At 45.0% G+C, this 72,089-nt stretch overlaps 1 protein-coding gene and 1 long non-coding RNA gene across 2 annotated transcripts; one reads left to right on the forward strand and one right to left on the reverse strand.

Moving 5' to 3' along the window:
• Positions 1–6,704: 6,704 nt before the first annotated feature.
• LOC131381845 (uncharacterized) lies at positions 6,705–41,979 on the reverse strand. Its single transcript, XR_009210834.1, has 4 exons — positions 41,914–41,979; positions 12,318–12,453; positions 10,015–10,144; positions 6,705–8,056 (listed from the first exon to the last, which is right to left on the reverse strand). It is a non-coding gene; the product is annotated as an uncharacterized LOC131381845 (long non-coding RNA).
• IL10 (interleukin 10) lies at positions 40,426–45,587 on the forward strand. Its single transcript, XM_032137011.2, has 5 exons — positions 40,426–40,737; positions 41,577–41,636; positions 41,933–42,085; positions 43,097–43,162; positions 44,261–45,587. The coding sequence occupies exons 1-5, from the start codon at positions 40,573–40,575 to the stop codon at positions 44,351–44,353; spliced, it is 537 nt and encodes a 178-aa protein (XP_031992902.1). The 5' UTR covers positions 40,426–40,572; the 3' UTR covers positions 44,354–45,587.
• The last annotated feature ends 26,502 nt before the right edge of the window (positions 45,588–72,089 follow it).

The following is a 72,089-nucleotide window of genomic DNA, read 5'->3' on the forward strand; positions in this document are numbered from 1 at the left end:
TCATCAGTGGTTATGCCTATAGCTAGGGACTGGGGAAGTTGTCATCTTCCATTAACTTTTACTATTGGACATGAAAATCCTAAAAGGCACCCCAGAAAATCCCCCTGGGTTTCAGATATAGTCCTCTTTGGACACAAGGAGTGGCAGAAATCCAATTTCACTTTGGTAATCAGTCGCCCCAGTCATAGAGTAACCTTCTTCTTAGTCTGTTGATTTGGCATCATGAGGATCCCCAAATGGCCAAATGGTAGTCTCATCTTCCAAACCGATGGGACATTGATGTATTTCCTGGTAAAGACATTTGTTCCTTAGGAAACAAGACTCCAAACCAACAGAGTTCAAAGGCACAGGGATGAAAAGCAAAAATTCTGTGAGTAGGCTACGAGATGTGAGAGTGTGAAGAGCCAGTCCCCCTTCCACCCCTGATTCCCAGACCTGTGTAGTCTGGCTATGGGAAATATGGAACCATATAGTTGGTTCTATGATTCAAAGTATAATCTACATCCTGTGATGTAGAACCCCATCCTTTCAGACTGTAATCTCCCAACTGGTACCATAACTGAATCTTCAGTAGACCATCAAATCTTTCTATTAAGCCACCTGCTTCTGGGGATTAGGATATGTGGTTGTACCAGTTAATTCCATGAGCATAAACCCATTGCTGCAGTTCTTTTGAAATTACTTTCTTGATCAGTAGAAATGTTGGATGCAGTACACCATATTTTGTAGTCACAGCTGCCAGAAGATTTTTGGACAGGAAAGCAAATCTGTACTCAGAATTCATATCTCCTGCACTAAGGAAACATTTTTGCTTCCCTCCATGATGGAAGGGTTGCACTGTAATCAATCTGCCCCTGGGGGCTTGCTGGGCCTTTTAGGGAGTTGTACCATAACAGAGGCTTAGTTTAGTTGGCAAGCTAGGCATTTAGCAGTGTTGGTATTCAAAAAAGCCTTGACTAGGGTAAGTACATGTTGTTGAATCCATGCATAGTCCTCATCCCTGACATTATGGCCACTTTATGCTCAGGGCCATTGAGCAAGCACAAGAATAGCTGGAGAAAAATATTAACTGAAATCCACAGGATGCGTCATTTGTCCACCTTCAAGAAAAAGATTCTAAGTCTGGAACTGGCCTAGGGCTGCAAATAGAATGAAAGGCAGATCAAGTTTTTGGTTACCAAACTTTTTTTTTTTTTTGAGACGGAGTCTTGCTCTGGCACCCAGGCTGGAGTGCAGTGGTGAGATCTCGGCTCACTACAAGCTCCGCCTCCCCGGTTCTCGCCATTCTCCTGCCTCAGCCCCTAGTAGCTGGGACTACAAGTGCCTGCCACCACACCCGGCTAATTTTTTTGTATTTTTAATAGAGGTGGGAGTCACCAAACTTTTTAGATAGCTCAGATGACATTTTAGTAAGCTGGCCATCTTTTTCATTCCTAGATGCACCATGATCAATTCGCCTCACTAAAAATCTCTAGGTTTCAAAACAGTTTGATTATCACTATGCCCTTTCTGTTTTCTATGGTATTTGTCTTAGTCTATTTTGCATTGCTATACAGGAATACCTGAGGCTGGATACTTTATAAAGAAAAGAGGTTTATTTTGGCTCACAGTTCTGCAGACTGTGCAAGAAGCATTGCACTGGCATCTGCTTCTGGTGAGGGCTCCAGGAAGCATCCAATCATGGTGGAAAGCAAAGGGGACATGTTACATGGTGAGATAGGAAGCAAGAGAGATGCCATGCTCTTTTAAACAACTAGCTCTCATGTGAACAAATAGAGTGAGAACTCACTCATTACTCTGAGGAGGGCACCAAGCCATTCATGAAGGATCCGTCCCCCTGACCCAAACACTTCCCACTAGGCCCCACCTCCATCTCCAGCATTGGGGATCACATTTCAGCATAAGATTAGAAGGGGACAGACATCCAAACTATGTCAGTATTTGCAGTCCCCTTGTCTCTAATGGTTAAATTATAGCATTTGGCCTCTGCTATATGGGAATCTCATCATTTCTATTAAAATCAGAGATCCAACTCAATGGAGGTGTCTTTCACCATCATATCTGGCTTATAGAAGACAGCCACCACAGAGTTTTTCAGAGATGCAAGTGTTACCTTCGTCAATGTGTTTCTTAATGTCTTTATGAAGGGATTGTCCTCTAGGCATTCTGGGGGATGGATCTGAGGTGGGTAGATGTAGAGATTTCATGTGATAAAGTCACTCCATCATTCCTTCCTCCTTAAGTCTTGGATGCCTTCCTCTACATTGTGTCAGAGAAGTTCTAGCATTCCAGCCTTATTGAACATATGCCACCATGGAGTCCAAGGTTTAGTCAGCCAACCAAGAAATTTTAGAGCCACTTCCAGTTGCAAGAGCTAGCACACTAAACCCAGAATGTCTCATAAATACACCCAATAAATTCAATCCAATCCAATGTTATATTCTATCCTCCTTGGTCTAACACCCTTAGAATCTATTCTCACACATATTTGCCAAGATTCTGCCAGTATTTATTAGCAAAATCTTGCACTTCTTTTAGTGTATAAACTATTCTGAGTCAGACTTTGCCCATGCCCTCCAACGCCCAAAGAAACGTGAGATCCGACCCTAATGGTGAGGCGAGTGGCAATAAAGAGAGGTTGGGATGGGTCTTGAGAAGAAGGAGAATTCATTCCCTTGAAGGAAACTGCCCCAAGTGAAGTTGTTATAAGGTTTTTCACAAACGTGGATGGCATGATTGATTCCACACCTGGTGGTGATTGCTGAGCTGCAACATGCAATCTACTGATGAATCTGGGGAAGTTCCTGTCAGACTCATTATAAATGAAGGACAGTATCTTGCAAGTCATTTAATGGAAATTTGTCCTTATCATTATCCTGGGCCCAACCCCACCTCCCAGCTACTATATCTCTTGTTTGAAGCAGGTCTCATCTAATGCACTCAGGCTGCTATGGTACCATCTAGTGCCAATTGAACAACCCGCCTTATACTTTACATGCTACTTACAGTAGATCAAGAGGGCAGATTCACCTTTTCTGGTGATTTTCCTAAAACTAGATAGATGCCCAGAGATTGGTATGGTACTTTTTTAGTCTACAATGGTGCAGTATAAAATCATCTTTTAAAGTCCCTACCAGAGCTTTGAGCTGGGCAGAGAAATATTCTACCCAGTTGGCCAACAGCGTCTTCCCTTGAGGCTGAGCTAAAGTGAAGACCTGCAGGAAAAGCCAGTGGAGGTCAGGCCCACAGACAGCATCTTCTGAAGCTCATGCCCACCGACCCCACACCAAGTACAACTAACAGTACAGACTACAAAGCCTATCACTTATGGAGATCTCACATAGGGACGTGGAAATCATGCATTATTATCCTTTCCTTTCAGATGAGAGCAGTCTTAAGATAATGAACCAGCTTGGTTTTACACAGATAGCAAATAGGAGAGACAGGTATTCCAGCCCAGGTCTGCTGCCTAGGAATGCTGTATCTACCACTCTTCACTGCGTCTAGGTGAAACAGTGGGGGCAACGCCCATGGGGGCTGCTTTGAGGGACATCATGATCAACATACACAAAGACTGTTTGCCAAGAACAGAGAGCAGCTTTTCTCTCTCCCCCTAAACAAGACCTGCTTTGGAGTTCATGGGGAGTAGTACAAGTTTGTTTCCAGAACCTTCTGCCTTCCTTCTCTGTCATACAGAATCCTCATGCACCCTCTTCACTCATGATGCCCCACCCAGGCTGTCCTTTCCTGGCCAGCATCTCTAGCCCCTGAAGCCTCTTCACTACATCTGTCTCTCACCTTCTTTGTTGTACCACAAGGGGTCCTTATTGTCCACAGACCAAATGGGCTGGGAGCCTTTTCTTAGGACTCCTGCTAAGACTTGTGTCGACTGCAGGCACACATACATAGCAACAAGCCCCTCCAAGGTGGATGCTTTGTCCTCATGGCAACAGTTTCTACATTACCGTCTGTGAGTTTAACCTACCACGAGTTTTCTTGTACCTGGAAGTCTTAGGTGCTCCTCACCCTCCCACCTCACTCCATTTACTCTGTCTCAGTGCCAAATCTCTGCTCACCTAGTTTTTTCCTACCTCACCCCAGCATGCATGCACATGCACACACACACACACACACACAAAATTCCCTTCATACCTCTCCCTAATTTTCTGAATTCTATCCTTTCTTCAAGGCCAGTCACTCTACGTGCACAGTTAACTCTACTCTCAGAGCTTCACATCACATCAGTCAATATCTTTTGCTTGGTATGGTTTTTTTTTGCTGTTGTTTGTTTGTTTTTGTTTAGATGGAGTCTTACTCTGTTTCTCAGGCCGGAGTGCAGTGGTGCAATCTTGGCTCACCGCAACCTCCGCCCTCAGGGTTCAAGTGATTTTCGTGCCTCAGCCACCAGAGTAGCTGGGATTACAGGCCTGTGTCACCACACCTGGCTAATTTTTGTATTTTTAGTAGAGACAGGGTTTCACCATGTTGGCCAGGCTGGTTTCGAACTCCCGGCCTCAAGAGATCTGCCTGCCTCAGCCTCCCAATGTGCTGGGATTATAGGCATGAGCCACCACATCCGGCCTATATCAATTTTTATGGCACCAAATTAGGAACCAAAAGCACTATATAGTGAATGTGTTTATTTACCCTTTTAAATATGCTTTCTGCTCCATTTTTTAACATCATAGTTCATCTCTTTAATAGAAAAAAGTGTTTACCATCACCTTAGAAATTATAGTTAAATCAATTCCCATAACTTCTTTCTATATATTTGCTTCTATATATAGTTACCCCATTTCAATGTTTCTTCTTGCCTTCCTCCTACAAATATAAATTGCACACCATTTCTGTGTCATACACAGTGCTAAGACCTGGGAATTCTGTGGCAAATAAAATAAACATGGTCCCTGCTTTTGTGGGGTTCATACTCTAAGAGAAGACAAATGTAACACAAGTAAACACATAAATATATAGCTACAATTTGTGATTAGTGGGCTGAGATAAGGGTGCCAAAAAAAATAAAAGGAAACTTATTTTCAGATAAGTTTCTCTCTTATCTCTTATCTGAGACCAGAGAACATCTGAAGAGGTGATATAAGTAAGCTGAGATGTAATGAGAAAGAAGGAGCCAGGAAAAGAAAGGGTTGAGGAAAGAGAGTTCCAGGTCGAGGGAACAGCATGAGTGAAGGCCCTGAGAGAAGAAGGAGCTTAGCATGTGCACAGCAAGAACTGATCAGTGGCTATGTGACTATGGCATGGTGAGTAGAGGATAGTGCCGCTGGGCTGGGAATAACTGCAGAGGTGGAATCAGGCAAGGTCTTAAAGGTCATAGTAAGGAACTTGAATTGACACTACATGCCATAGGATATGGTTTGGCTGTATCTCCACCCAAATCTCATCTTGAATTGTAGTTCCCATAATCCCCACATGTCATGGGAGGGACCTGATGGGAGGTAATTGAATTATGGGAGCAGTTACCCCCATGCTGCTGTTCTCGTAATAGTGGGTGAGTTCCCATGAGATCTGCTGGTTTTATAAGGGGCTTTTCCCTCTTTGCTCAGCACTTCTTCCTGCCGCCATATGAAGAAGGACGTGTTTGCTTCCACTTCTGCCATGATTGTAAGTTTCCTAAGGCCCCCCCGGCCCTGCAGGACTGTGAGTCAATTAAACCTCTTTCCTTTATAAATTACCCAGTCTCGGGTATGTTTTTATAGCAGTGGGAGACCGAACTAATACCCGTAAGAAGCTGTAAAATTATTTTAAGCAAGAAAGTGACATGATCTGGCTTACTAGACCATTGGATGACATGTAGAGAATGGCTTAGAAGGGTTGAGAGTGGAAGAGATAGGCAAGTTAATAGGCTGTGGCAATGGTCCAGATAAAATATGATATTGACTTGGACTAACATGATACCAGATTGACAGTGGAAAGGGGACCAATTTGTAGTATATTTCAGAGGTAGAATGATAGGACTTGGTGATAATTTGTACCAACTCTAATTTATCCTTATTGTGATACATTTTTTATCAGTTTGCTCAGGGAGAGTCCTGGGAATTGTATTTTCCTAGTGCATACGTTATGAGTGACAATTTACCCAGGCATAGAATTCTCAGGTCACACAACTTCTTTCCTTCACAGATTAAAATACTTTGTTTCATTGTCTTCTCACATTTAGAGTTATGGAAAATAAATCTGAAGAATGCTTGACTTGTTTTCTCCTTGCCTACTTATTTATTGAGTTTTTGTTGTATCTTAGATGTAAAAGTTCTACCTGAATAGATTTGAGAGTAGTAGCTCTTTTCTATCTGCCCAATGTGATGTTATTTAGCCTACCTAGCATTCTTCCCCCTTTCTTCTGGAAGTAGCAACCCCATTTTCCTCTGGGAAATGATCTCTCCCTTATTTGCAGTCCATGTGACTCTGGGTAAAGCTGACCTATCCTCTCATCCCAGGAGTGGGTGTGTGCTGCCGGTGAAATTAAGGCAACAACCCTTCTCAATTGCATAGATTGATTCAAGGGTGAGTACATGACCCAAGCCAAGCCAATAAAAATCAATGAGGATTAACCCAAGGTTAATGGCACATGTATTAGAACTCTCTTTTCCACTGGGATTGGTAAACTGGGAGAATGTAAGTCTGGAGATACTGAATGTCACGCTATAGGAACAACCCTCCCAAGAATGATGGCAACCCAGAGAAAAGCAAGAGCAGCAGGGATGGATTCCTAGTGAACCCTTGGACTTCATTAAGTGAGCCAGCAAAATTCCTTTTTTGTTTAAGCCAGTTTGAACTGAGCCTGACACAACCCAGACTCCTGATGAATACAGTAAGCACATTCAGTTTTTAAAATAAGATTTTACTTAAAGCCATTATATTTTCTACATATGGCTTCTGCTCCAAAAGAGTCTGTTCATTATTTTTAGGAACTCCTGTTACGTGTAGGTTAGCTCTTTGATATCTGTATTTCATGTTTACTCTATTCTTTCATTTTCATTTCTTTATCTTTTGCTTTTGTGTTCTAGGAAATTTATCTTCAGTTTGCCTTTTACTCATTAATTCGGTTTTCTGCAGTGTCCATGTATAAGCTATGGCTTCCATTTTGGAGTTTAATTCAATAACTGTGTTTTCCAGCCTGATAAAATGTTTCTTCCATTTGGATTGTTTCCTTTTTATAATGGCTTGCTCTGGTCACACAGATGTAAATTGTTTTAGCATCTAGCATATGGCATTCTTTGATAAACAGAAAAAAGTGAATGAGGTTATTATTCATTTTTCAGGTCAATGATTTTCCTGATTCTATCACTTAACTCCCCTTAGCTTGCTTTGTCTTTATAGCCTCTACCACCTGGTATATATCTGTATCAAGACCTAGAGCAATGGCTGCACACGTTGGCACTAAAATCTATTTATTGGACATGTAAACGGATCAGTACAGATGTGTTTTCACTCTTAATTTGCTCAAGGTCCCATTGAGAAGGTAAAACTAGCACAAAAAGGTAAATAACCATCCCAGGCAGCTAACTGAGAGCTATCAGAAACACATACATGATTAATAGCTAAATCAATTGTGCCGATACAGGTGTATACTCTAAAATCAGAGCCAGGTATGCAGACAGGAGGAGATCATTTAGTGCTTGAATAATCGGAACAGTGCCCACAGAGGATCCAAGGATTGAAGGGAACTTCGAAGAAGGGTATGATTTAGAAAGGAAGGAGTCTGGTGGATTCTTCTAAAGAGCATTTCTCTGGGATTCAGATAATTTCACCCATGCAGTTAGCACCCATTAGATCCCTGAAAGATACAACTACTTTTCCTATAAGGTAAGAGAATTTCAGGCTCGAACAGAGAATTTTAGATTGAAAAATTCAAGCCCATTTTCTATTCCTCCACCCCCAAACAAAGGTGCGGAAAGCAGTTGAGGAAACAGGCTGAGGTGAGTTTCCTTGTAGCCTTGCTCTCTTGCATCTGTTTGATCCCTGGGTCATTCTCTCAGGCATCTCTGGTCAGAAACACTTTTAAACGCCAAATCTCATCCTCACTGGGTTTGCATTGTGCCTAGAAAGATGGTGACACCAATAAAAGTTTGTTGCTTAAAGACACAGCCTAAGACTCACACAATGCACACTTCATACACACTAATTGCTTCCATCTCTAGTAACTTTCAGCTTCTCATTACCTAAATTATTTCAGTGCACTCAACCTGGGGGTTATCTTCATATAGGGAATCAAAAGAGGTGCCAGAAACAGATAAAAATCAAGAAAACAACAATTTGAAAAGGTTATCGTTGGCATCAGGGAATGTCTGTGTTGGAAAGGATCTCCAGGTTCATTAGCCCCCACTCCCAGCACAGGAACCCTCTTTGTCATGACTTGGACAGATGTTATCCAATTCGCTTCATGACTTTTAAGACCTGGGTGCCACATTCTGCAGTTGTCATCTGCAAACATGATAGGCAGGTGAATGTGGCAAGCAACCCATATTTAAATATACTTGAAGCCCTCCTGGAATTTACACAGCCACATCTTCCCCTGTACTGCCCTACAAGAAGCGTAACAGAAGAAGCTCTTCTGAGCCTCCTGCTATGTTATAGAGAGCAAGAAAGGGAAGGGAAGAGACAGGGCGAAGAGGGAAAGGATGGCTTCATATTGTAGTGTTCAAGCTGGAATAATTTTCCCTCCCACCTTGCTGGAGTGCTTTCCAAGTGCTATTTCCTGGAGCAGCGCCAGATTAGTTGTTCCAGAATTCCCAGGGGGCTTTGCACAGAGTCCCAGACCCCGTCCCTGAGAGTTGAATTTGGTACATCTGGGATGAGACCTGGGCATCTCTATTTGTTAAAGCTTTGGATTATTTTGAAGTGCAGTCCGTTTGAAAGTCACTTTATTAGAGGGCTCTGGACTAGGTCACCCCGTTCCCGGTGGTTGAAAAACCTCATGCAAGCAGATCACTCTTATGTCCTCCGGCAGTTTTCTGTAAGCATGTTTTTGTGTTGCTGAAGGCAGCCCCATCAGCCCCTGGGGGAATAATCCTTTCCTGTTCTCTCCAGCCATACTCTACAGGATCACCTGAGGCCTCTTTATTGCAGCACAGCATCCAGCTTGTACTCTTTGTTGTGGGTTGGCCAAGATGCTGACAGGAACAAAAATGACTTGTTTTTGAGAGTAAAGATACAAGCTTTGACTCAGATGACGCACACATGTTCATGGAGGGAGACTCTCACATCCGACCTACCTTCTTCCGTCCACAGAGAGTCACGTTGCTACTCTAACCACATCACTAATTCCGAAAGATGGGGACTCCTACACAGGGCCTCCAGGTCAATGCCTCTGATTACGGCAGGGAACTGGAAGGCATCCAACCTCAACTTCCTGGTACCCCAAGTTCTCTCAGCAGTAACAGCGAAAGCCCATGGACGTAACTGCATTACAGAAGGCAAGGCCCTCAATGTGTAGACTCTCTGGGGTGCTATTTTAAAAGGCAGACTCTCAAGCCCCACAAAAAGATGTTTTGAAGATCGGAGTGAGGCCAGGAAATACACCTTTTGAGCAAGCAGGACTAGGGAGTTCTGAGTAAGGCTAGTATTTGAACTTTACCCATTTGGGACTGAACCTCAAAGGAAAAAAGGAATCTGGAAAAGGAAATGAAGTCCCCCCCGCCCTTCCAGGGCCATGGCTGCATATGTTCTTGAGATATTGGCCAGGCCCCTTGTTTCTTTGACATTCCCCTTGCTTTCCTGTCCCCTCGTCTTCCTTAACAGGCCTTCTTATCTGCCGGAAGACTGGTCTTTCTTTAAGGCTAGCAGTTAGCCTTGATTGGGGATCCAGTTCTATACATGTGGGCATAGAGAACAGAGCAAGAAGACAGGGCAAGTGAGCAGAACTATACAGGGAAGGGAGGGACAGTGTTGGAAGAGAAGCCCAGGCTTGGAACTTGCCCATGGCGAAAAAAAAAATTGAAAATTTGTACCCTCATTATGTCACCAGGAATTGAAATTAAGTTATGACTCACGACTTACCCATGAAGCTCTTTCCCAATTAGTCTGGGTTGTGTCATCAAAAGACCTGAATTTAAGTCATGACTCCATCACTTATTGGCTTCGTGATCTTGGGAAAATTATTGAACTCTCTGACATCTAGTTTCCTTATCTGTAAAATAGGGGTAATCGCTTGATAAAGGTGCTGTTCGTTTTGATGAGGTGATATATAAAAATGCTCAGCCCAGGTTTTGGCACATGGAAGGCAGAAAAATAAACCACCCTAGATATTATGAATAATATAATTCTGTCCTTTCCACAACTTTCCTCTCACAACCTACTGACTTACTCTAGGCACCAGACAACCTGAATTACTAAGTGTTCTCTAGGGCCCCAATAAGCCATGGGTTTTAAAGTCTAATGGAATGGTCTAATCCCATATCCATCACCAACTCATAAGCTGTGTGACCTTCCTTCCTGGGCCTCTGTTCCCTTCTCTGTGGATCAGTGCCAATACATCAAGTTTCTGCAAAGGCCTGGTGCATTCACTGATGCACACAAGCAGCCCAGGACCATGCTCGGAGCCCCCTGTGCTGCAGCCTCCCCTTCCCCTCCTTCCCTGCAGGCTCCCGTGTTTGTCCATGACTTTCTACAGCGGTGCCTTTGTTCAAACTGTTTCTTCCACCCAAATGTCCCTTCCCTTTTCCTGCTCATTAGAGTTCTTCCCAAAGCTGCCTTCATCCTACCTCAACCCCAACAGTCAAGATACCCAGATAATCACCCTTCATTGACAAATAGAGTATGTATTGAGATTCTGTGATGTGTCAGGCACTGTTGCTCATGACCAGGGATGTAGAGATGATTAAGGTCTAGTCCCCAAGAAATTCAGTCTACTTAACATAAGAACATAAGAACAATGTGAACATAAGAACAAATAACTGTCCTCCAAGGAAGTGGGGGTAATATAGAAGTGACTCAAAAGTGCTGGGACAGCACAGAAGAGGGAGCTCTTGGGTCTGACTCAGGTGGGATGGAGAAGCCTTTATAGAGACACAGACCTTTGACTGGAAGGGTAAGTGATGTTTGACAGGGGGAGAAGGGGGAGTAGTTTGTCTAAGACTGACCCAGAGCCATAGAGTTCTGAGATAGGCAGGTGGGCCAACAGTGCTAGAGGCTGACCAGGAATGGGGAGGGCACAGAGACAGAGCTGGAAAGAGAAGAGGACCAGGTGCCAATGGCCTTGAGTCTGGGCAGGGAAAGGTCCAGGAAGTTGCCTCCATTCCACCCCCGCCTAGGCACATGGGGACAGTGGAGAGCAGATCTGTCATTTCCAAGGAACATTCCAGAGCAGGAGCAGTCCATGGAAATCCCTCATCTCTAGTCCCCCTCATATCATTGGCTAGAAGGCCATGGGCTACAGGCTTGTAATTCAAAGGACACAGGGGTCTGGAGGCAGACTTCTGTTGCTTTTTGTTTTTTTTTAACTACAAATGGACAACTTTCTTTGATTTCTTAAATTCAATTGCAAAATTTAGAAAATCCCACTCCACTAAGGAGAGAGTGAAAGTTAGAAGATCCAGTGCTTTCTGAGGAAGGTTGCAATTTGGGAGTGACAAATTTCACCAGAATCTCAGCATCCAGCCATCTCCCTCCATGAGCCAGAGGTCAACGACCTCAGGCAGGAATAATGTCTTATCCTAAGGCCTTCTGAAATATGTTTCTGGCCAGAGGTGGTTGGTCTCCGGGCTGTGCCTGGTCCTCATGTCCAGCCAACATCATTGCCTTCCAGACCTCAGGGCAACTGGCAGTGGCTACTTACTCACTGCCTCCTGGACTTAGCACACAAGGCCAGGAGGGGCCGGGGCCAATCTCCCCATTCTTTTCCCCATATTTTTTTGTGTTCCAGATATACTAAATGTCTCACCTTCCTCCAGACACAGCAGCTCTTTCACAATGCCTAAAATCTTTTTCCAGATAAATGACTTTATCTGGAAGGGCTTGATCACCATCATTCCTATCTCCTTTCCCCATCCCGGTTCCCTAAACACACGCACACTCATATACTCAACTCCCACTCTCCCTGGCAAACTCCTATTCACCCTTCAATTTCAGTTATGTGTCACTGTTCTTAGCAAAACCTCCCTTGACCATACCCTCCTCCTCTAGGTAGTAAATCACTCTCTCTTTGGGGTCTTACAGCACTTCTTCCCCAACTCTTAACTAATAACACTGTCAAATTGCACAGCAACATATCTGACCATTCATTTGTGACCATCCCCCCTACCCCAACACCACTGCCCTGCCCCCAGGGAGACAATTCCTCCAGGGCAGTGCTGGAGACTTACACATTTCTATCCTCAGCACCCAGCTGAAAGCCTAGTTTAGAGGAAACGCTGTTGACTGATTGATGGTCTTCACCACTACACTGGAAGCTCAATGGCGTATGGACTTTGTCTTGTTCAGTGTTGCGTCCTCAGCAGTCTGGTATGTAGAAGGCATTCAATAAAAATTGGTTGAATTAATTACATTTAATCAAGCCAGGACAATTCAGTGAAATGAAACACTTGGTCAAGTTGCTTAAGTTCCTGAAAATTGATTTATCTGAAGATCATCGATGACTTTGGATAATTATTAAATATATCTTTTTTGTGCAAGCTGTGAAACATATGAAGATAAACAAACTTGCTTATAGATAAGTGGGAGAGGGGATGAGATGTTTATAAAAATAATAGTACACAAGATAGAAAGCAATACATGCCAAGAAGAGAAAGTGCTGTAGGTATTCTGGAGAGAGGTCACTTCCTCCATAGGATTGATCAGGGGGTCTTCACAGAGGACAAGCCATTTAACTTGGGACATCATTGATGATGTTTTCCACCCTGACCTTGGTCCACAGGCAGCCATGTGACCCTGGTCTCCTGGCTATAGCTGATTGGAAAGTAGACAACTGATCTAAGCTGAGCTGTTAGTCTCTGTCTCCCAGTAATTTGGTCTTGGGACTTTAGAGCACTAGTCAGTCTTGGCTGGTCCCTTGAATTAAAGACTGGTAGCCTCTAGAGCTGTGCAGTTGCAGTCCTCTGCAAACTGCTCAGAGATGCAGAGAAAGCTGCCAAGAAAAGCAGAAAGGAGTGACCACATGGCCTCAGAGAGCAAGAAGCTGAGTCCTGGCTTTCTGATGACTTCTGCTCCTGGTTCCAGTCCCTCTGTGTCGTGCAGAAGCTTCCATCCCATGGATATTCTGAGACACCCCAGGCTCCTTACAGTAAATTCCCCCTTTTTGCTGCAGCTAGCTGGACTGTACCATTGCAGCTAGCAACCTTGGTGAAGACTCTTGTTGTGTGAAGAAATGGGCCATGACCAGTATGGGAGCTGATGGGGAAGGGGTATACAGATATGGTTTGTTTGTCTGCCTTTCCACCCTACACTCCCTCACTCACCCTCAGCATGTCCAGTATGGTGACCCCTCCATCTCCCCTAAACCTGGCCAGCGGTCTGGCAATAAGGAACTTTATGACAGACAGAGGCAGTCCTGTCAGTTCATAGGTGTCTGGAAATCCAGTCTTCCAGACTCCTGAAATAAACTGGATATCTATGGTCCCAGAGAATGTCGCCATATCCAGGGTCCCAGTAGCAGAAGTTACTCACCCCACAGAACAGAGCCCCAAAGCACTGGCACACACACATGGATATGTGTGTGCACACGTGTGAGTGGTAAGGAACATGCAGATCTGTGTGGAAATGCTCCCTCAGTGCACATTCTTGGACTCCTGTCAGTGTGTGTAAGCACTGCTCTATGGAGAAAATCATAGAGAGTCATCATTACAAAAAGGTGCACTCAGCTCCTTCTGGTGGCTTTGAGGTCGGCAAAAGTGCACACACGGCAACCTCTTTACAAAAATTCAACCCAGCTACTCTGAACCGAATCACACCCTCAATCAAGGCCTGTACTGTGTGGGAGAGCTCCAGGAGGACAGTGGTGTTTCTCAGGGCGTTGTGGGACTCTGACATTTGGTAAATCGGGTCGGGGAAGAGGGTGGCCAGATTTTATGGGGCCCAGAGGCATATATAATGGGAGGGAGAACTGTCTTTTAAGAAAAAAAATGTGTATATAATTACTTTGGCTGTCGAAAGGACCAATGAAAGTAAGAGACCCTGAAGCTTTTATTAGCACCACAGGAAATTGACTTGGGGGTGGGAAGGTGGGAGCTTAAAATTAAACCCCACTTTCCTTTGCTCTGTCCTTGTCATTTCTATACAAATTGAAGCCCCCAAGGACTGCAGTTCCACAACTGCACCACTTCCCTTGCAGAGGGGATGCCTGGGCTGTAGTGTGGGCTTGCACACGCCCCCTGCAGGCTAGCGAGGTCAAGACCGGATGGAACAACGGGCCAGGTGAAGAATGTGAACTCTTCTGACCCGGCAATTCCCAAACTTGATCTTGATCCTTTTATTTCTACAACTCACAAATCATCCCCCTTCTCTGGATCCCCAAGTCACACAATCCTTTCCTTTGGTGGGGGTTGGCGGGTGGGGCGGGTGGAGGCAGGAGGGAGATGTACCATTATTCTGCAGTACCGCCTCTAGGTCTGGGAGGCAATGTAGCTAAGAATGGGAGCTTGGAACCAGGCTGCATGGGTGTGGAGCCCAGCTCTGCCACTTAGCTGGATGACCTTGGGCAAGTTATTTCAGCGTTCTCTCTGACTTTCAGTTTCCCCTCTGTAAAACTAAAATAAAGTTAGGCCCTATCTCATACAGTTATGTGAAAATAATTCAGGAAAAATGTCTAACACAGTAGGGCTCACGAGGTTGACTCTTATGGGTCATAACTCATCAGCCAGCAGCTGTTGGATTTTAATGCTCTGGCCTCCCAACCTCGTGAGGATCGTGACCTCTTGTTGGACAAGTCTCTTTCCTCAATCCTCTCTCTGAGGAACTCAAATAATTTCTAAGATATACTGCCTTGGAGCAGAAGACAAGGAACTTTGGGCAATTCTCCCCATTTTACAGCCAGGCAAAATAAGGCCCAGAGATGTTAGGGGCGAGGCCAAAGGCTCAGAGAAAAGTAAAGTCATGTCTACAAGTGGAGCTGAGGCCTCATGGCCCCTCGGTAGTACTCTCTGAACAGGAAAGGAGGTGGGGTTGTCCCGTGGAACACCACCACTCTGCCTGGTACTCTGTTAATGAAGAGGGGTAGTTGGGCACAGTGGCTCACCCTGTAGTCCCAGTGACTCAGGAGGCTCAGCGGGGAGAATTGTTTGAGCCCAGGAGTTCGAGGCTGCAGTGCACTATGATCACACCTATGAATGAAGAGCCATTGCACTCCAGCCTGGGCAATATAGTGAGACCCCATCTCAAAAAAAATTAAAAGAGGAAATAGGCAGCAAGAGGTCTGGGGAAAGTCATCTGTCCCCATGACCTACAGCAGGTGTGCCCTGCTTCCTCCTTCAACTCTACCTCAGCACAACCAAACACAGAAGGTGCTGGGCTCTCTGAGAAAGGACTGCCTGTCAGGAGGTCTGTGGCCTGTGAGTCACAGCTCTGCCACTAGCTAGCTCTGAAATCCACTTCTTCTGCCTGTAAAATCAGGGATTAGGCTGAATGACATCTAAGGTTTTTATCTTAAACCTCTTCAGAAATTGCTTCATCTCATAGTCACGTGGAGAAAGAGCCAGAAGCCAATATCCCTGAATGTGGCACTTCCTGCCAACCACGACACCTTCTCCGGACTCTCATCATGTCCCAGGGAGTCCTGATCCGTGTGGGGACATAGTCTGAAATGGCCAGCTGCTGTCCTCTTTTGGCCACGGAACCTCTAGGGTTTGTGAGTGATAAGAGTAAGTCTGGAGGAGGCAGCAGGAAACGTCCTTGAGGAAAAAAATCGGGAAAATGATTTTTCCATTTAAAGGGCAATGTTTCAAATAATTTTTAAGGCAAATGAACGTAGACACCTGCCCATTCCCAATATACAAATTCCCAAACATTTTCTTGTTTTCCAGGAAAAACAGTAAAGTTCTCAGGATAAGCTACAGTAGCAGAAATGGAGACATTTGCAAGAATACCTGAACTCTCAGAGGTGGGGGACGTGTAAATGAGTGACTGCAGGTCAGTGTGGAAACCCTCTGGTGCCTCTGACATCCCTGTGTCTGCTTAGGAGGATGTACGACATGACCTCCACCTCACCCCACCCTCCGCCATGAATTCCCTTCCTGCCTGAGAATTCTAGAATTCTACACCAGTTGAGCAAGAAAGTACAAAGAAGGACTGACTTGGCAAAATCCCATGGGGCCCTGGTGAAATGAACAGGTTTGGCAATGATTGTGTCACTATGACCCCGGACAAGTGACTTAACTTGACCATGCAAAAGCCAAGGATGTTCACATCCTGTCCAGCAGCAAAGTCTCTACACTGCAGGGAGCGAGCCCTGACCCTTAGAGGCTGACCCCAGCGAAGGAGTCAGGGAAGGTTCTTCTTCCTCCAAGTCTTACCCCAGCTTCAGCACAAGGAGGCTTTGTGATCTGGTTATCAGGCAATACTTCCCATTTACTGGGCTATGAACATCCCTGAGTCTGTAGCCCTGGGCTGGACAAAGGGTGAGAATCCAGACAAAGATCGCAAGACAGCCATTACTGTCGAGGCCTCCCAGAATGATGGAGGAAGTTGCCAGACTAAAGAAGGTGATATAGAACACATTAAAATACAGTCATGTATCACTTAACGGTGGGGATATGTTCTGAGAGATGCCTTATTAGGTGATTTTGTCATTGTGCAAACATCATAGAGTGTATTTACACAATAAGATAGGCCATACAGTATGGCCTATTGCTCCTAGGCTACAAACCTATACAGCATGATGCTGTACTGAATACTGCAGGCAATTGTAACATGATGGTAGGTTATTTGTGTATCTAAACATATCTAAACATAGAAAAGGTATAGTAAAATACAGCATCATAATCTTATGGGATCACCATCATATATGTGGTCCATTATTGACTGAAACAACATTAAGTGGTGTATGGCCGTAATCCTATAGGAACTCATGGGGGAAAAACAATGGTAAGTGAATATTAACATAGTACAAGCCACCGGCCTCATAAGAATGAAGGATTGTGATGGCTAATTTATGGTCAACCTGACTGAATCACAGGATGTCCAGATGTCTGATTAAGCATGATTTCTGGGTGTGCCTGTGAGAATGTTTCTGGAAGAGATTAGCATTTGAAGTTGTGGACCGAGTGAAGCAGATTGCCCTTCCCAGTGTAAGTGGGCACGGTCTGATCTACGAAGGGTTCCAGTAGAACAAAAAAGTGGGGGAAAGGAGAATTCCCCCTCTCTGCCTGACTGCTTGGACTGAAGCATCCATCTTCTCCTGCCTGAGAGCTTCTGGTTCTTAGGCCTTCAGACCTGAACTAGAATCTACACCATGGGACTCTCCGACTGGCCTTCGAACTATACCATCGGCTTTCCTGGGTCTCCAGCTGCAGACAGGTGATCATGGGGCTTCTCAGCCTCCATAATCACGTGAGCCATACATTACACCTTATAATAAATCATACACATACACACACACACACACATATATATATATTTCTATTGGTTCTGTTTCTCTGGAAAATCCTCATACAAAAATGAACTGAATTAATCAAAGAAGGCTTCTTCTTGGAGAAGGTGAGTTTTAAGGCTGTTAATAGAAGGAATAAAAAGAAGGGAGTCTTTGATTCAGACACAACTGATGGAACAAGAGTGGGCTATGGGGGATAACTTGAGGGTAGGCTCTGATCCAGGAGCAGGAAGGTAAACAGCTATCCATGTGTAGTACGTAGAGGCTGTAAGAAGCTCATAGCAAATTGCCCCCAAGTCTTGGGTTTGTCTGCCCATACATAGAATGAGGAAGAAAGTAGACTAGCTAGTCTCAACAGCTCCTTCCAACTCCAGCATTCTACAGTTCACAATGCTAAAAGTGTGGGAAGGAGTCAAATGGTGAGTTGGCTTGGGTTGAGTAGGAAACAGATGGTCAGTAGGAGGGGAGTAGGCCAGGCTCTTGAGGCATCCAATCTGAGAGTAATTTAAGCATATCTGCTTGGGCTGAGAAAACTCAAACCTCATCCCTGACCAAACACCATCCAGGACTAGTTCTTATAAAGCAGCCTCAGAGCCGAAGGCAACTTGTGTGTATGACAGACTACACCCAGCTGGATGCAAACAGACTGAAATGTTCAAGAAGGTGGGCTAGGTCTAGAAAAGTGCTGCAGCTTCAAGGTGACATGTCCGTCCCCTTTCACAACAGACTACTGCCCTCAGACTGTTGTCAGGCTGAACTGTACCAGCCTTGGTGGCCAGGTGTTACTCTACTTCCCAATTCTCCAGCTGGCCCTTGTGTCTGGATCTTGGCTGGCCCCTATGCCTAAGCTTTTTGTGTGGAGAATGAAAGGCCCTGAGAGACACCTGGGCCAGAGCATAACAGCCAAGGTTGCTTTAGCTGGCATGGGGAAATGGAGGAAAGGTTTGGGTGATCTGCTGGGCACAAAGCAGTTTTGGGACCCCACATCCTGCCCTGAAGGATGCATTCACTAACCCTTTTCCCTGAGATTCCAATATTTTCCATCCCACAGCACTTTTGCCAATTCACATGAGTGTCATGGGCAGAAATAGGTATGGAAAGTAGGGAGCATAGCAGGATTACAGCTTGACAAAGCACTGGGCTTGGTACAGGTCACGAAACGTGGTCCAGGGAAATCCCCAAACAGAAGTGCCCCAGATGGTTTCCCCATTACTTTGGGTAACTTTCCATTGCCACACACCCACCCCTACCCACCTCGCAGGTCTCTTCTAAAGAACCTATTGCTCACCTTGTGACTTGTCAGGCATGAGAATCAAAAGAAGCAATGAGCCCAGTTCCTGAACTTGAGAAGCTAAAATCTACGTGAGAAGATGAAACTTACACCCATGCTACAAGTAGGGAGGACCCAACAGGAGGACCCGGGGCCAACCGTAGTATAAGAGCTCAGAGAGGGGGTGTCGATGTGAGCTGGAACAGTGGGAAGAGGCTTCACAAAGGAGGGACACGGGGTCATGGGAATCAGTGAATGTGTGGGAGGCAGGGCAGGAGTCATGGAACGGGTGACAGACAATAAAGTGTAAGATGTGACGGATAGTAGACAGAAATAGAGTGAAATAAACCACCACGTATTGAGTGCCTACTGTATGCCGTGCCAGGAACTTTCCACCTGTTATTTCATTTTATCCTCCCAATAAGAGCGGCAGTATCTTTATTTCCAAGTTGCAGGTGGGGAAACTGAAAGGTTCGTATGAATTTAGAGTTGTTCTGGTGGCCAATGAGAAGTCTCTCCCAATGACCAAACTGGGGAATAACTTGATGGTGATGGTGATGGAATGAGATTGGCCTGGCCATGGTGTCCAAGGTACTAGAGAACATTGCCCATCCACCACCTGAAGAGCCATGACCCAGGAGCCCCTAGATGTCTTTGGAATATTAAGTGGTGGTCTCTAACTTAGGGATCTGCCCTCTTGACTCAGGTGCAGTAACGCTAGCCTTAGCCCAGGCTTCCACCCACACCTCCCTGTCCCCACTCTCCTTCCCCTGCTACTCAGCCCCTGTTTCTTGTCAACAGGCACATTCCTCCCTAGCCCTTCCACCAGATGATGCCATTAATCACTACCAACAGTTAAGGAAGCCACCGAGGTGTTATCATAACAAGCACTCGAACTATGACTATGACTAATCGAGTGGTGTTAGAGGTTCAGAAAGCATTAATAATTACTACAATTTTTTTTCTGCCTTGTGTTTTTTTCTGTTGTTTGAGGTTCCAGGCATGAAACGGGGGGTGAAAGGAAGGCCCAACCTTTCTGGAGTTGAGAGGATGTGCCATTTTGTTCAGCCTCCCAACCAGCCTTGCAGTGGGCAAGGGGATTGCCTGCTGCAGCCTCTTTGACTGTCCGAGCAGCACCTTGACAGAGGTCTGAGCGATGCAGGATGAGTCAGGCCGGCTGGGGGAATCGGAGGCATTCGACCAGAGCGCAACTGCCAGGCCGCACAGTCGGGGAATCCCTCAAGGGAACCAGGGACCCATGCTGACCAAATCCGGCCCGTAGGAAAGCCCTGTCTTGCTACATGACCCCTGATTCATGGCTTTCCCCTCCTGGGGCCCAGCTCACATGCTGCCCCTAAAGCAGCTATCACCAGCTGCCTTACATTATTTTTAAAACTGTTACCCCCAAAGTCCTCAGAGAACCAACTCCCTGAGATGAAGAGACTGAAATGTCAGAAGCTATAAAAGTCATCGGTAGAAGTCCCCATCGGGATTTAGCTCCAGGTATAAACCTCTGAGGACGGGGCTGACCAACCCTGAGGATTGTCAGTGGCTTGCGTGGGTGTCCCACAAGCGCATTCATGCACTCAGATGCAAATCCTTCTAACTCTAATGGATCCTGAAAGCCCTTCATTCCACTGTCATTAAAATGCAAACCATTCCCGGGGCAAGGGAACTAACATTTATTGTGGTATCTTTGTGCCAGGTACCACGAAGTACTTCATTTCAGCTAATTATATGCCAATTAGTTCCCCATAGCTCTGTTAAGGGACAGCAGAGTGTGGCCTCTGCAGCCACACTGCCCAGGATTCAAATCCTCGTTCTGACACTTATCAGCTGTGTGGGCTTGGACTGGGCACATCACCTCTCTGAACTCAGTTTCCTCACCTATAAGATGGGCTTAAGAGAGGTACATACATCTAGCCAGGCATAGTGGCTCACTTCTGTAATCCCAGCACTTTAGGAGGCCGAGGCGGGTGGATCACGAGGTCAGGAGATCGAGACCATCCTGGCCAACATGGTGAAACCCCGTCTCTACTAAAAATACAAAAATTAGCTGGGCGGGGTGGCATGCACCTCTAATCCAAGCTACTTGGGAGGCTGAGGCAGGAGAATCACTTGAACCCAGGAAGCGGAGTTTGCAGTGAGCCAAGATCACGCAATTCCACTCCAGCATGTGCGACAAAGCAAGACTCCATCTCAGAAAAAAAGGGGGGGTGGGGGGATTGTGAATGTGCTAAACCACAAAGGGTCAATCAGAGCATCATGTTTTTGTCATTACACAATTTTTTCTAGGGTGGCCCTGTCAGGGAGCATCCATCACTGCTCATAAATACAGCCTTTAATGGAGGGGTGGAGGGGTGTGAGGCCATGCCAGGTTGGGAAAGGGAAGAAAAAGATGGTTAAGGAATTTGGGTCTGCCCTTGGCTCAGGAACACTCAGTAATGTTCACTCAGGATGTGGGTGGGCAGTTGGTTTGCTTGTATACTATTTCCAGAGTAGACTTTTTATGCTGTTCCCCAGGCTTTCTCAGAATCTTGGAACCAAGAGAAGGCATCTCAGACTCAGCCTTCAGAAGCCACAAATATTACCAGGATGGGGCAATTCCAGAGAAGTGGGCATCTGCCCGTGAGTGGCACTGCCCATCTTAAATGTTGGGAAAGGCAGAAGAGATGATAAATCCAACCAGCCTGGGAAGACCCAGGGCCTCCCCACCCCCACTTAAATGCACACACATGCACACATGTACAGGGCCAGGAATGTTCCAATTTACTTAGACACCCTGTCTGGGATATTACCAGTGAAAACTACAAGTCTTTTTCTGGGAGGGTGAGAGGTGCAGTTACAACCTATTTTTAAAAGTGTTCAGTTGGCCAGTTACCTTTAAGAAAATGGGGCTTTTATAGGAGGAGGAGAAAGGAGCCTCTGGTGAGGGTGAAGTTCTTGGTGAAGGAAACCACAATGAGGCTTTGAAAGCCAAAACGCTAGTGAGAGGGCACTGGGGCTGGGCATGGGGCACAGGAAGCTTTGGGACTGAGCACAGTGTGCAGAGAGCCAAAGTCAAAACCTAGGGACCAGGCATGGTGGCTCACGCCTGTAATCTCAGCACTTTGGGAGGCCAAGGTGGGCAGATCACTTGAGGCCAGGAGTTCGAGACCAGCCTGGCCAACATGGTGAAACCCTGTCTCTACTAAAAATACAAAAATTAGCCAGCCATGGTGGCCGGCGCCTGTGATCCCAGCTGCTCGGGAGGCTGAGGCAGAAGAATCGCTTGAACCCAGGAGGTGGAGTTTGCAGTGAGCCAAGATCATGCCATTGTACTCCAGCCTGGGCAACAAGACCGAAACTCCATCTAAAAAACAAACAAACAAACAAACAAACAAACAAAAAACCTAAGGACCTCCTGGTCATACCCAGCAGCAGAGCTCCTGGGAATTTGCCCAGCTGCGTCCTGATAACGAACAAATGACTTTCCAATTAGTCCTCTCTGTCTAACTCTACAGTTGTCCCTTGAAACAATCTCTTTCTTACCAAGAAGGAAAAGGAAAAGGTCACTCTGGCATTCTGACTGGTATCTGTTTATTGGTGGATACGACATACACGGTCCATCTTCGTATCTTGATCAGCAAATGAGGTGGTAAAACTGACCAGACCTGGGAAGCCCCTCTGCCTAGAAATGCCTTACACACACAGGCACCACACAACAGAGAATAACTTAGCAAAAAGGAATGAAGAAAGATATCGAAGGTCATCTATCATGTCATCCTCAACTTTCTGGAATCTGTGCTAAGAGAAACCTCTATGGAATCGAGGCTCTTGCCTCCATCCTGCCTGCACTGCCTTACGTTGAGGCATGTGCTAAGCAGATTCTGGAGATGGTGAGAACCCTAACAACTTTCCAGCACCTCTAACTGCTTCTGCCTCAGCTAATCTGGTCCTGGGGCAGTGGGGGGCAATGGGGGAACGGGATGAGGTGTCAGAGGCCCGGACAAGTTCGTAAATCCCCAGACACCTGCCAGAGCCTTAAACTTGCGTCAGAGTCTGTCTCCACCAAAATGAAAGAAACCAAGAGTGCCACAACCAAATCACAGTAGCCGGAGTGGAAAATATAGCTCTGACACAGGCCGTTGGCTCTGGGGAAAATTCTGCCGATGAACCATACTGAGACTCAACGTTGTTTATCTTCTATAGTTGCCGAGCTTGGGTTTTTACATTTTACATTTTTTCCCTCTTTTTCTACCTGGGAGGTGCTGGGTGTTTTCCTTCCCCTGTAGCAGACGGGGAAGGAACGACCATAAGCAGACCACAATCAGGGACAGAAACAGAACATGCCATGGGGCTCTGGTTTTTTTTCTGGGATACTGAGAGGATGGCACAATGAGAGGACCATGCCCTGATGATATTTTTCAGCCTTTTAAAAATTATTGGAAGAACCACAATGAGATATTACCTTACCCCAGCCGGAATGGCCATTATTAAAAAGTCAAGAAACAATAGATGCCACTGTTGATGTGGTGAAAAGGGAACGCTTATACACTGCTGGTAGGAATGTATATTAGTACAACCTTTATAGAAAACAGTATGGAGATCTTTCAAAAAACTAAAAGTACATTTACTACTCAATCCTGCAATCCCACTACTGGGTATCTACTTAAAGGAAAAGAAGCCACTATATATATCAAAAAGGCAACTAACTGCACATATATGTTTACTGCAGCACAATTCACAATTGCAAAGATATGGAACTAACCTAAGTGCCCACCAACCAATTAGTGAGAAAAGAATGAGATCATATCCTTTGCAGGGACATGAAAGGAGCTGAAGGCCATTATCCTTGAAAAACTAACACAGGAACAGAAAACCAAATGCCACATGTTCTCACTTGTAAGTCGGAGCTCATTGATGAGGACACATAGAGGGGAACAACATACACGGGGCCTATTGGGGGGTGGGAGGAGGGAAAGGATCAGGAAAAATAACGAATGGGTACTAGGCTTAATACCCATTAGTTATTAGTAAGACAACAAACCCCCATGACACAGGTTACCTATGTAACAAACCTGTACATGTATCCCGAGATTAAAAGTCGAAAAAAACTACTGAAACATAAAAAAATAAAATATGGCATATATACACCATGGAGTACCACTCAGCCATAAGAAAGTATAAAATAATGTCTTTTGCAGCAACTTGGATGGAACTGGAGGCCATTATTCTAGGTGATATAACTCAGGAATCAAAAACCAAATACCCATGTTCTCACTTACAAGTGGGAGCTGAGCTATGGGTTCACAAAGGCATAAGGGGTGGTATAATGGTCATTGGATCCTCAGAGGGGCAGGGGATAAGGGATTTAAAATTACCTGTTGGGTACAATGTTTAGCAGTTTCCAAAAAGGGAACTTCAGTGAGAAGGTTCCATAGTGTCTAATGACCCTAATGGTCAGAGCATCTTCTTCAGTTCAACAAAGATCTCTCATACTGTACTATAAGCCCAGAGAAACCTTCATGGAATGCCAGGATTTCAGATCATCAAATCACTTTCCAGTCAGTCCTCTCTATCTAACTCCACAGCTGTTCCTTGAAATAATCTCTTTCTTTCCAAGGAGGAAAAGGAAAAGGTCACTCTGGCATTCTGATTGGTATCTGATTAGATGGAAACGACAGACACTGTCCATCTTTTACATCTTGATCAGCAGATGAAATGGAAAAACTGAGCAGACCCAGGAAAGCTCCTCTGCCTAGAAATGCCTTACACACACAGACACCACACAACAGAGAATAACTTAGCAAAAAGGAATGAAGAAAGACATCAAAGGTCATCTATTATGTCATCCTCAACTTTCTGGAATCTGTGTTAAGAGAAACCCCTATGGAATCAAGGCTCTTGCCTCCGTCCTGCCTGCACTGCCTTAGGTTGAGGCATGTGCTAAGCAGATTCTGGAGATGGTGAAAACCCTAATGCTTTTCCAGCACCTCCAACTGCTTCTGCCTCAGCTAATCTGGTCCTGGGGCAGTGCGGGGCAGTGAGGGAAGGAGATGAGGTGTCAGAGGCCTGGATGAGGTGCACTAAAATCCTAGACTTCACCACTGTACGGTTCATCCATGTAACCAAAAATCACTTGTACCTCTAAAGCTGTTGAGATAAAAAAAAAAATGTTAATTATTAGAGTCACATTATTTGTCTCTGAGTGGACATATGGAAAAGGAATGAACTGATTATCAGACTTGAGCCTTATTTTGTGCTACTATAAAATAGTTTTAATGATTGAATCAAATCTTTAGATTGTTGTAAAACTTAAAATGAAACAATATGAAGTGTCTTGTACATAGTAAGACATCAAAGAGCAATAGGGGAAACCAACTAAGACAGGTAGTAGTTTGCCATTGGCCTTGCCTGGGGTCTGGGGCTTGGGTCAGGACATGTCTTAGTCTATAGCATATGGTGGGCACACAGTATACAGTATCAGATAGCTGGCATCAGTTAGTCATAGAACAGCTGCAAAGAGTCACACACACACACACACACACATGTGAGCACACTCACACAACAGATAAGATTGCTCAAGCCACCTCCGGGATCGTGAAGATGAATAAGAGGTTTGCAGACCAGTGTGTTTCCCCAGCCATGTCACAAGGAAGGAAGGTCCACAGGGTCCCCAGGAACTCTGGGCAGAGGGGGATTTTAGAAGGAAGCTTGCTGAAAAACACGGATTCCCATGGCTATGAATGTGGCTGGTGGAAAGGAAAACGAGACCTGACGGGGCTGCACCACATGGTGCAGTGGAAAGGATAGTGCAGCCCAGGAAAAGATTGTGTGGCTTGGTGGTTTGTGGCATGGCTGGAGAGGAGAAACTCCTGGATTCTAGTCCTACTGCTGGTTCTGAGAAAAGCCACCAGAGCCTCCCTTCTTGAGTCAAAGACAAGACCACAGAGGGGCTTTTTCATGCATTTAGCTATTTTATGGCTTTAAAGTATTTCAACCTATTGACAAATCTCTTTGATCCTCTGTAAAGCAGGAGAAAGAACTGAGGAGTCTCTCCATTTCACAGAGACGGAAATCGAGACTCATTGAAGGTGGAAGACATCTCCACAGTCACACAGAGGAAAGACCGAAACCCAGGCCTCCTTTTCCCGGACCTAGGTCTTTACCATTTGAGAATCACAAACCTGTGCCTTAGTCAAAATGAGCACAATATTCACACCAAGCTAGACTGTGTCTCCTCTCTATCTCTGGCATATATAAAACATGGGTCCCATCCACAGGGATGAAATACACACAATACACCCACACATATGCATATGTGCACACATGCATCCATGCAGGCAAAGACATTTCACAACTCCAAGGCAGGGTACACAAAGTACTGCCAAGGATAGTCATAAGCACTGGAGGATTTTTTTAAAAATGAAATCTCAGTAGAGTCGGGTTGTTAAAGGAAGGCTCATGGAAGAGGCAGTGCTAAATTGAAAGAATTCTGTTGGTGAAAAGGAGGGGTGGTCATTGCAGGCCAGTGAAGCCATGAGTGGAAGTAAGGAGGTGGGAGAGTACAGGGCATATTCTGACAATAGTGAGAGCCCCCTTGTTTTAGTCAGAGATCTTGTGGAGAGAACCTGTGGGAAGGAAAGCTGTGAAGGCATTTGAGAGTGCAAATGTCAAGCTAGGTTAGGCTGTGTTCTGAAAGCCCTGGGCTGCCACTGGTGGTTTGTGAGAGTGGAGTTTTGCTGATAAAATGAGTGCTTTGAAAAGTGAACCTGGCTTGGTGGTTTGGAAAAACTAAGACTTTAAGAATGCGTTCTGTTCTCCGGTGGCTTGGGGGCTGGAGAACAGAATTTAATATGTTGATTGGTTGTTCTCAGAATGTTGATGGCAGTAACTACAGCTGAATAAACCTCCATGTGGCCTTTAGCTCAGCTAGGGTGGGAAGTACTGGGGAGAAGGGTGAGGTCAGTATGAAGAGCTCAGCATCCCTCGCACCATTTCCACAGGCCCGCACCTTGGTTACAGTGGCACTAGCAGCCTCAACCCCAATTTTCCCACCACTGCAGCCTATAGAGAAGCAAGTTCTGGCTCAATGTGGGCTGCTGCAACTCAGTCTCTCCTCCTCCCCTCCTATTTACTCTAAAGCCCTCTGATTTTACCTGAAATGAAACAGCAGCCCCAGCTATGGTCACAGTGACCAGAAGCTCCTGCATCCCACTCCACCAAGAACCTTGCCTTGTAGTCCCCAGCCAACCCTCACTCACACAGAAAGGACTGTGGGGACATTAACTCTCCCTCCACTTGCACCAGTCTTTGGATGTTCAAAGTCATTTCAGGAAGCCCAGAAGAGAAAGAGAAATTGTGGTGGTATCAACAGTCATAGCTGTCCTGATAGTACTGGCCATAGTAGCTGTAGTAGTCTCAGTACAGTTACAGTCATTGTAGAGTAAGCAATGGCTTGTCAGGTAAAAGTCATTGAGTGCTTGCTATGAAACATGCACTATGACAAGCATTTTTCCCATTTTTTTCTCATAGCCAGCAGGTAAGTATCATTATGTTTTCCATCTTACAGATATGATAGGGTATCCTTGGTGAAGATGTACATGGGATTCTGGATTCCAATGGCAGAGCTTTGGTGAGGCCAGCTTGCTCATGATACCCTCTAAGCATGTCCTATATCCCTCCCCTTTCACTTCCCTACCCCAAGTCCCCATCACCACCCCTCCCTAACACACAGTTTACATCTTGTGACCCCTTTGACCAGATATATGTTTATACACTTTGGTGCAGGTAGCTTTCCAATTTTGCACAGATGTCTGTAAGTCACTTTTTTGGAACCTGGAGCAACATCTTTGTAGAAACTCTACTTATAAATGTTGATTCATTCCCAGCCTACAAAGCAGGGGTTACACTATAAATAGCACCAAACTTAGTTCAGGTTCTTGGGAGCTGGGGGTCTATGAGACTTACAAAGGACAGCTTCTTTCCCTACTGGACATATGAACAGCCTCAGGCAACATCTGAAATAGCCGAGGTTGTCTTGGGTCAACTTCTGTCACACTCTACTCCCTCTCCCTGGCTGCCCTCTCTGGAGGTCCCTCTGCACTTTCCCCTCTGAGGGGCTGTAGGCCCTCCATTGAAATGCTAACCTTCTGCCCTGCTTAACCACGTGCTCCCAGATGACCCACTCTCCTCCCCACCTGCCCCAGCTCACAAATCAGCCCCACAGGAATTCAGCCTCCAGGATTAGAACCACCCACGGATTTCAGTGTCATTTTCATGGCTTCTTTCCCACCACTGTATCTGACCTCCTGGCTCTCTAGAAGTTGCTGGTGATTTTGTAAAGGATTTCTCACAAGCAGGGTTAAGGAAGTGCCAATGGTTGCCACTCAAGTCCATAGAAAACAGGCACTTCTAAATTGGGGGTGGTGTATGTATTCTTTTGCATTATCTATATGTTTGTGTTCCATGGGTCTTCAGTCTACCTGAAGTCTACCTGCATGGACCCTCCTTCAAGGATCCAAGAATCTGCTGATCCAGAGCCTGCATGACCTGAGTGTTCATCCACAGTGGTTTTCACCGGGGTCAGATATCCTGTTTCCAGCACTGGCCATTCCTCCCTGCCTGCTCACCTTTTCCCATGGGATACAATGGAGGCATTGGGGGACTTTAATACTTCAAAGCCCATAGCAGCTGGCAACTCCTGGGACTGAACCAGCACCCAGACTGGCCTCACTGTGCTCTGCCATGGGAATCCAGGATCCCATGGTCACCTCTCTCTAGGGAATTTATTATCTGAGTCCCATGTCAGGAGCCAACTACACCAAGAACACTTCCTCCTCGCCATAGGCCTGTGTGGCGCACGCATCAACGCAACAGACATTTTACTGCGTGGTGCAGATAGTTGCTTGAGAACGCAAAGTTCTTTCTGAAAGAGATGTGAAGCGCTTTCTAGGGCTTTCCAGTAATCTTCTTTTCTCCCTGAAACAGTCAATGTGAGAAATCCACTTCCGGAAGGTGACCACCTCCCTTCCACACCCCCGCCGCCCACGGAGCCATGCTCTTGAGGAAAAGGCAGCATCACGTCCTCCCCTACCAAGTGGAGGCTCTTCTGATTTCCACTGCTCTCAGCAGGCCTGACTCACAACGAAACTGCAACCTCAAAGTGCTGGGGGCCAGGATTGCGAGAAGGAAATACAGGTGAACACACGCAAAAGCTGCCGAAAGAAAAGGTTTTGTTTCTCTTACAGAATGGCACTTCCAGGGCTGGGCAGAAGCTATGAGCTAGAAGAGGCTGACAGTGCCTGGTCTTGTGCTGACCTGGTGGATTTGAAAAGGAAGGAAAATATGTATCAGAACCACTCATGTTTGCTCACTCCTGCCAAGGGGAACAGAAGGGGCAGGCTGGGAGGAGACATAGGGGAATCACAAAACTTAAGGGCATTAGCTTTGGAAATCTTCTTAGAAAAACAACTCTGGCAAGCCCTTGGCTTATTGATGCAGAAAGAAAGGCCAAGGGATGAAAAGGAACTTGTTTGGGATCTCATAGTAGAAGGTCCAGGGCTGGAAACAGGGCCTCCTAAATGCCTGAGCCAGTCAGTCTTTCTACTATGAGACTGACGTCTCTGTCTCCCTGTAACATCCTCAGAATATTGGAGTTGATATCTGGTCTGTTCCAAGTCTTCAGATCCATGAAGAGACATACTTAGCTTTTAGCAGCTGAGCATTCCCAAGGAAAAACATCAACCACTACACCTCAGATGGGCTGACTACTTGCTGTATGTCAAGTATTCATCCAAGGATTGTGTACAGTCACTCATTCCGCCCTTGCAACACTACAACAGCACCAATTATCATCTCCAGTTGTATATAGATACTGCTGCACAGGGAAGCTCAGAAACTTGCCCAAGGTCACACAGATGGGCAAGGGCAGAGCTGGGTTGCAAATCCAGTCTGACTCCAGGGCCCGCACACTTAACCACCACGCTCTGCTGCAAAGACAAGCCCAAAGACAGAGCACATCTTGGGGTTTCCAATAACAGAACACTTGGACCCAGGGTAGGGCTAGGGGTTGAGCAAAGTGGGGAAGGCAGTTCCAGCCTTTGCTGACAAAGGTATATAAGGTCTGCCACATAAGATAGGCTCAAGTGCACAACCCTCAACCACTTCGGTGAAACCAACTGACTACCTGATACCAATTTATATCCAACCCACTGCTTGAGGCACCTGAATTCAAGGTTCTTGCTGGGAACAGTCTCAGATCACCCAAAAGCCAAGGTACAAACAGATTCTCCTTAATTACTTGAAAGAATAATGCTGTTTAGACAGTATTCCTTGTATTTTAAGTGAGTATTTTAATCTTAAAAGGAATACTTTTAAAATCATCAAAAGAGTATCAGAACCTTGTCGGGCCTCCTTAAACTACTTTGAACTACATCTGAAGGTTGAGACAACTTAGGGCCTCTGGAGTTCTTAGTCCAGCACCAGGGGAAAAAGAAACTTTCCCCTCCTTCTATAGACGGTCTCCCACAATCAGGTGGGCAACCAGGGATTGAGCTTTAATCTGGCCACACAATGTCTGACCCAGTTCCTAAATGGGTGCCTTCCTTATAAAATGATTTCTAAGCTCACCAGAGCACTTAGAGCCCACCTACTGTGTGTGCCAGGCAAATCTGCATGGGATGAGAAGAGAATGGCAAGCCAATGATATTGATTTAATTGATAAATTCTGGCCAGTGGGGCTAGGAAATGTCTGTTTTTATTTTCAATGTTGTTCTAAAAACTAAGAAAGCACAAGAGTTACCAAAGACTAAGCAGGGTTTTTAATGCCCCTTAGAATTAAAGAGGAGGGAAAGAGGAGAATAAAAGGCAGAAGAAGAAAGCAAAGCCCAAAATAAGCCTCAGCAGAGCCTGTCCAACAGCTCTGTGGCCCTTGACCACATCCAGCCCCTAGAACCTAGTCTAGGCCTGGGCCCCTTGGAGAAGGGGTTTACAGTAATGACAGGTCACTGGCAAATCAACCCCAGAACTCCCATGGGTTTTGACTTGAAACCACAAACACCGCTTGTGAGGCACTGTAGCTTCCGTGACATGTGAGAGGCTCACAGGAGCTGCTAAACTGAAAGACCATCCTGGCTATTTGGAAACTCTGAATAAAGAAGACAGCAGTGGGCTTCTCCCTTATCTACCCAGACCAGGTGCCCTGTGGGTACATCCTCTGCACCTGCCTCTGAGGCCACACTTTGATCATTCTCCTCCTACTTGTCCTCACCCAGAGATTTCTGTGCAACACTTACAGCATTCATTCTCTAAGGGTGGTCTGAGAAACCCTGAGAGGTCTTCCCTTTTCCAAGGGAAAGTTCTTATGCTCCAACTAAAACAGCATATTACAACAGACTGCATGTAGGAGGAGCAGTTGTGAGGATCCTGCTTCTATCAAGCCAGAGAGTTAAAAAGGCTTGGAAAAAAATGCAAAACAATGCCAGTCTTCTCACTAAATGTATTTTGGTTTGGAAAATAGTTACATCTCATTTAAAAATGCCGTGTTAACATGTAAGGGTTTATTATTGTTTATGACTTTAAAATGATGTCATAGGAGGTATTTTTTAAAATTTCTCAGTTTTACTTTCTAATATGATGTTTACATATATATGTATATATAAATATATATATATGTATATATAACCCACATAAGTGAAAGCTCTTTGGGGGTCCTCAATAACTTTGAAGAATGTAAAGGGGTCCTGGATCCAGATAGTTCGCCAACACCTGACTTAGGGAACCAAAGGCAAGGCTGGACGCAGTTGCTCACACCCACTCCCTTTCCCTTCTTCCTTAGTCTATGAGCTAAGAGGGGCACATGTAAATGACAGTCATAGTGGAAGTAGCATGAATTCAGGATGGGAGGAAGCACCTGCTTCTTCACGTGTGATGCAGCTGTGCATCCAAAATGCACAAAACACACAGAGTATGGGGAGGATTGAGAGTCAGTGGCACATTTTACAGGTAAAGACCAGAATGGGCAAGATGATGGGAAGTGCTCAACTTTCTCCTCTCTCTCTTTTTTCTTTTTTTTTTTTTTTTGAGACAGAGTCTCACTCTGTTGCCCAGGCTGGAGCACAGTGGTGTGATCTCTGCTCACTGTAGCCTCAGCCTCCCGGGTTCAAGCGATTCTCCTGCCTCAGCCTCACCACGCCCAGCTAATTTTTGTGTTTTTAGTAGAGACAGGGGTTCACCATGTTGGCCAGGCTGGTCTTGAACTACTGACCTAGTGATCTGCCCGTCTCGGCCCCCCAAAGTGCTGGGATTACAGGCGTAAGCCACCGCACCTGGCTCCTCTCCTCTCTTTTGTAAGGTTTCTGGAAGGTATTGCTCCTGCAGGGGTACTGCAGTGGGAAGGCGGGCCAAACTATGCTTTTTAACACTGTGACACTCATGGATCAGAGACAAAACAGAAACGCCATTCTGTCTGAAAATACTCCAAGGCTCGAAATCTTCCCCTAAGACAAAAATATCTAAGCCACCCTCAGTATCATCCCCAATTCCTAAACTTAAGGTACCCAAGGAGTATAAAATAGATTCATAACTGTTTAATGGATGGAAACTTATTGTCACAGACTTTCAACTTCTTACCACCACAACTTCACACACGGCACACATCTTAAACTGCTGCCCCTAATTGTTGCTGCAGGCCCAGAGAACCCAGAGTGATTTGATACTTATGTGAGTTAAGGAATTAGGTACTGATTTTAAAAAGAATTGCATTCAGATTCTACCTTTGCCATTAACTGCCTCTAGGACCTGGGAAAGTCTTCTTCTCTAGGCCTCTGTTTGCCCATTTGTAAAATAAGACACATGAATTTGACAATGTCTCAGACCCCCTCTTCTTCTGACGTCCTATAGAATTTTAACATTCCAGCAGCCATGGAGGAGTTAACATCTGCTTAGAAGAGCACTAATTAGTAATCAGATCAATTATTTTAAAAACTGGAAAAGCTATAATGTGTATAGGCATATAGTTTGTAAGGATAGTGGTTTCTTCACATGAATCCATTCTCTACTTCTACTTTATAAGAGATGGAAGAGCAACAGACATATAGCCATGTAGCACTACAAAAAGTTTAGGAAGCACATGCTCAGCCGCCCAGTCAGCCAACAAATATTTAGTGAGAACCTTGAATGTGCCCAGAACCATGCTGAGTACTGAGCAAACAACACTCATCAAAAACAGATACAGGCCCTGCCCTCAGGGTGGTCACAGTCTAACAGGAGAGACAGAGGTCAATCAAATGATCACATAGCCACATGTCTAATTACAAACTGACATAAATACTATAGAGGGGTGGGAGCAAGCTGCTCTGACAAGATACACCCAGGGGGCCTGACCTAGACTGGGGAATGATGAACTCATTTGAGGAAGGAACATCTGAGCTGAGAGCTGAAGGACAAAGACAGGAGGAGAGCAGGAAGGAAGAACTAAATGTGCAAAGGCCCTGTGATAGGAGAGAGAGGGGATAAATCACTGGGCATAGTGGCTGGTGCATGTAAGCCCAGCCACTTGGAGGCTGAGGCAAGAGGATCACTTGAGCCTAGGAGTTCAAAAACAGCCTGGGCAACATAGCAAGACCCTGTCTCTTTAAAAAAAGAGAGAGAGAGAGAAAGAGCATGTGGATCATTTGAAAAAAAAGAAGAAGAAAGTCAATGAGGCTGGAGTGCAGAGGGAAGTAGAAAGTGGAGAGTGCCGCAAGTTGAAGCAGAAGAGATAGGCAGCATCAGATGATAAACGAAGTTATAGAAAACATTAAGAATATGAGTCCTTATTTGACCAAGAGAGGGAAAGTGGGAAGCCATGGAAGAGTTCAAGTAGGAACAGAGTCATGATCAGATTGGTGCTTGGAAATAATTACTCTTGCTACAACATGGAGAACGGTCTAGAGAATGGATATTAGAATAACAATTTGGCATTTATTTTGGAGTCCAGGAGAGATAAGTGATCAGACCCAACACCAGGCCATGGGGGCTACAAAGTCCAGCAGAGTCAAAGGAATGAGAAAAGACAACTTAAGGGTGCATAAAGTGGGTCCAGGGGGCCAACACTGGTATGGAGGCTGCAAAGGCCCTGAGCTCTGGGAGCCCACACCGTTTATTGGTGATCAAACAAAGAAGCAGGTGGTGAGGACGTGGGAGTAAACAGGTGAGGGCGTGAGGACGTGGGGGTAGAAAGGTAGTGGTGCATCAAGCATAGCTGTGACGGTTTAGCATTTTCTTTGACACATATAGAATATGCTTTGCTGCTCAAGATAATGGAGAGCATGTTTACGAGCCTGGGAGAGCAGCCAACAAGTCTGTGCACATTCCATCCAAGCCATGAGGGATTTTATGCCCTAGGCTTAGATTTGTGGTGCAGCAGAGCAGCCTTCTACCCTGTGGCACAGAGCTTGGTGTTCCAAAGGCCACGAGCGGTTTTAGACCCTGGGCCCCGGACATCTCCCAAGACTCTTTTATATTATGACAGACAAGCCAGTCCTGCCTCAGCTCTTCTACCAACAGATAGTAGCTTGAACCAGACAGTCATTGCTGGTGATGATGGAAATGGAGACAAATCAGTAGATTAGAGAAATGTTTATGAAGAAAAATCTGGAGGTTCTGGTGATAGATTGAACATAGATTGGTAAGGAAGAGGGAGGGACAAACAAATCATTTCTAGAATTAATTGATAGTTCCATTTACTGAGCGAGGGTGCACTGGATGAAGGTGAAACCAGAGAGAAATGATTTTACTCTCAGATATAGAATCAACTACACAAATTGGCAGGGGAAGACAGTACAAAATAAAAATATGGAACCCCCTGCTCAACAGTTATTGAGAATTTCAAGATGCTGATAGCAGAGCAAGGGGAGGACTTTTTTAGTCATGGGACCCTGTGTGACTGCAGAAGCCACTTATCTACAAACCCAGCCCGCTTGGATATGTAGGGTTGGAGGTGCCAGCCATCCAGTGGAGACTGGAGCAAACTAAAGCCCACCAGAGGGACAGTCCTGGAGCTAAAAGAATCCATTTATGCCCCACACTCAGGAGCCCACTAGTTTTCCTAGGTAGTCATGCAGACAGAGCAGAAACAGCTATGGTCCTCTGGGTGGCCAAGGCTCCAACACCTGGTGTCCTGGTCCCTGATAAGCCAAATTTCTCGTACGAGAAGTTACAGAGCACAGTGTCCATCCCCTAAGGAAAATCCAAATTGCCTGATTTGGTGCCACAGTTGCACAAAGGGGAATTCCACATCGGCTGCCCAAAGATCAGCCCTTCCGCTCATCTGTGGTTTGCAGTGTCTGCCGGCCATGATCCTCAGAAGGGCACTTAATCCGGTTTGCATAACCCTTGTTCCATTCCACCTAAGGGCCAGTCCCAGCCCGGGCTCCTCCTAAACTTCTGGCCCACCAGGCCTTTATTCTGAAGTACCCCAGAAACTATCAAAGCCAATGTCAGGAGAGCCCAGTGCTCACAGACTCCTGTCCCCTTGCACCCCAAACTGGCCACACTTTGGGTGTGTGATACACATGGGGTCTGTTGCAGCACAGCTTCCGAGGAAGCCTCTGTCCTAGGACCTGAGGAAGGTTATTCAAGGAAATACTAGAAATTTCAAGCTGGCAAAGCTATTTTACACACTAAATGTCCCAGATAAGAAGAAATGAAACTCCCGTTATCAGCCTTAAAAAATAACTACTAATGGCAAATAGGAGTCAATCCAGGAGGGGCTTCTTCATCAGGACAGTTGTCACCCATCCCCAAGATGGGCACAGTCTCACCTTCTCTGCCTGCATCATCAACCTCCATAGCCACCCTCACAGGGCTCCTAGCCTGCTCCCCACTCTTGGGTTTGAGCTGCAGTATTGCAGTAAGGCATGGGGTAACGACACCAAGAAGGCTGTCATTTTGCTTAGCATGAAAGTACCTGGGAGGCAGATTCTTTTTTTTTTTTTTTGAGACAGAGTCTCACTCTGTCTCCCAGGCTGGAGTGCAGTGGTGCGATCTCAGCTCACTGCAAGCTCCGCCTCCCAGGTTCAAGCCATTCTCCTGCCTCAGCCTCCCGAGTAGCTGGGACTGCAGGCAGCTGCCACCACGCCTGGCTAATTTTTTCTATTTTTAGTAGAGACGGGGTTTCACCATGTTAGCCAAGATGGTCTCCATCTCCTGACCTCATGATCCGCCCACCTCGGCCTCCCAAAGTGTTGGCATTACAGGCGTGAGCCACCGTGTCCGGCAAGGGAGGCAGATTCTTTTATTTATTTTTTTTTTGTAGTTGCAAGATTTAATAGAGTGAAAACAGAGCTCCCATACAAAGGGAAGGGACCAGAAGAGGGTAGCCATTGCCGGCTCAAATGCCCGGGTTTATGTCCCGATCATTGTCCCTCCAGCTGTGCTCTCAGGCGATAGATGATTGGCTATTTCTTTACCTCCTGTTTTTGCCTAATTAGCATTTTAGTGAGCTCTCTTTACTACCTGATGGGTCGGGTGTGAGCTAAGTTGCAAGCCCCGTGTTTAAAGGTGAATGTGGTCACCTTCCCAGCTAGGCTTAGGGATTCTTAGTCGGCCTAGGAAATCCAGCTAGTCCTGTCTCTCAGTCCCCGCTCTCAACAGGAAAACCCAAGTGCTGTTGGGGAGGTTGGCCGATGACTGCTCTAATGGGAGGCAGATTCTTTATAAGATCTTGTGAACTGTAGAGAGCACCCTCCAAAATCTATTTGCATAAGCACACACACACCACACACACACACACACACACGCACACACACACGCACACACACGCACCCCAGCAGTTCTTGCCTGCCCAGATTCCTCTGCAGCTAAAGTGGTGAAACTTACTGGGCGGAGCTTCCTAAAAAGATTATTAAGGTCTCCTTAGTTGGTGTGCCTTTAAACCTTTGGACTTTACCACCTCCTATCTCTCCTATCTCCTTGCAACAAAGGTTAGGAGAACAAGAATGCAGAAAAAACGGGTCCTGGATGACATCTGAGTGCCTGCTTTGGGCTTCTTGATGAGTGAGACAGAAAATAAAATAAAATCCCCTTTTTTAAAAGCCATGCTTACTCAGGTTTTCCTTCATTTGCAGCTAAATACAGAAATGAGAGAATATTTTGGAACAGGGATGGAAGAAGAGAAGATTCCCCTTCCCACAACCTTCTGATTTCCCAGTATGTCCCCCACTGGAAAAAATCATTTAAAATCATTGTAATAAGCATTGATTAGACGCCTACTGTGCATCTGGGCTTGAGGGCAAACTGGACTCAGGCCTTTTGGCCTCAAGAAGCTCGCAGTGTGAGAGTGGCATTTGTGTCCTCTTGAAATTCACAGGACTAAATTGTGCCCAGGCTGACATTCCATCCATCCTTAGGTGCCTGCCTTCTCACTTCCCTCTCTGCATGGGCTCTTGCCTTGTACCAAAATCCAAACCCAAATCTCCTCACATGTGAGTGTTGGCACTCATGTCTCAGACATGACCTATGTGCTTGGGACTTTTCCCTGTAGACCCCAGTGACTTTTCAGATGAACAGCTATCTTTAAAAACTTGAGAAATAGGAGTGCTGTTTGTTGTTCTTGTTGCTTTGTCAATATAAGGGCACAGGGTCTTTATTTAAATGTTCGTGTCTATCTCTTGACAGCAATACTATGAGACATATTGATGGAGAAGCTGTTATCTCCATATGCTAAATGAGGACTTGCATCAGGAAACTTGCCTATGGTTCTCTCCAACCACTTAAATTCTGAAATTTTGAAATGAGAGTGGACAATAATTTCAAATCAATGGGGAAAGAATCAACTCTTCAGCAAATGGCTTGAGATAATTAGCTACACATTTCAGAACAAATAAAGAAGTCAGATCCGGGCCGGGCACGGTGGTTCACACCTGTAATCCCAGCACTTTGGGAGGCCGAGACGGGCAGATCACGAGGTCAGGAGATCGAGACCATCCTGGTTAACACGGTGAAACCCCGTCTCTACTAAAAATAAAAATAAAAAAAAAAAATTAGCCGGGTGTGGTGGCGGGCACCTGTAGTCCCAGCTACTCGGGAGGCTCAGGCAGGAGAATGGCTTGAACTTGGAAGGCAGAGCTTGCAGTGAGCTGAGATCATGCCACTGCACTCCAGCCTGGGCAACAGAGTGAGACTCCATATCAAAAAAAAAAAAAAGAAAGAAAGAAATCAGATCCTAATCTCAACCCTATTTAATAGATTATAAATGAAAGAAAGGTACAAATGGCTTTTACACACCTCCCTTCTCCCTGACATTTTGTATGTGTGTATAACACACACATCTCAAATAATAAGAAAATTGAGGGGAGGCTGCCTGCCTCCCTGAGTCGCTCTCCCTCTCCTTCTGAGTGCTAACCTGTGCCCAGACCACCTCCTTAGCCTCGCACCCTCCAGGCTCACAGGGCACTCTTCTATGCCCATACCAAGTATAGCTGATGCCTTCCACAGGCCAGACTCGGTGCTAGGTACCAAGTATGCAAAGATTAATAAAACAATGTCCTGTTTCAGGGAGCTCACAGCTGATTGGGCAAGGCATGGTGTGTATGTGAATGACAACCATGTAGGGTTGTAGGTTTCCGAGTCAGGTAAGCACAGGGCATGATGGGAAACAAAGGAAAGAGGGGTTCACAGCCTCACCCAGAGTTCAGAACCCCTGGCGTGCCTGGTGTCCATGCTGAGTCCACTTCTGGAACACCCAGCTCTGAGAAGGGGTTAGCCCTGCAGGCTAACACAGACACAGCCCAGAAAACCCAGGAGCCGAGGGGGAAGGAGAAAGGTGCAAGCAGGGGAAACCCAGGTCCTGGTCCCCTTCTGTCTTCTTCCTGGCAGCAGAACTCAGACAGAACCCTTAAGCCAGTGTAAGTCTGGCAGGACCAGTAAGTTCTGAGTTAGCTCCATACTAGTTTCTAGCAGGCTCTTTCTCACTTCCTGATTCTTAGGTTTCTACATTGACACTCCCTGAAGAGTTGGGAAGAGACACCACAGTCCCTTGACCCTGATCCATAGGTCACACAGCAGGGACATCCACAGGGTGGGCCTGGGCCCTCTCATCCCTCCCTCCCACTCACTCCACGCTGGCTGGGCCCCAAGGTGTTTGTACCCCTTGCAGTGAGTGACCTTCTCCAGTGCAGCAAGCTCAGAACCTGCTGCCATTGGAGATGTCCCATTGCTGATGCAGAAAGGTGAAGAACTAGCAGAACACTGGGAATGCCCTCCATCTGGGTCCATGGCTACTTAAGATCGGTGCTCCCTGGCAGGCAGGAGGACAGGTGCTATTGCCCTGTTGGGACAGATGAAAAACAGACACAGGGAGGATGAGTGATTTGCCCTGAGTATAGAGTAACAGGGCCAAGGCAGAGCCCAGGCCTCCTGCACCTAGGCCAGCATTCCTCCCAGTTACCGTCTAAACTGGAATGGCAGGTGAAGCCCCTGTGGAAGGGGAAGGTGAAGGCTCAATCAAAGGATCCCCAGAGACTTTCCAAATATCTGAAAAAGTCCTGATGTCACTGCCCTGGTCCTTCCCCAGGTAGAGCAACACTCCTCGCCGCAACCCAACTGGCTCCCCTTACCTTGTACACACACACACACACACACACACACACACAAATCCAAGACAACACTACTAAGGCTTCTTTGGGAAGGGGAAGTAGGGATAGGTAAGAAGAAAGTAAGGGACCTCCTATCCAGCCTCCAAGGAATCCTGACTTCTTTTCCTTGTTATTTCAACTGCTTCCTCCCCATCTTTTAAACTTTAGACTCCAGCCACAGAAGCTTACAACTAAAAGAAACTCTAAGGCCAATTTAATCCAAGGTTTCATTATATGTGCTGGAGATGGTGTACAATAGGGTGAGGGAACCAAATTCTCAGCTGGCACTGGTGTACCCTTGTACAGGTGATATAACATCTCTGTGCCTCAGTTTGCACACTGTAAAATAGAGACGGTAGGGGTCATGGTGAGCACTACCTGACAAGCATATAAGAAGCTTTCAGCAAGTGCAGACTACTCTTACCCACTTCCCCCAAGCACAGTTGGGGTGGGGGACAGCTGAAGAGGTGGAAACATGCGCCTGAGAATCCAAATAAATTCGGGGTAAAGGAGCCTGGAACACATCCTGTGACCCTGCCTGTCCTGTAGGAAGCCAGTCTCTGGAAAGTAAAACGGAAGGGCTGCTTGGGAACTTTGAGGATATTTAGCCCAACTCCTCATTTTTACTTGGGCAAAATAAGGCCCAGAGACCTAAGATGACTGCCTAAGTTAGCAAGGAGAAGTCTTGGGTATTCATCCCAGGTTGGGGGGACCCAATTATTTCTCAATCCCATTGTATTCTGGAATGGACAATTTGTCCACGTCACTGTGACCTAGGAACACGCGAATGGGAACCCACAACTGTGGGCCTCTGCGCACAGAACAGCTGTTCTCCCCAGGAAATCAACTTTTTTAAATTGGGAAGCTAAAAAATTATTCTAAGAGAGGTAGCCCATCCTAAAAATAGCTTAATGCAAAAGTTCATGTTCAACCAATCATTTTTGCTTACTATGCAAAAATTGAAAACTAAGTTTATTAGAGAGGTTAGAAAAGGAGGAGCTCTAAGCAGAAAAAATCCTGTGCCGGGAAACCTTGATTGTGGCTTTTTTAATGAATGAAGAGGCCTCCCTGAGCTTACAATATAAAAGGGGGACAGAGAGGTGAAGGTCTACACATCAGGGGTTTGCTCTTGCAAAACCAAACCACAAGACAGACTTGCAGAAGAAGGCATGCACAGCTCAGCACTGCTCTGTTGCCTGGTCCTCCTGACTGGAGTGAGGGCCAGCCCAGGCCAGGCCACCCAGTCTGAGAACAGCTGCACCCACTTCCCAGGCAGCCTGCCTAACATGCTTCGAGAGCTCCGAGATGCCTTCAGCAGAGTGAAGACTTTCTTTGTGAGTATTATTCCTTCCTGTCCTTTCTCTCTTCCTGGGACTGCCTGAACTAGGCATTCTCCTGGAGCTATAAGAACCCTCCTCCTGTGCCTCCACCTCCATCCCCAACACCTATTCCTCCAAACTTAAATTCTTAACAGAATCCTAGATCAAGCCATGGGTTTGTTGAGTTAAGCTAAGCCAGATGATACAGTAAATGTGCAGGAAAAGCTGCCTTATAAAGTAAATGCTGAGAAACTTATAAGATCCTGCTGGAGCTCTAGACTTTATTGGCTAGGAGAAGTAAAGAAAGGTCTGATTCGAGGTGAAGATGCTCCCCATGCCTTGTAGCAGGGAAACTTAATTTGCCTCTGCTTAGAGCCTTTCCAGACCTGAAAGACCAGTGGTTTGGGGAAGCACTCTACATGAGGGAAACCTGCATTAGAAGGAGCTTCTTAATCCCTGGGATCTTTCCAAGCTAAACTGGATGTCTACAGTGGGGAGAAAGAAAAGCAGAGAACAGGACATGAGAGGGGCCTCAAGGCACTGAAGAGTTGACATAGGTGTCCCTTAAAGCCGAATGTAGCTCCGCAGAAAGAAGACCAGGACTGAGTCAAGCTTCTGCTTTCGCTTCAAAATCGGCCAGATTTTTTAAATAACTTGACTCTGAGGAGGAGGACCTGATTTAAGTGATGGTCCCATCACTGTTGAATCCTCTGTTTTTAAAACTCCCCTTTTGATTTTTTGGGCCAGAGCCAATTTGATTAAAAAAAAAATCTCTAAATTAAAGGGCATCAAAAAACCACATTTCAGTTATTTCCCCAAACCTCAAGTTCATTCTCCTTTTGTTCTTCCTGCAGCAAATGAAGGATCAGCTGGACAACATGTTGTTGAAGGAGTCCTTGCTGGAGGACTTTAAGGTGAGAGCAGAGGCAGGGTGCTGGGGGAGTGTGCAGCATGATTAAGGGAAGGGAGGCTCTGCTTCCTGATTGCAGGGAATTGGGTCTGTTTCCTTCGCTTCGAAAAGGAGAAGTGGGAAGATGTTAACTCAGCACATCCAGCAGCCAGAGGGTTTACAAAGGGCTCAGTCCTTTGGGGGAGGCTTCTGGTGAAGGAGGATCGCTGGAACCAAGCTGTCCTCTCAAGCTAGTTGCAGCAGCCCCTCCTCCCAGCCACCTCCACCAATCTCTCACTCACCTTCGGCTCCTGCCCTTAGGGTTACCTGGGTTGCCAAGCCTTGTCTGAGATGATCCAGTTTTACCTGGAGGAGGTGATGCCCCAAGCTGAGAACCAAGACCCAGACATCAAGGAGCATGTGAACTCCCTGGGGGAGAAGCTGAAGGCCCTCAGGCTGAGGCTACGGCGCTGTGTAAGTAGCAGATCAGTTCTTTCCCTTGCAGCTGCCTCCAAAATACCATCTCCTACAGACCAGCAGGGACACTCACATCCAGAGACATAGCAAAGACACAGACTGGCAGAGCTAGCTGTAAATGAGGAAAGACTCCTGGAGTCAGATCTCTTGCTCATTTCTCTTTGAGCAGGCGTTGGGGGTGGCTGCTAGGCATTTACATGTGAAATTTGCAAACAGCTTTCCTGTTATTTGTGAGTCATTTGTGGGTTATTAACTACTCCCCTCTCTCTTCATGAAAGGAGCCCAGAGCTTCAGTCAGGCTCCACTGCCTCTTTGTAACTAGACCCTGGGCTGGGCGCTAAGGTTCCCAAGCAGAGGAAACATCATTCACCTCTATTAATCTTAACGTTTTGAAAGCAAAGCTCTAAGAAGGGCCCAATTGACTGACAGGATTTTCCCTGGCATTTTAGAAGGGATAAGGGGGCTATTCATCCCCAGACTAGTGTCTATGAGTAATTCCTCCAGGTAATTTATTTCTCCAACTGAAATGATGCCGTCACTGCTAATGGTTCCCCTTGTTCTGTCACCAATATTGGAAAATCAGTTGGTGTCTATTTGTAGGACAGGGCTATGTGAAGGGTTTGGTCCCAGTGGCTTCCCTCCTCAGATGCTTAGAGGTGGTCCTCAGTGGCTGTGACTGATGGGGAGGGACAGGATAGAGAGGCAGAAAAGGACAGGCTGAAGAATGCCTCGCTCAGCACTGCAGGAGATACTGTAGAGTTCTGGGGGAGGAAGGAATCCCAAGGCCTGGGTTGTCATCCAAGCCTTGCAAACATCTTGGAGTGAGTCCTGGAGAAATACATTTAACTCCCAGGGCCATGGAAGCAGGGCTCAGCTCTCTCTGGGAGCTGTGAGGTGAGGCATTTGGATAAATCTGGCCTCCTCATGATGCCACCAGCTTGTCCCCCAAGTGTGATGGACATGGAGCTGGGAGCCAGGATCATCAACACTTTCTCTTTTCTTCCACAGCATCGATTTCTTCCCTGTGAAAACAAGAGCAAGGCCGTGGAGCAGGTGAAGAATGCCTTTAATAAGGTGAGCTTGGATGGTGGCAGAGAGGGTCTGCAGAGCACAGCCCATGCCCACTCCCCAACCCCAAAGCGTGGAAGGTGGTGGGGACTCAATAGGCCCCATCCTTCATTGGAGAGAGTGTGGGAACCTGACAGATGGTATGACCTGCTCAGCCAGTGAGGAGCTCCCGCCTTGATTGTATTTGTTTTCTGTTAAGTGTCTTTGGGGGTTTCTAAATGACTGCTTGCTGCCTTTGCAGGCTTGCGGGTTAGGCTGGCCGGCCAGCCTGTGAACACAATGAGCTGTGTGCTGGGGAGAGTGACAAAGGAAACAGAAAGTACAGAAAGTAGCTTGTTGGGAATCTAGGCTGAACCCACACGTGCAGGAAGCTGGCACATAAATGTGCACATACAAATACACCTGGGGGTTCAGCCCAGACTCCCCAGAACTCAGAATGAGCAGGAAGCTGGATTCTCACTTACCTGGAGTTGGTTCAAGCTCACTTTCCATCTGCCCTTCGCACCTGCCAAGGTGCCTGAGAATGTCAGCTCCCAAACGAAATGGGGTTTCACACTTCCAACTGTGCATGAACTTCTTCAGTCTGATTTCCCAGAAACCATGCCGCCTATGTCCTCCTCGTGGGCTGGGGACAGACACTGCACAGAGTGCCAACATCGGGGGTGTGAATTTCTCATAGTAGGTCAGGGCGGCAGGGCAGGGCCTGCTCAGTGTGTTGGTGGGAGAACACAGACATTTAAAAGACTCCCTCCTCTCCTCTCACCATCTTGCTTTCAAAGTGCTTCCTCTAATGTCTTTTCATCAAACTCTGCATAATCATCATGTGAATACGTGACCTTTAAAATTGTTGAAAAGGCATCATTTTGAAGACAGTGCTTTGCAAAATGAATGCTCCCCTTGCTAGGGGGAGGCCTGGAGGAGATGAAGGCCAATGCACAGCCTTTCCCAAGGCAGCTAGGCCCATCCTCTGGTTTACTTCCCAGCGTGAGGGAGAACAAGCAGCCTGTGCACTCAAGGTCATGCCCATCCATGAGCATGGAGGAGGGGAGCCTATTTAGTCCCCAGAAGGGATTTTAACTGAATGTTTCTTATCTCTCCGCACAGCTCCAAGAGAAAGGCATCTACAAAGCCATGAGTGAGTTTGATATCTTCATCAACTACATAGAAGCCTACATGACAATGAAGATACAAAACTGAGACATCAGGGTGGCGACTCGATAGACTCTAGGACATAAATTAGAGGTCTCCAAAATCAGATCTGGGGTTCTGGGATAGCTGACCCAGCCCCTTGGGAAACCTTATTGTACCTCTCTCATAGAATATTTATTACCTCTGATACCTCAACCCCCATTTCTATTTATTTACTGAGCTTCTCTGTGAACGATTTAGAAAGAAGCCCAATATTATAATTTTTTTTCAATATTTATTATTTTCACCTGTTTTTAAGCTGTTTCCACAGGGTGACACACTGTGGTATTGGAGTGTTTTAAGATAAATTATAAGTTATATAAGGGAGAAGAAAAAATGTTCTTTGGGGAGCCAACAGAAGCTTCCGTTCCAAGCCTGACCACGCTTTCTAGCTGTTGAGCTGTTTTCTCTGACCTCCCTCTAATTTATCTTGTCTCTGGGCTTGGGGCTTCCTAACTGCTACAAATACTCTTAGGAAGAGAAACCAAGGAGCCCCTTTGATGATTAATTCACCTTCCAGTGGCTCGGAGGGATTCCCCTAACCTCATTCCCCAACCGCTTCATTCTTGAAAGCTGTGGCCAGCTTGTTATTTATAACAACCTAAATTTGGTTCTAGGCCGGGCGCAGTGGCTCACGCCTGTAATCCCAGCACTTTGGGAGGCTGAGGCGGGTGGATCACTTGAGGTCAGGAGTTCCTAACCAGCCTGGTCAACATGGTGAAACCCCATCTCTACTAAAAATACAAAAATTAGCCGGGCGTGGTGGTGCGCACCTGTAATCCCAGCTACTTGGGAGGCTGAGGCAAGAGAATTGCTTGAACCCAGGAGGCGGAGGTTGCAGTGAGCTGATATCATGCCACTGTACTCCAGCCTGGGTGACAGAGCAAGACTCTGTTTCAAAAAATAAAAATAAAAATAAATTTGGTTCTAATAGAACTCAGTTTTAACTAGAATTTATTCAATTCCTCTGGGAATGTTACATTGTTTGTCTGTCTTCATAGCAGATTTTAATTTTGAATAAATAAATGTATCTTATTCACATCATGTTCTGGTGTCAGTTGACTCTTGTCTGACTAAAATTGTTCTCTCAAAGCTCCCAAGACAAAAGAGAGTGGGTGAATGAATTCTGCATTTCAGAGAAAGGAAGCCAGCTACTCCCTCCCAGGAGAGAGGGAAAGCTCCAAACCTGATCAGAGAAAAGCTATTCTCACTGCAAAAGCCAATAGCAAAGACACCAGGGTCTTCCCACAACTCAATCCTTTAAAGATTTGCTCCTACATCCTTAAAGATCATGCTGATTTTCAAGGCTAAGGAGGAGATTCTGTAGGTACCAAAATTAGAAAGGTAAACAGGGGAAGGTTTTTTGGGGGTTGTTTTTGTTTTTGTTTTTGCTTTTCGAGAAGGAGTCTCGCCCTGTCTCCAGGCTGGAGTGCAATGGCATGATCTCGGCTCACTGCAACCTCCGCCTCCCAGGTTCAAGCGATTCTCCTGCCTCAGCCTCCCAAGTAGCTGGGACTACAAGCACATGCCACCAAGCCCGGCTAATTTTTTGCATTTTTAGTAGAGACGGGGTTTCACCATGTTGGCCAGGCTGGTTAGGAACTCCCGACCTCAAGTGATCCGCCCGCCTCAGCCTCCCAAAGTGCTGGGATTACAGGCGTAAGCCACCACGCCCAGCCAGGGGAAGTTTTTAGGGTGAATACGAATTGCCTGGGTTATCCTGAGGATTAAGATAATGAGCTGACAGGGCTTCTGGCACTAGGAGATGGTCGCAGTGCATATAGTTGGTTGTTATTGGTCATCACAACCAAAAACTCTCACCAAATCCTCTTTGAGCTGAGATCAGAGGCAACAGGGCTGGACCCAACAGAGTTGAAAATAAGCAAATTAGCCCACTTGAGAGGATAGCCAAGGACATAAGCTGCTGCTCTTTCTGTCCCCTCTCTGAGCCACCAGACAAATGTGAGATTGGCTTCTGACTGCGGTCTGCTGGGAGGGGCACGGTGGCTGGGGAAGCCCTACTCAAAGCCCCGTGACTTAGAGGAGAGAGGAGGAAAAAAATGGGCTGAGTAAACACTAGTCCCCCTCACGCTCTGCCTGGGCAGCCCTGGTCTGGGGAAGGCTGGGAGCGGACAGGCTGTGGTCAGTTTTTCAGTAAGACCTGACTCACTTCGGTTAAAGTAACCATAGGAAGGAAGTGGGAAACATCAAAGCGAAAATTCTGAGATGAAAGGGTAGGAGTAAGAATGGAGGTTAGCAGAAGATAAGGAAAGGGGGCCTGAAGCTCTCTACTCTGAGGCTGTCCATACTGAACTGAAGAAGACATCCGGAGTCTGTGAAAGGGAAATCTTGGGGCCTCAAAATCACTAAGCTAAAGGGAAAAGTCAAACTGGGAACTACTCAGGGCAAACCTGCCTCCCATTCTATTCAAAGTCATCCCTCTGTTCACTGAGATAGATGCATATCTGATAGCCTCCTTTGGAAAAGAATCAGAAACTCGAAAGAATGCAACCATTTGTCTCTTACCTACCCGTGACCTGGAAGCCCATTCCCTGCTTTGAGTTGTCCCCATCTTTCTGGATGGAACCAATGTACTTCTTACATATATTGACTGATGTCTCGTGTCTCCCTAAAATGTATAAAACCAAACTGTGTCCCAACCACCTTGGGCACTGTCATCAGAACTTCCTGAGGCTGTGTCACAAGGCTGTGTCACGAGCATGTGTCCTCAACCTTGGCAAAATAAACTTTCTAAATTAACTGAGACCTGTCTCAAATTTTCAGGGTTCACAAGTCCCCTGGCCTGGAAGGCTTAGGCCATTAGCCTTCCAGGCAATGCATACTGACTTTAGTTTGAGACTGGCATTTCATTTGAGCGAAGTGGACATCTGAAACAAACAGAAACTCACCTGAAGAAAAGCTGTACAGCTGATAAGATGTTAATGATAGCTACAATTTATTAAGCAACTACAGTTTATTAAGCTAGTCACTTATTTTAAGCCATTTGGTATGTATTATGTAGCAATAACATGGCATTATTGCTGTTTTCTCTAAGAGGAAGCTGATACTCAGTCATTTTTTTCTGTTACATTTGCTTTATTGGGATTTAATAATCTGACGTTCTGTAGATCATATTTGACAGTCAGGGTTTCTAAACAACCGTATTGACCCAGCTCTTTAAATCATGAGTTGATCACAGGTTAACCTGGGAGAAAACATAGGCTCTGCACTTCCAATTTATAATCTGTTTGTGTGTATAATTGTTCCAGTATACCTGACATTTATGTTAATGGCAATATGAATATTGACTAAAGTTATTTGCTGGCTACTTTGCTAAGTACTTGATATATATTAGCTCATTAATTATCAGGTAAAACTATGAAGCACTATTAATATCTCCATTTTTTCATGTAGTGAAAATGAGACCCAGAGAAGCTATATAATTTACCTTTGGTCATCCAGCTATTAAAAGACAGTCCGTGGTCTTAATGATTATCCTACACTCCTAAAGTCATTTTCACAAGTAAATTACTGCATCATTCTTCTTTTCTAATATAATTCTGTTCGTATCATGAAAAATTAAGATACAGGTTTTATAGTATGTTGTGAATCCACTTTTGTTTGTCTCAAGATGTTTTTAAATTTCTCTTTTAATTTCTTCTTTGACCCACTGGCTGTTTGGGAACATGAAAAATGTCAATCTGGCCTGGCCACATGGGTAACATGGAGAATGGAGAACTGAGTATAGAATAAAATACTTTTCTTTGTATTAATTATCTATTGCTGTCTTCAAAATTTAGCTGCTTAAAACAACACTCATTTGTTATATCACAGCTTCTGTACGTCAGGAGTCTGGGAGTGACAACTAGGAATTCCATCTCAGGATTTCTAATGAGGCTTTGTCAGAAGGACAGCCAGGGCTGCAGTCACCTGGTGGCCTGACTGGGCTAGCGGATTCCTGAGTAACATGGCACACTCACAGGGCTGTTGGCAGGTGGCCTTGGTTCCTCTTCATAGGGCTTCTTGAGTGTCCTCACAACATGGCAGCTGTCCTCCCCAGAGCCAACGATGCAAGAGAGAATAAGGAGAAAGTTGCAATATATTTTATGACCTAATTCCAGAAATCTCACACCATCACTGCTGCTATATTCCGTTTGTTAGAAGTGAACCAGTAAGTCTAGCCCACATTCAAGGGAAAAGGAATTAGATTCTGCCTTTTGAAGGGAGGAGTGTCCAAGAATTTGTGCACCTATTTTAAAACAATTACAACCTTCTAAGAATCTAGAAGAAACAGTTTTGTGCTCTTGAGCTGGCAGGGAAAAGGGGAGGAGTTGGGTGGGCCTCAGTGTGCCTGGATAGGCCATCATCATGCACACTCCCACCCTCAGTCCTCTCTCATAGGCTCACTCTAATAGATTTATTTCTCTAAGGCTTAGTTTCTCATCTGGAATACTAGCAAAACGTCTTCCCGGGTGCTATGGCCTGAATGTTTGTGTCTCACCAAAATTCATATTTTAAAGCCCTTTCCCCCAATGTGATGGTACTTGAAGTGGGGAACTTTTTGAGGTGAGTAGGGTTAGATAAGGTCATAAGGGTGGGACCCTCAGGATGAGATCAGTGCCCTTATGAGAAAGATACTAGTGAGCTTGCTGTCTTCCCCCCACTACCCCTAAGTGTGCTCAAAGAAGAGGTCATGTGAGCACACAGTGAGATGACGGCCACCTCCAAGCCAAGAGAAGAGGACTCAGAATGAAACCTGCCTTGCCAGCACCTTGATTTTGGACTTCCCAGCCTCCAGAACAGTGAGAAAACAAGCTTCTGTTGTTTAAGCCACCCAGTCTGTGGTATTTTGCTATGGCAGCCTGAGCTGACTAATATACCAGGTTTGCTGTAACTGCCAAATGAAGTCTCAGGTATGAAGGTACATATGTGTTTTGAATAGGGAGCACAGAGATGAGGTTTTGATGGGATTTTTTTTCAACAAGCCTTTATTCTCTAAGAAAAGCAACCATTTCCTCCTTCCATGTCTACTCTGTGCCCTTACACCTGAGTTTGGAAAACAGTGGAGAATGAGAATCTTTGTTTGTCTGTGATCCTGGCTTTGGAGGTAAGGAAGGTGGAACCAGTGATAAGCCTCTGCAATCTGTGATGAGAATGTGGTTACCTATGCAGCCACTGATAGAAATTAGAGAAGAAGCAAATGGATTCTTCCACCCTGGGAATGAAGCACAAGGCAGAAGGAAGGGGAAGAGATCAGAGATGAAAAGAAAGAAGAGGCCAGGTGCCGTGGCTCACACCTGTAATCCCAGCACTTTGGGAGGCCAAGGCGGGTGGATGACCTGAGTTCAGGAGTTCAAGACCAGTCTGGCCAACATGATGAAACCCCATCTCTACTAAAAATACAAAAAAAATAGGCGCGAGCCTGTAGTCCCAGCTACTTAGGAGTCTGAGACAGGAGAATCGCTAGAACCTGTGAGGCGGAGGTTGCAGTGAGCCAAGGTTGTGCCATTGCACTCCAGCCCGGGCAACAAGAGCGAAACTTAAAAAAAAAGAAAAAAAAAAAGAAAAGAAAAAAGAAAAAGAAAGAAAGGAAAGAAAGAAAGAAGAGAGAGAAAAGAAAGGAAAGAAAAGGAAAGGAAAGAAAGGGAAAGAGAGGGGAAAAAAGGGGCAAAAACTTCCCATTCTGTGACATGTGTTCCCCTCAAAACACTTATATGAGTAGTTTTAACTGTGGAATGCGGGAACCAGCTTTAGTCCTGGGGCGATTTAGGGAAAACCAGACCTAACACTCCAGGGAAATGGGAACTGAATAGTAAGAACATAAACCCAGAATTTGAAATGATGGGAAGATCTTTCAACTTTCATAAGTGACAGAACTGGCTACAGAATGAACCAGTCAATTGCATATCTTGAGGGGCTAGTGGGTCCCAGGTGACACATGGGTTCCATTATTCAATATCCCTTCTAGGCACTAACTCACTTGGTGACTTCAAAGATCTTACTTAATTTGTCTGGGATTCAGTTTCCTCAAAAATAAATAAGAAAATAGGTCTGAATCAATGGTTTCCCTTGGGGAAAACCATTCACCCCTGCAGCCACTACAGTGGAGCCAATCGCCCCTGGGGCCACAAGAGTGACAGCACTTATAGCAGGGGATGGGTAGTCTGAGCAATTTCCAAAATTTGAAAAAGCCTCATGGAAATTGTGCATTTAGCAATACCTCCTCTCATAAGTCTGCACAAGCTCATTAAAAAGCACTTCTCCCTGTCTGGATGGAGTCATCCACTTTGTGTGGAAAGACAGGTTGCCCCATGCCAATCAGAGTTCTACTTGGCAGTTATCTATTACATCTTTTTCTTTTCTTTCTTTTTTTTTTTTTTGCCATGGAGTCTTGCTCTGTCACTCAGGCTGGAGTGTGCAGTGGCACAATCTCAGCTCACTGTAACCTCTGCCTACCAAGTTCGAGCGATTCTTATGCCTCAGCCTCCTGAGTAGCTGAGATTACAGGTGGCCGCCACCGTGCCCAGCTAATTTTTGTATTTTCAGTAGAGACGGGGTTTCACCATGTTGGCCAGGCTGGTCTTGAACTCCTGGCCTCCAGAGATCCACCTGCCTCAGCCTCCCAAAGTGCTAGGATTACAGGTATGAGCCACCACGCCCAGCCCACCTATTACATCTTTGATTAAGGCAATCAGAAAATGGAATTATTTCTTTAAAAAGTTTTTAAGCAGCCAAAACATTTTAAAATAGAGGGTCTCTGGAGAAATTTAATAGCAGCAGTCCTTCAATTAAAAGCTTCGAAACATCTAAACTAGATGACCTCTAAATTGTGTTCAAGCCTGTAGTCCCTCATTCCAGCCACTGACTCCTCCACCTCACCAGGCCTATTCCCACTGGACTCCTCCTCCAGGACTCATTCCTGTGTCTACAGCATCTGCACTCCTAATTTTCCAGGCAGTTCCCATTTATCTGTGTATTATCAACAGCTCCCTCCCCCAGCAGAATTGAGCTGCCATTGAGCCTTTAGCTTCCAGAGGCCTCCTTGGCATCCTGGCTGGAGAGGACAAGGGGAACATAAAAGACCTAAGGAAAGTGACACAGCATACCTCTGACTCTACAGCACAGGGTGATATGCACAGCCTCTGGAGTCTGAGCCCAGGCTGCCACTTACTTCTCAGCTACCTGACCTTGAAACATTCCCTAGCTTGGTATTCTCCTCTGTAACACGGAGAGAATAATTACTCTTTCAAGGTGTCGTTGTCAGAAAAAATAAAGGCATGAATACATAAAAATCTCCTGGCACAGAGTAAATACTTAATAAAAGCAGCTCTATCATAGACATTTGGGAAATGCTCCCATCCAACCAGATGGAACAATAGGTGCCAACACCATGGAAAATAGCTGGACATGCCTTGCACTTGTACCAATCATAGACCTGGGCTTTTCCTTACAATGCCTTCTGCCTCCCTACCCACCATTTCTGGGCGGAAAGAGTAAATGGTTTGTCCCTGCACTTGGAAGGGGAAAAAAGGAAGCAACCGTTTTTGAGTGCCTACTTTCAATTTCCTGAAGGTGACCTCAGAAATACTTGGCTTGGTGAAGTAAAAAAAATACACATTATGAATTACAGCCTCTAGAGTTCTATAAATCCAGTGAAAAGCTTAACATACATGCCTAACTGCCATTTAGAGTAATAACAGCTACACATACTATTAAGCATAGATTAGATTAACCATGTAGAAAGCTTATTTGATTACAGCACTGGACTTTGCTCAAATATGATTTCTCCATCATTGCTACTGATCTGCTAGCAATATGAAATATGAGAATTCAGCCAACTGTTCTATTCTCCCTTACTATTATTCAAGAAAAAAATATTTTCCAAGGTCATGAAGCCATTGCATAACAGAGCTCATTGTGAGTCCAGTACACAACCCAGAATCTTATCCCTATTTAAAGAAGTCTTCCTGCATTACTTAGGGAAGTGGGATGTTATTTCCACAAACTGACCCTATTATATACTCTTCACCAAGGCTGAATTAGTAACTTTGGTCAGTATGTGGCGTTAAGTAACTAATTGAATCTCCCTACATAATAATCTCCACATTCATGTCTGACGATCATGACACCCAAATCAAAAGAGAAGCAGATTGCTTCTCCATAATCTGCAAAGATGGAGTCATCCACTTTGTGTGGAAAGACAGTTTGCCTCATGCCAATCAGAGTTCTATTTGGCAGTCATCTATTACGTCTTTTTCTTTTTTTCTGGAAAGGAGTCTCCAAACCTCTGGCTTGGAGGCAAGCCAAGCCAGAGGTTTTACAAGATACACACTTATTCACTCAGAACCTATTATGCTCTAGGTACTATGCTGGGTGTCAAAGAAAAAGCAGTGAATAAGACAGACATAATCCTTGCCCTTGTGGATTTCTTTTAATTTTTTAAATAGAGATGGGGGTCTCACTATGTTGCCCAGGCTGGGTTTGAACTCCTAGGTGCAAGTGATCCTCCTGCCTCAGCCTCCCACCAATCCTGGTTCCAGCTACATGGATTTAATAGCTAGTTGAGGAAACAGATATTATAAAGTTAACTATATAATGTTATTATAATCATGATTATTTCTATTAATTAGAAGATTAAGAAAGCAACTCACCTAGACTCAGGGCTAAGGGATGCTTTAATGAGATGGTAACATTCAACTGGACATGAAGGATGAGCAGGAGCTGGCCCAGTGAAGACAGAGGTGGTAAGAAACAGAGCATTTTGCAGATTTAAAGACCACTAAGAACAGCAAAGAATGGGGGAGAAGGGGTTTATCTCTGGAGCAAAGGTAGATCTGTACCAATTCAAGACCCAGCTGGACCCTGCGCTCTCTTCACAGCTCTCTGACTTCTCCATCCCATCTCATGTTCTGAGGCCCTGAGGCAAGAAGAAACTTAAACTGTTTGAGAAACTAAAAGATGAGTCACAGAGAGTAAGGGACATTATATGTGATGGGGAGAGATTTAAGATGAGCTTGAAGAAGCGGGCATGGGTCTGATCATTCAGGGACGGTAGGCCATGGTCAAAAATTTAGACTCTAAGAGCAAAGGGAAGCCATTGAAGGCTATTAAACAAAGACCATAATATATACCTTCTGTATGAGACCATTTAGGAGCCATTTGCCTCCAGTCCAGACGGGAAGAATTGTGGTCTGGACTAAGGTGGTAATAAACAGGAATTGAGAGAAGCGCACGGTTTCAAATAGTCTGCAATTATTTAGGTCAGAATGGTGAGAGTGGGCGACGGCCAAGATGAACCCTCATCTCTGGTCTGAGCAGTTGGGTGGAGAAGCAGCAGGTTTGAAGGGGAAGGTGATCTGGTCTACACTGGCCCTGCTGAGTTGGAGGTGCCTCTGAGACTTTAAGTGAAAATATACACGTGGTCAGATGGACATCAAGATTGAGTCTGGAGATCACTATGTGGGGGTCATTGATACAAAGATGGTGAGTAAAATCATGGGAGTGAGTAAGATTACCAAGGGAAAACAGTGCAGAATGGAAGAGAAGAGAGCCCAGAACCAAGCTCCGAAGAACCCAGATATTCATAAGCCAGAGCAGGAGAAGCTGTCAAAGGAACTCATTAAAGAGTGGCCTGAGTGATAAAAAGAAACACCAGAAAAGAGTGGCATCCCTGAGGACAAGGAAAGAAACCATTTCGAGAAAGAGAATGGTCAGCTGGATCAAATGCTATCAAAAGGTCAAGTAAAATCAAGACAAAAGAGCCCCTACTGCATGGAACACATGAAGGCGCTGTTGACTTTATCAAGAAGAGCTGTAAGGATGTAGAGCTGTAGGGATGTAGAGCAGTAGGGATGGAAGATGGATGGTTGCACATGAAACAGGAGGTGAAAAAATGGGGTGGCTCATGCCTGCAATACCAGCGCAGTGGCTTACGCCTTCAATCCCAGCACTTTGGGAGGCCAAGGCAGGCAGATCATCTGAGGCCAGAAGTTCAAGACCAGCCTGGCCAACATGGTGAAACCCCATCTCTACTAGAAATACAAAATTTAGTCAGGCATGGTGGTGCACAGCTGTAATCCCAGCTACTCGGGAGGCTGAGGTGGGAGAATCGCTTGAACCAGGGAGGCAGAGGTTGCAGTGAGCCAAGATCATGCCATTGCACTCCAGCCTGGGTGACAGAGCAAGACTCCAACTCAATAATAGGATGACAAGCGTGGACAACTGTTTCAAGACTGGGCCAGGAGAGGAGAAGAAGAAGTTGAAGACAGAAGAGTGAGATGGGAGAACTGATGAAGTCAGGTTACTCAGAAAGCAGGACGGGGTGGGATGCAGGCAGAGGAAAGAACTACCTTTGAAATGAAGAGGGCACCTCCTCTGAATAATAACAGGAAGAAAGTAGAGACGGTGGGTACAGAAGCAGGTTGGTTTGAAGAATCGTTGGCAGGAAGCTGAGGTTAATTTCATCAGACGACTTATATTTACTCTTAAGAGAATGAATAAGGAGAGAATGCAGGGCGGTTTAAGGAGAGAAACAAAGGTTGAAATGATGTTTGCAGAGATACGGAAGACAAATGACTCTAGAGAAATGTCGTAGATTCCCAGGCAGTGTTGAGCCCAGTTGAGGTAGGTGATCATGAACTGAAATGGTCTGCCAGACTGTATCATTTTTCTCAGGATTCTTTTGGCAGCCTGGGGAGCAATACATAGAAGGCAGAATTGTTTTGCCCTGTGAGTATAACAAAAAGACGAGGAGGAGGAGTTGAGAGTACAAGCATACCTCATTTTATTACACTTCACTTTATTGTGCTTTGTAGATAATGCAGGGTTTTTTCATAAATTGAAGGTTCGTGGCAATCCACGATGAGCAAGTCTATTGACACTATTTTTCCAACAGCATGTGCTCACTTTGTGTCTCTGTGTCACATTTTGGTAATTCTCAGAATATTCCAAAGTTTTCATGATTATTCAGTCTGTTGTGGTGTCCTGTGATCAGTGATCTTTGATGCTAATACTGTAGTTGTTTTGGGGCACCACAAACTGTGTCCATATAAGACAGAGAACTTAACTGATCAATGTCTTGTGTATTCTATTTTCTTGCACAAAATATAAAATGCTTTAATTTCATCCCATAAATTGCTATCACTTATGTTGTAATTTTTATCTCTTAAAGCAATATCTAGAACCATACGCTACCTCTTACACTATTTCAAAGTTACCAATTTGTTCAAATCTCTCTACAGTTGAGATTATGGCTTGTTCTATAATGAGCAGAAAATAGGTTCTATTGAAATTAGTTTGAGGATTATTTGTGCATGAATTTTTGCCTTCAAAGTCAGGCAAATATTTTCCTTGCTCTGATTTTCTTATATTGTATTGAACTGTCACTTTTGTTCATATGTCACATGCAATTTCACTCAATTTAAATAGTCAATTTTCTCTAAAATTAAAACAAAATTTTAAAAAGTGAATCTATTTTTGTTTTTGTAAGCTTTTGATAACATTATTGATATAAGTGATACACAAAAACTTTATGGTAGCAAATATAAAATTAATCTTGTTTTTCACCAACAACTACAATTCACTCTTCATTTAAGGATCTTCTAATGTTTCACTTATACATCTTCTGTCTTGTCTAGACTAAGTCTAATTGCTTTAATAGCATTATTTTAGGGGAAAATGGAATTGTTCATTTCCCTCCATAGGGTTTAGGCAAGTAATTTCACATTTCATTTATGTTGTGTATGCTCTGACTGCTCCACGAACTGCCTGCTCTTCCATCTCTCTCCTTCTCCTAGGACCTCTCTATTATTTAAGATGTAACAATATTGAAATTAGGCCAATTAATAACCCTACAATGGTCTCTAAGTGTTCAAGGAGAAGGAAGACTCACACATCTCTCACTTCAAATTAAAACCTAGAGATGATTAAGCTTAGTGAGGAAGGCATGCTGAAAGCTGAGACAGGCCAAAAGCTAGGGCTTTTGTACCAAACAGCCAAACTGTAAATGTGAAGGAAAAGTTTCTGAAGGAAATTAAAAGTGCTACTCCACTGAATACACAGATGATAAGTCGGTGAAACAGCCTTATCGCAGATACGGAGAAAGTTTGAGGGGTCTGGATAGATCAAATCCACCACAAAACTCCCTTAAGTCAAAGCATAATCCAGAGTAAGGCCCTCGCTCTCTTCAGTTCAAGGTCCTTGCTCTGGATTAGAAGAAGCTGCAGAAGAAAAGTTGGAAGCTATGCGTAGTTGGTTCATGAGGTTTAAGGAAAAAGAGCCATCTTCTTAATGTAAAAGTACAAGGTGAAACAGCAAGTGCTAACGTAGAAGCTGCAGCAAATTAACCAGAAGATCTAGCTAAGATCATGGATAAAAGTGGCTACATTAAAGAATGGATTTTCAATGTAGATAAAACATTCTTATATTGGAAGAAAATGTCATCTAGGGCTTTCATAGCTAGAAAGAAGTCAATGCCTAACTTCAAAGCTTCCAAGCTTCCAAGGACAGGCTTACTGTCTTATTAGGGGCTAAGGCAGCTGGTGGCTCTAAGTTTTTTTTTTTGAGACGGAGTCTGACTCTGTCACCAGGCTGGAGTGCAGTAGCGCGAACTTGGCTCACTGCAACCTCCACCTCCTGGGTTCAAGTGATTCTCCTGCCTCAGCCTCTCGAGTAGCTGGGACTACAGGCACGCGCAACCATGCCCAGCTAATTTTTGTATTTTTAGTAGAGATGGGGTTTCACCATGTTGGTCAGGATGTCTTGATCTCTTGACCTGGTGATCTGCCCACCTCGAGGGCATTTACCATTCTAAAAATCCTAGGACCCTTAATAATTATACTAATTCTACTCTGCCTGTGCTCTATCAAGAGGAACAATAAAGCCAGGATGACAACACAGCTCTTTACAGCATGGTTTACTTAATATTTTAAGCCCACTGTTGAGATCTACTGCTCAGAAAAAAGATGTTTTTCAAAATATTACTGCTCATTGACAATGCTCCTGGTCACCCAAGAGCTCTGATGGAGATTTACAAAAAGGTGAATGTTGTTTTCCTGCCTGCTAACATCTACTCTGCAGCCCCTGGATCAGGGAGCAATTTTGGCTTTCAAGTCTTATTATTTAAGAAATGCATTGTGTGATGCTATAGCTGCCATAATGATTCCTTTGATGGGTTTGGGAAAGGTAAATTGAAACCATTCTGGAAGAGATTCGCCATTCTAGATGCCATTAAGAACACTCGTGATTCATGGGAGAAGGTCAAAATATCAACTTTAGCAGAAGTTTGGAAGAAGTTAATTTCAACCCTCATGAATGACTTTGAGGAGTTCAAGACTTCAGTGGAGGAAATCACTGCAGATGTGGTGGAAATAGCAAGAGAACTAGAAATGGAGACTGAAAATGTGAGTGAGTTGCTGCAATCTCATGATCAAACTTGAACAGATGAAGAGTTGCTTCTTATGAATGAGCAAGGAAAGTGGTTTCTAAGAGGGAATCTACTCCTGGAGAAGTAGATACTCCTGGGGAAGATGCTGTGAATATTGTTGAAATGACAACAAAACATTTAGAATACTCCATAAACATAATTGGTAAAGCAGCAGACAGGCCTGAGAGAACTGACTCCACTTTTGAAAGACGTTCCACTGTAGGTAAAATGCTATCAAACAGCATCACATGCTACAGAGAAATCTGTTGTGAAAGAGTCAATCAATGCAGCAAACTTCACTGCTGTCTTATTTTAAGAAATTGTTACATCCACCTCAGCCTTCAGCAACCACCACCTTAATCAGCAGCCATCAACATCAAGGTGAGACCCTCCACCAGCGAAAAGATGACAACTCACTGAAGGTTCATGTGATCATTAGCATTTTTAGCAATAAAGTATTTTCAAATAAGATACGTATATTGATGTACTTTTTAGGCATACTGCTATTGCACACTTAATAGACTACAGTCTAGTATAAACAACTTTTATATACACTGGAAAACCAAAAAATTTGTGGGACTAGCTTTATTGTGATAGTCACTGTCTTGCAGTGGTCTGGAACCAAATCCACAGTATCTCTAAAGTATGTCTGTATAGCTAAGAGCCTGAATGAAAAGATGGACCAAGCAGTCTAAGTTCAATAATGCAGGAAATAAAGGCAGGAGAGAGCTGAAAAAAGAAAAAGATGCATGTTGATCATGAGGTCAAGGAAGAGTTGTAGTGGGAGTATCTGAATCACTAAAGAGAGGAGGCTGTGGCAAGAGAATGGAATGCCCAAATGAAGGGATTTTTGGAGGTGGTGTCGTTTTGAGGAATAACAAAATCCAGGCTGTAATCATTAGAGCAAATTGCTGTGTAGAGGCAAAGAAAAGGTCATTGGAAATATAAAAGTCACAGAATTGAAAAGTCACATTTGGATAAGTCAACCATAATGGTACTGAAGCCCATCAGACTCATGGCAGTAGAAGGGAAATCAGTAGAAAGCAGTAGAAGGAAAAATATAAGTGTTCAAATCATTTGTGAATGAAGAAGAGAGGGAGAAGACACTTGAGCATCCTGGAGTTTCTGATAGATTCTAGTTTCCACATGTGTAGTATCCTCAGAGTTTCATATACTGGACAAATGATCATTCCAGATTTCTTAAAACTTTTTTTTTGACAGAGTCTCACTCTGTCACCCAGGCTGCAGTGTAGTGGTTCATTCCAACCTCTGGCTCCCAGGTTCAAGTGATTCCCATGTCTCAGCCTCCCAAGTAGCTGGGATTGCAGGTGCATGCCACCACACCTGGCTAATTTTTCTATTTTTAGTAGAGACAGGCTTTCACCATGTTGGCCAGGCTGACCTTGAGTGATCCACCTGTCTTGGCCTTCCAAGGTGTTTGGACTACAGGAGTGACACCATGTCCGGCTTAGATTCCCTAAATCTTAGAGAAGAATAGATCTAGATCTCTAGGGAAGACACCCTAACACAATTGGAATTTCCTAATAAATGAAAGGACCTCTATGTTTATAAATATATCTTACCAGATTGAAGTCACTTTTATGTCATAAAAGTAACACATGTCCAAACATAAACCACACACAACCTTAGAGTCACTCAGCTTAAGAAGCTTTTATTTTTGGCCAGGATGAATCATCATTCAATGACACATCCATTGGGGAAGCTCCAGCAAATCTCCAAAACAGACCTTCCTTTTGTGGCACAGGTTGTTAGTCCCTTGAGTCTCTTCTCTCTCACATATTACCATGGAGCTCAATCTCTTTCCTACATAGCAAAAAGATGGAAAATCACCATCAAGAAATTGTTTCCTAGGGGGCCAGGCACAGTGGCTCACGCCTGTAGGCCCAGCACTTTGGGAGGCCAAGGCAGGTGGATCACTTGAGTTCAGGAGTTCAAGACCAGCCTGAGCAATGTGGCAAAATCCCATCTCTACAAAAAAAAATACAAAAAATTAGCTAGGTGTGGTGATACATGCCTGTAATCCCAGCTACTTGAGCAGCTGAGATGGGAGGATTGCTTGAGCCCGGGAGTTTGAGGTTGCAGTGAGTCGTGATCATGCCACTGCACTCCAGCCTGGGTGACAGAGCCAAGACCCTGAAAAAAAAAAAAAGAAGAAAGAAAAGAAAGAAAGAGGGAAGGAGGGAAGGAAGGAAGGAAGGAAGGAGGGAAGGGAGGAAGGAAGGAAGGAAGGAAGGAAGGAAGGAAGGAAGGAAGGAAGGAAGGAAGGAAGGGAGGGGAAAGAAAGAAAAAGGAAGGAAGGAAGAAGAAGAAAGAGAGAAGAAAGAAAGAAAGAAAGAAAGAAAGAAAGAAAGAAAAAAGAAAAGAAAAAAGAGAGAGGAAGGAAGGAAGGAAGGAAAGAAGGGAGAAAGAAAGAAGAAAGGAAGAAAAAGGAAGGAAGGAAGGAGAAAGAAACAAAGAAGGAAGAAAGAAAGAGAGAGGGAGGGAGGGAGGAAGGAAGGAAGGAAGGAAGGAAGGAAGGAAGGAAGGAAGGAAGGAAGAATTGTTTTCTCAAGTCTAATATGAAAATATTGATGAAAATAGATGTCCTGGAGGGTGGAGGGTGGGAGGAAGGAGAAGATCAGGAAAAATAACTAATGGGCACTAGGCTTAATACCCGGGAGATGAAATAATCTGTGCAGCAGACCCTCACGACACAGGTTCACCCGTGTAACAGACCTGCACTTGTACCTCTGAATTTAAAATTCCAAAAAAGAAGCTTAATTTTCCCTGTGAGCATCTACTTTAGAAAACTTGTAAGTTCTTTCCTTACCTGTTTGAAATTATGTAAATCTTTTTAAAAGGTAAATAAGCCTCTTGCCAGCTTTCTTCCCTTCAGTAATGTCTTTCTCAAGTACCCAGGAGCCATCTCTTTGAAATGCAATCATTAAGGAAGACAGTGCCCCTACTTCCCATCTCTTCCGGAGAGTAGGAGCCTAACGTGGGCAGGCACCTCTCTCCAAAACTCACCTCTTGTCACAAAGATATGAAGAAATTTATTTTTCCTTTGGATAAATCCAATTAGCAAACACAGACGGTCACCCCAGCTACCAGGTGAATCTAGGATGTGTAACAAATAGTGCAGTCAAGTCCTCTTGAGGACTAGTCAAGTTGAGGACTAGTCATGTTTATCTTGAGAACATGTATGGGAAAAGGATTGTATGGGCTTGTCTGTATAGAAGGGTGAATTTTGTTTTCTGACTTTGCAATCTATTTGCAAATTGCCTATGACAAACATCCCCTTCTAGTTAATGCTTACTGAATAATAAAATTCTCTTCTTCTAAAAAAAAAAAAAAAAAAGAAGGAAGAAAGAAAACAGAAGTTCCTATGAAAACAACAGGGCAAAATCTAATCTCTTCCTCTGATGTTTGCCTTAACATTACAACCAGTAATTCTCCCACTGTCACCTCGGCAGAGGCATCCAATCATTGAATATCTTTAGTTGCAGTCCAGGGAAGAGGACGGAGGCAGAAAGCTGTCTGTATCAGCGCTACTCAGTGTGGGCTGAAGACCAGGGCTGGTCCATGATCTGTTTGTTGCCAGCTTGTGGCAAGGTAAGTACAGAAATTAAGAGTTTGGAAAATCTTATAGCAATTTGACAGATTATCTGTGTGTGTGTGTGCATGTGTGTGTCTGTGTGTGTGTGTGTTATATTGAATAATTTAAAACAGGGCTTGTATTTTGTATATCTTTATTATATTTTCATTTCATTTCATTTTCCCGGTATTTCTTTTTTTTTTTATATATTTTACAAAAAATGTTGATCCATAATGGATTAAAATTTTTTAAAAATCTGGTTCTTGGCCGAGCGCGGTGGCTCACGCTTGTAATCCCAGCACTTTGGGAGGCCGAGGCGGGCGGATCACGAGGTCAGGAGATCGAGACCACGGTGAAACCCTGTCTCTACTAAAAATATAAAAAAATCAGCCGGGCGTGGTGGCAGGCGCCTGTAGTCCCAGCTACTCGGAGAGGCTGAGGCAGGAGAATGGCGTGAACCCGGGAGGCGGAGCTTGCAGTGAGCCGAGATCACGCCACTGCACTCCAGCCTGGGCGGCAGAGCGAGACTCCGCCTCAAAAAAAAAAAAAAAAAAAAAAATCTGGTTCTTAGCCAAACAGAGTTTGATAAGTACAGGTCTAAGCCACACTCCCAGGCTTGTTCCAGACTCATGGAAGATTTTAAGTTGGAAAAAAGACATAGTGAGACATACACTGGACAAACACTTATGTTACACGTGGACTAATCGGATTTCATATTCCCACTCTCACTTACTATTGACCTTGGGAAAGTTACATAATTTTAATCCCTTACCTGAAGATAGGAATAATAATTCTTCACTTGCAGATTTGAGATGAAGATGGTAAGAGATACTGTGCTGTGGGCCTAGCATAATACCAGGCTCATGGTAAGGATTGTAAGTTGCCTTAAAGGTCATCTGGTTGAACCCACAACCTACTGCTCCAGTGAGAATCTCAGTCCCCACCAAGGAACCAACCACAGCTACCCCAGCACAGCCAGCATACTCTGACTGGGACCCCCAGCTCAGGTAAGGCAAATAGTACTGGCCAGGTCATCTCTACCCTGGTCTCCGTTATACCTGAAGAACTTAGCATCCTAACTCAGGAGAAAACATGACCTCCTTCTCTCTCATGATAACAAACCCTGATTTTGTTCAGGTATCAGGCATCCATGTGCTTCAGGGGAAGTGGGCCCCTTCCATGGTAATTTGCCTGTCCAGTAACTGATTTAGGAATGGGTTTGTGATATAACCTGGACAATAAAACATGGAGAGAGGTCTGAGTCTCTCCAGGACCGAAGGAGTATCAGGAAATATTTTCTTACTCTTAAAAGCAAGGAAACTAGGCTTTTTTTCTGCCTCTAAATGTCCACATTTGAAGCCTGGAATTGCCAAAGTCTTCTAGGAACCATGAGGGGACTCAACATGTGGAAAGCAACAAACAAAATAACAGAAAGAAGCAGGACATTGATGTTTTTGTTAAACCCATGAATTAACCAATCCAAGATCAGAACCACCTCATCATTTTCAATATGTAAGATAATAATTTTTCCTTTAAGTCATTGGTAATTGGGTTTTCAGTTACTTGCAGCCAAAAGACGTACAAAATAGACACGTGAAGTCTGAGGCTATAAACTGTTGGGCACCTTTGATCCAGGCCTTCCCCTATTCCCTTCCACCTTCTGAGCAGCTAAATCATCTCCGACTCACCCAGTGAACCCCGAATATTTAAAGGAGTTCAGGATAGACGAGGAGTTCATTCCCTTTCACCACAGGACATGACTCCTGCATTTTAGCAAATTCTCAGGCCAGCCCCATCCCATCTTCCTCATTGGTTTCAGCTAGGGAAACCAGAGCGCTGCAAAGCCCACTGCAGACTCCAAGGCTGTAAATGAAAGCTGTGAGGTGCACCAGCTGTGTACTAGCCACATCTGCTTCTCTCGCAGGCTCCATCATCAGCCCCTTCCTCCTGAAGTGGACCCTCCTCTCCAGCTCTTCCCCGTCCACTGTGACTGTTTTCAAGTCCCTCCTCTTCTGTGACGCCTTCCAGCAAAACGCCAGACCACACTCTGTACTGAACATTTAGACACTTGGTGATACTCTGCAAGGTTTTGCCTTCAGATTGTGAAATTGACACTGTCCCTCCAACCTGGCTGTTCACCTTTGAGCACAGGGATGAGTGCAGACCTCTGCATGTTTCCAGTGCCCAGCACACAGAAGCATTACATAAATCCTTGAGTTTAAGGAGAAAGTAAACTTTCCCCACAGCCATACAATCACAGATAAAATTTTGAGTTAGGGCCTCAAAAGCTCTCTTGTCTGGCTGCTGCCCTCAATGATCCTACAGATGGAGTTCGATCTTAGACTACAATCTTTGCAGTGAAGCAGAACTCATTACTTTGGGTGCCATCTGTTTCATTTCTGGACAGCTCTCAGGATTGGAAGTTTATTTCAATTTTATTATCAGGCCCCAATTTGCTTCCCTATAACCTGTCTTCAGCTCTTTTATTTATCTTTCTGGGATAAAAAAAGAATAAATGTATTCTATTTTCACATACTAGCCCTACAAATATTGAAAGCAGCTATTATATCTGTTCTAAATCTTCATTTGTCCAAACTACATATCTTCAATTACTTAAATTATTCTGTAAGAGGGGAGGGTTCCAGAAATTTGTTTCATATTTCTTGTACACATTCCAATTAGCCATTTCTCTGTTAAGATCTCATTTATTAATTCAACAAATATTGACTGAGTTCTTACTTTATACAAGACTTACATCAGAGAATCTGCCTTGGAGCTTGCAGTCCAGGAGCGAAGACAATTAAACAGTGACAGTGAGGAACAAAGTGTGCTGGCTCATGCATTGCACCATTTCAGGGGCACCATTCACACATAATACAATGCAAATTTCACCCCTTGGAGTTGTGCAACTTGGTGACCGGGCACTGATGGGAGCAAGCAAATTGTGGGTCAGGAAAGGCCTCCCTAGAAGAAAGGACATTTAAGCTGAGACCTGAACTATGACTGTCAGTTAATTATGTAAAGCAAGGGAGGAACAGTGTGCTGGGCTGAAAGAACAGCATGTGAAAAATGTGGGGGAGAAGGCAGGGGGCAGGGGATGTGACAGAAAGAAGAGGGAATAAAGAGAAATGAGACTAAAGAAGTAAGTAGGGGTCAGAGCTTGCAGTGTCTAGCAGGCCATGTTAGGGAGGTTGACTCATATCCTAAAGAGGGTGGGATTCCACTGGAGAGATTTAAGCAGGAAAATAATATGATCATATTTGCATCCAGGCTGCTGTATGGAAAGTGGATTTGAAGAGAATAAAACCAGAAGCTGGGAGAACATTTCAAAACCTGTTACAGTAATCCAAGCCAAAAACAAAAACAAAAATCAGAGGGTGGCCAGAAACCAAGGTAGTGGTAGTCAAAATAACTAGGACATTATGTAGATACATTTGTGAGCTAGTTCAAATGTAAAGTCAATTAGACTTGGTGACTGGCTGGATGTGAGGAGTGAAGGAAAGGAAGAAACCAAGGATTTCATAGGCAAATGGACAGATGGTGCCACCTACTGAGGCTGGAAATCTTGAAGGAAGCCTAGGTTAAAAAAATTAAAAAGTGTCAGGGCAGAGGGGGTGGGAATTGGCTGGCCCAAAGGTAGTACATTAGCTCGATTGATTGTTCACTATCCAGTACAGATCAAACTCCTTGTTATCCTCTTTCCCTGCTTCTCACTACTGCATTTGACTAGTCTTTAAAAAACAAAAATTAAATTAGATTAAATTAAAAAGGACTACAATAAAGAGCCCAATTTAGGCCAGGCATGGTGGCTCACGCCTATAATCCTAGCACTTTGGGAGGCCAAGGCAGGTGAATTGCTTGAGGTCAGGAGTTTGAGACCAGCCTGGCCAAAATGATGAAACCCTGTCTCTACTAAAAATATAAAAATTAGCCAGGCATGGTGGTGAGTGCCTGTAATCCCAGCTACTCGGGAGGCTGAGACAGGAGAATCACTTGAACTCAGGTGGCAGAGGTTGCAGTGAGCTGAGATCACACCACTGCACTCCGGCCTGGGTGACAGAGTGAGGCTCCATCTCAAAAAAAAAAACAAGAGCCCAGTTTGGAATGTATTCAGCTGAGCTACTGTAAGATACCTAAGTAGAGATGTCTAATTGGATTTCAGGAGACGTCTCCACAAAATTCTGGAGTCATCAGTATATAAATGACTAAAGCCATGGGAGAGGATATCAACTCAAAAAAAATGTATATATATATGTGTATATATATATATAGAATGAGAAGAGAAAGTTTAAGCCACTGAGGAACACAGTCATTTAATGGTTGAGTTGAGGAAGAGGTCTCAGCAATGGAAACCAAGGGGGAACGGCCAGAAAGATGAAAGGGAAGATGGGAGTGTGAGGTCATAGAGCCAAGGGAAGCCAGAGGACTCAAGTCCTGCTGATGCCCCTGGAGCTTGCCTGGTCCAGGCAGCTTAGGAGGATCGTCCTCCTTCTCCAGGATCATCTGTTGTGATGCAGCCTCACCACTATCACTGATCCTTTAGTGGCAGCTGCACCATATTGTTGACCATACTGGGTGTTGTGGGTTGAACTGTGTCTCCCAAAATTATGTTCAAGTCCTAACACCCCAGTACCTGTGAATGTGACCCTGTTTGTAAATAGGGTCTTTGCAGTTGTGATCAAGTTAAAACGAGGTCATACTAGATTAGAGTGAGCCCTAATCTGATAACCAGGCCTTATAAGACTAAAATTTAGACACAGAGACATACACACACAGGAAAGACAACCACATGAAGACAGAGACAGAGATTGGAATTAAACTCCCATGAACAAAGGATTGCCAGCAACCACCTAAAAGAGGTAAGGAGGATTCTTCTCCAGAGCCTTCAGAAGAAACGTGCCTGCAGGTGCCTTGATGTTGGACCACTAGTCTCCAGAATTATGACAGAGCACATTTCTTTCTTTTTTTTTTTTTTTTTTTGAGATGGATTCTAACTGTGTTGCCCAGGCTGGAGTGCAGTGGCATGATCTCGGCTCACTGCAAACTCTGTCTCCCAGGTTCAAGCAATTCTCCTGCCTCAGCCTCCCAAGTAGCTGGGATGACAGGCATGCACCACCACACCTGACTAAAAATATATATATATATTTTTTGAGACGGAGTCTCACTTTGTTGCCCAGGCTGGAGTGCAGTGGCACAATCCTGGCTCACTGCAAGCTCCGCCTCCCAGGGTTCACGCCATTCTCCTGCCTCAGCCTCCTGAGTAGCTGGGACTACAGACGCCCACCACTACGCCCGGCTAATTTTTTTGCATTTTTAGTAGAGACTGGGTTTCACCGTGTTAGCCAGGATGGGCTCGATCTCCTGACCTCATGATCTGCCCGCCTCTGTCTCCCAAAGTACTGGGATTACAGGCATGAGTCACTGTGCCCGGCCATTTCTATTGTTTTAAACCACCCAATTTGTGGTAGTTTATTACAGAAGCTCTAGGAAACTAATACCCTGGGGGTCAGCTAAAATCTCAAGCCTTTTTTATTTGAACTATTTATTTATTTGCCTTATTTTCATTCTGTGTTGCACACTGAAGTTTTTTAAATTAATGATATGCTCATCCATGTTTGCTTTGCTCTTAGGTATTTTGGGCAATTGATCTAGCTTTTAAACTTGTTTTCTACACCATTGCCCAAGTTGACAAAACATTAAACATGGTGGGTCAAGGCCATAGTATATCAGATATCAAAGTCCTTCTCCTAGCTAGATGGCCAGGCGCAGTGGCTCACACCTGTAGTCCTATCACTCTGGGAGGCCGAGGTGGGCGGATCACTTGAGCTCAGGAGTTCGAGACCAGCCTGGCCAACATAGTGAAACCTGGTCTCTACTAAAAATACAAAAATTAGCTGGGTGTGGTGGCATGCACCTGTAATCCCAGCTACTCAGGAGGCTGAGGCAGGAGAATCACTTGAACCCAGGAGGCAGAGGTTGCAGTGAGCCAAGATCATACCACTGTACTTCAGCTTGGGCAACACAGTGAAATTCCATCTTAAAAAAAAAAAAAAAAAAAAGTCCTTCTCCTAACTAGAAGTAATAGAAGACAGCTATATCTTGATGACCTCTTATGTGATCAAAAGTCTGCTGGAAATCCATATCTACCAGTCCAGTGACCAAATGAAAAGAGCCACTTGTCTGGACCAGAATGACCTCAAGTCTGCCCTCTCCATACAAGTCAAGTATCAGGCAAAAGTATCTATCTGTTCATTTGGAGTGAACCTCGATTTCTCCACCCTCCGTAATCTGACCCCCTAACTATGCCAGTTGTTCTGGTCTTGCCTCAGCCTTCACATTTGAGGTGCTTTATCTCGCCAGGCATGACTTTGCAGCTCCTCTGAAATCTGACTCTGTGTCCACATCCACAGGCTCCTCCTGATGCAGTATCTGCTAAGCACAGTCCCAACAGGTACCATTCACAGCCTTAAAGGCGGGACCCGAACAGTGAGTGCTTACTGGATCCTAACAACTGTTGCCTTCTCTTCTGCTTGCTCACACGCCATTGGTTTAACAATCTGCCAGTCCATCCCTATGACAGAAAGAAGCAGTAGGGGGCCTTCCACAAAGAAACTGGGAGTGAGTGGGAGACTGAGAAAGGAGAGGTGCATGCGCATTGGAACTATTTTGTTGATGTGAGAAACATGTCACGGAAGCTGAGGCTTGTTAAGCCAAAGATGGTACAAATGTATTTCCATGTGTATTGCCAGGAATTAAAGCTTTGTGTAAATGTTGAGTATAGAAGGAAGGACGGTGGGGAAGTGTGCACCTGTTTGGATTCATCCCTTCCCTTCATCCCTGACTTGCAGCTCCCTTGGGCCTGGGTGACTCCCTCACTGGGGTATGTTTATCTGATGGTTGATTCTGCTGTAATGGGTTCTTCCTTTCCTTCCCCTATTGTTTCATAACATATGCTAACCCTCTCCCCCATCCCCTCTTTTTTCCATGGGAAAATACTACAAATGAATAAAGACATATTACTACTGTAAACCAAAGAAATGATCCATCATTCCAGAACTGTGGCACCTTTCTTCCTGTATCCTGAATCACAAGTCTTCACTATCCACAATCTCTTGGCAAGACAGAGTCAGCATCTTCTCTGTAGCCAGAAAGGAAAATACCCAGTGGTTTTATTCTGATTTCCCAAAAGCTACTGGGGATATTGGCATTAATTAGACAGAAAATGATTAGAACTAGAGACAGCTTTGTCATCAGGTATGCTAATTAAGGTAACACTAGATGCTATAACAGATAAGCCCTGAAATCTCAGCAGTGTAAACACACAGTAGTTTATTTCTCATTCCCGAAAGAATATATGTGGAGGGGGCAGCAGTGAGGGGAGGTGGGGAGAGGTACGAGCAAGAGCTCTGCTCCACACAGTCACTCATGCTGATGGAGGCTCTGGGTTAGTCACCCTTCAGAAACAGGATGGACCCACACACCCCAAATGTGTTTCAAACGTCAAGACAGATGATGCCATGCATGCACCAAGAAGTTATAAAAGGATTTTTTGCTCACATAATGGGGCTTTCTAGGGAGAGCTTGGCAGGTTCCCAGGTAGATCCAAAAATGGCTTGAGAGAGAGATGAGAAGGGCAACTGGCTTGGGTTTTATGATGGTTAGGGGAAGGGGTAGGGTTAAGGATCCCCGGGTGCAGGCTTTGATTTGCACAGTTTGAACATCCTGCCAGTGCCAAAGAAGGAAGTGCTCAGGCTTCTTTTCAGCTGATGGGGCAGATGGGATTAGAGGAGTGGTGGGCTTGAAAGCTGTCAGCAAATACCAAAAACAGAGTCAGACTCCACTACACTTTGCTGTCGTCAATGCATGGCTTCCAAGGTTGCCCTAGATGTCAGCACACATCCAGACAATAGGAAAAGAGAGACAACGGAGGGTTGCACAGAAGGTTTCCCTAAGTCAGGCCTGGGAATGGTGGTCATGTCCCTTCTGCCCACATTCCACTGGCTAGAACCAAGTCCCCTAGATGCAAAAGGGGCTGGGAAATGTAACTGGCTGGGCAGTCACTTCCCAGCAACAACTACCAAAGGGGGAAGGAATCTTGAGTGTATAGTCAGCCTCTTACTCCACAACGGAATAGAAGCAGCAATTCATCCAGGTTTTGTGGGGCCCAAAGCTTGAATAATTTGGAAACTGTCTTCAAGAAAAAAATGAAAATTACAGATACCAAATTAGCAAAGGGTCCTTGCAAGTCAAGGCTCTGTTTTGTTGTTGTTGTTGTTTTGGTTTGTTTTTTGACAGCATCTCACTCCATTGTCCAGGCTGGAGTGCAGCAGCACGATCTCAGCTCACTGCAACCTCCGCTTCCCAGGTTCAAGCAATTCTCCTGCCTCAGCCGCCTGAGTAGCTGGGATTACAGGCACATGCCAGCATGCCCAGCTAATTTTTGTATTTTTAGTAGAGACAGGGTTTCACCATGTTAGCCAGGCTGGTCTCAAACTTCTGACCTCAAGTGATCCATCCACCTTGGCCTCCTAAAGTGCTGGGATTACAGGTGTGAGCCACTGCATCCGGCCACAAGTCAAGGCTCTGAAGTTCAGCGTTCATTGGCTTCCCCATGAAAGCCTCGGGCCATAAGTTATCACAGAATGAATCTAAAGAGGCATCACCAACCACTCTTCGTGTCCTATGAGGACTAATCAAGAAGAAAGGGGTGTGGTTTCCAATGTGGCTACAGAACTCCTTCTTGGGAGTAAGTACATTCCGGGATTGGTGACTTCAATTATAGAGTTCATGGAACTCTAGTCTAGATCCTATGAAAACAATTGCAAGTATGCTATGAGAATTGGGAAAAATAATAGAGTTCTCTATGTTCTGGTAGTGAAAACTGATGAAATGTTATCTTTGCCACCACAATACCTAAAACAATTCCATCCCCTTGGTTTATGCTCTATATGTGGCTATGCAGAGGTTTGGAGTCAGTATATCTCTTAAGTAAAAAGTTTGCAGGGGTGGAGCATGGCAAATATTATGATTTGGTGATCTATGATTTCAGAAAGTTTGAGAAATAAACAAAACTATCCTTTTGTCGGCCTCCAGCCTAAGATTCTATGACTCAGAAATACCCCAGAATGCCCATGTCTCAACATACTCTTCAATATGCCTGTTTAGGGACGTGTGATATTAATATAAACACAGAGAGGAATTGGGACCCCATAAGAATTGTGACACTCCACTTCTCCTATAAGTATGAGGACCAAGGGACACACTCCTATCCCCACAATAGGGTTGTGGCCCAGGGTTGTCCTCAGAATGGCTCATTGGAGGAGCAGGAGTCTGAACATCTAGACAACAGCAGGCTTTACTATCCGGGTTTCAGCTCCACCTGGCTCCACTGAGTGAGAGATTTTGGTATGTATCCTCCTCTCCCTACATTCTCATTGTTATTTTCCTATTTCCTTGATTTTGTGCCACACGGAATACAATCATGCGAGCTTCCCTTTGGGAAAAGTGGCATAAAATAAAATGCTAAATACAAACACATAGTAAAGTAAAAAAAAAAAAAAAAAAAAATTTGTTTAAATGATGCCACTGTTGTGTCTAGACAGAGGCTGAGTCACTTATGTGTCTTCTCAGAGCATCTTATTTTTCTTCTTCTTTTTTTTTTTTAGGGCACTGCCACCCAGGCTGGAGTGCAGTGGTGCTATCATAGCTTACTGCAGCCTTGAACTGCAATCCTCCTGCCTCAGCTTCCTAAAGCACTGGGTCTCAAGCAATCCTCCTGCCTCAGCTTCCTAAAGCACTGGGATTACAGAAATAAGCCACTGCACCTGGCCTCCAGGCATCTTTTAACTCTCAGCTTTATCCATCCACTCATCCTGTATTTACTGAGCATCATCTATGTGTTGGGCTTCATGACAAGTGCCAGGATGTGCATCCATGGGTTCAACCCTACGCCAAGAGCAGGCTGTCTGCTGCGTGCCCCTTCCAGGCTACACAAGCCTGTGGGCAATTTGTCTGCAGCAGCCCATACTTAGCCTGCTGGGACGGTGGGGTGAGGAATGAGATAGGCTGGAATGGTTAGTGCGGTTACCGCCACAGGACCCACTGAGGGCAGAACAAGAGGAAATGGGCAGAAAGAGCAGAAGGGACCTGGGTTTGACAGAGTGAAGCCTTCCCTCTATTAGGGCGGGGGAGCTGTCTCAGCTGATGGGGGAGCTAAAGAAATGGGAGTGCCAACTAACCTCCTCTAGGAGGGCTTCCCTGGATCTCACAGACTTCTGGGGGCCTGCTCCTGGCCCCAGCACGTGCTGCTGTCTCTACCACAGCCCTTGGCACTGACTCATACAGCGCCTTGTGTTGTTCTCCACGAAACCGTCAAGTCAGGGGTTCATCTTCATTCTCTGCAAAGAGTACTGGATGCCAGCAGTTTCCCACCAACCTTCAACAAGTAGCTGAGAGCTGCTATATGCTAGGCACTGGGATGTGTCCATGGATAAAACAGACACAAATCCCTGCCCTTGTGGAGGTTACATGCCAGCCATTATAAACAAGTTATACAGATTTTTAGAAGGTGATCAGATCTATGGGGTAAAATTAAGTAGGATAACTGTGTGTATGCACAGAGTAATTCAATAAAAATGATTTTTTAAAAATAAAGCCATGAAGGGTTATAGAGAATGCCCAGAGTGAGGAGTCAAAGGTGGGAGGGAAAATTGCAGTTCTAAATCAGA

This window comes from Hylobates moloch, unplaced genomic scaffold (assembly GCF_009828535.3).
Source record: "Hylobates moloch isolate HMO894 unplaced genomic scaffold, HMol_V3 SCAFFOLD_18, whole genome shotgun sequence".
Lineage (NCBI taxonomy): Eukaryota > Metazoa > Chordata > Mammalia > Primates > Hylobatidae > Hylobates > Hylobates moloch.

Coding starts and splice junctions, on each gene's coding strand:
- IL10 (XM_032137011.2), top strand. CDS start 40,573: ATGCACAGCTCAGCACTGCTCTGTTGCCTGGTCCTCCTGACTGGAGTG. Junction 40,738..41,576: donor GCAGAGTGAAGACTTTCTTT/GTGAGTATTATT, acceptor TTCTTCCTGCAG/CAAATGAAGGATCAGCTGGA. Junction 43,163..44,260: donor TGAAGAATGCCTTTAATAAG/GTGAGCTTGGAT, acceptor CTCTCCGCACAG/CTCCAAGAGAAAGGCATCTA.